This window comes from Bombina bombina, chromosome 2 (genome assembly GCF_027579735.1).
Source record: "Bombina bombina isolate aBomBom1 chromosome 2, aBomBom1.pri, whole genome shotgun sequence".
NCBI classification, from domain to species: domain Eukaryota; kingdom Metazoa; phylum Chordata; class Amphibia; order Anura; family Bombinatoridae; genus Bombina; species Bombina bombina.
The window spans coordinates 615,725,067-615,797,155 of record NC_069500.1 but is presented as its reverse complement, the minus strand read 5'-3'; the positions used below and the strand labels follow the sequence as shown (position 1 = coordinate 615,797,155).

General features: G+C 39.4%; 1 long non-coding RNA gene across 1 annotated transcript; it reads right to left on the bottom strand.

Annotated features, from left to right (window-relative positions):
* Window positions 1-20,032: 20,032 nt before the first annotated feature.
* On the bottom strand, window positions 20,033-60,495 carry LOC128649332 (uncharacterized). Its single transcript, XR_008400665.1, has 2 exons — window positions 60,433-60,495; window positions 20,033-20,423 (listed from the first exon to the last, which is right to left on the bottom strand). It is a non-coding gene; the product is annotated as an uncharacterized LOC128649332 (long non-coding RNA).
* Between the last annotated feature and the right edge of the window lie 11,594 nt (window positions 60,496-72,089).

Below are 72,089 nucleotides of genomic sequence, written 5' to 3'. Positions count from 1 at the left end.
GCTCCTCTGATGTTACAGGCACACCACCAGTTGCTCCAACAGGATGTTTTGTCTGAGTACTTCTTGGCGCAGTTCTTACATCTCTCTCACTATCTGCATCTGCCCCTTGGGACTTTCTTGCTTGTACAAAGTGACAGCAGACATAAAGGCTCTCATCCATTCTCTGCCTGCTTCTTCCACTTGTGGTGCTGTCTGTGGAGGTGGTGCAACCTGTGAAGATGGTACAGCCTGTTGTGGTGGCATGGGGTAGAGCACAGGGGCATAAGGCACCGGTTATGCAGGTGGTGGTGGAGGAGGCGGGAAATGATGGGAAGGCCATGTGGGCTTGGAAAGGTCCAGAGGTGGATGTGAAAGGGCCCATGCAGAATCTTGTCACAGGGTGAGCAGGGCATAGTTATCTCCCAAAATCAGAGGGGACTCATAAGCTTCAGTTTTGGCAGTGTGCTTTGGATCGTTATCATGCTGGAATATTCGTCCTTTGCCAAACTTCTGGAGACTGGGAGTCATCTTGTGTGATATACCTTTAAGGTATATCCCTCCCACGCCTATTACCCTTTAAAAGGAGGTCCTTTTTCTCAATTCAGTGCCTGATTATTGAAGTCAAACAGCCTCTACCTGAGGTTGTGTATTACTCAGTCTCCAGGTCAACTTCTATGAAGTTTTGCTACACTCTCACTTTTATTATCTTTCTCTGACTTACCTCTCAGTATCCAGGATTTCCTAAGTAGCTATACAGCACGGAACTCATCTCCACTTTCAAGCCTCAGGATTGCCAGCTTTGGATTTCTATGCTGAAGCAGCTTAACGGAGACGCCATCTCATAGAACCGGAAGTGAGTCACACACTCTCTCACTGAGCCGCAGCAAACAGCGCACATCATCCGCTCCCCAGCAAGGTAACAACTATCAGCTTACTTTCCTGTACTGTGCATTCTTATTGCAGGCTCCACTGTTACCGGAAGGTATTGAGTTTCTGAACACGCTTGATCTAAATATTTCGACTATATGCAGTGACATTTAATTCTACGTGGATATGCACTATAAAACCTCTTTGGGTGATTCCTCATTGGTGTGTCTGTTATGTAAATATTTTATGTGAGTGAGTGTGTGTGAAGACATCAGTTGGCTATATTAAGGACTTATACAAGGTTCCTGAAATCACTCTGTGGGACATATATATTTCATAATAGCTATTTCACTCTGATAGAGTGAAGTTCACTAATCCATTCTTTACTTCACGCAGTAATTCAATTGCTGTGCATTAATTCAGCTCACTGTGTCTCATCCCTGTTATCCAGATTATTTCAGGGTTTGTTCACAAAAGAGCAACAGAACAAACTTTTGCATTATTGAATTAAATAAGTGTGGGTTCATTACAAAATAATCAGGCCAGATAACAAATTCAATTTGACTGTTGAAGTTGAATATGAATGCCACAGAAGTTAAAAATGAATTCACAAATATTTATCAAAAGCTAGACTACCTAGCACGTGCATTACAAGAGGTACAAGCAGAAAATGCAGCTGTTAAAACTTTGTTAAATGACTGCATTACATCTAGACAACAGGAAATACCTGAGCCACAAGTACAAGCACCATTGCCTTTCTCTGGGAAACGCTCAGATTTTCGTGTTTTTAAAAATGCTTTAACCTGATGTTTTCCCTTAGACCTCGCACGTATCACTCAGAACGAATCAAAGTATGTACGACCATATCATACTTGGTTGGAGAACCATGAACCTGGGCCAACAGGTTCTTTGAAAATGACAACCCTATATTAGACTCGCTGACGGATTTCTTTTCAGCCATGTCCAGTCTTTATGAAGATTCTAACACCCAGCTTTGTGCTGAAACAAAGTTACGCGCCCTTAAGCAGGGTAAGAGGACTGTGGAAGAGTATACCACTGATTTTCAAATGTGGGCCCCAGATTCACAGTGGAACGAGATCAGCCTCAAGAATCAATTCCGTCTGGGGCTCTCAGAGGCATTAAAAGATGAACTTTCACGATTAGAAATTCCTAATACTCTGTCAGCATTGATTAAACTAAGCACCACGTTGGACAGGAGATTAAGGGAAAGGAAAGCAGAAAAAGGTCTACTTGATAATTCTACAAGACGTCCTTACTCTTCAACCTCAACCCCTGAAAGAAACTCCAGTCAATCCACTCCTATGGAGATAGGAGTAATACAAGGTCCTTTAACCCAAGAGGAGAAAACCAGGAGGAGACTCGCAAATCTGTGCCTATACTGTGCCCACAAAGAGCACTCTGTAGCAACATGTCCCTTACTGGCAAAACAAAAGAAGGGTAAGCCTATTAACACTATATCTGTTTGTAATTTCTCTAAAACCTCTCAACTCACATTATCTCTCTCATTACAGTGGGACCAACTATACATCCAGAGTGACGCTCTTATTAATTCTGGGGCATCTGGCATTTATATTGATGTAAAATATGTAGAAAAAAATAAAATACCCACTGAGTGTAAAAAGCAACCTGTATTTGTTAGATTAATTGATGGATCTCTAATACAAAGGGGGGCTATTACTCACCACACAATCCCATTGCTTACCTCTATAGGGGGACACACAGAATACTTATCATACAATATCATACCCATTGAAAAACATCCTGTTATACTAGGGTATACCTGGTTAGCTACACACAACCCAAACATCGGTATATTCGGATTTGGCTGATGTTTTTGATCTCAAATAATTATTCCAGGATCCCAGATTCCTTATGGAAAGATATATCCTTTGTCTCAAAACGAACTGACGCATTTACGAACTTACTTAGATGACAACCTAAAGAAAGGATTTATATCTCATTCCACATCCCCCGCCGCAGCAGGTATTTTTTCATGAAAAATAAAGATCAGTCATTGGGACCAATAATTGACTACAGAGCCCTTAATGTTATAACAGTTAAAAACCGGTATCCTTTACCCTTGATACCGGAACTCCTAGAAAGACTGACTGATGCCACCATCTACACTAAATTGGACTTGAAAGGTGCATATAATTTAATACGTATTAAGAAAGGAGATGAATGGAAAACTGCGTTTCGAACACGTTATGGGTTGTATCAATATAACGTGATTCCTTTCGGGTTGAGCAATGCACCAGCGACTTTCCAACACTTTATAAATGAGATTTTTTAAGGATCTCACTGATATTTGCGTCATCATATATTTAGATAACATTCTCATTTATTCAAAAAACCTTCAAGAACATGAAAGGCATGTAAGATGTATACTTACCCGATTAAGAGAACACAGGTTGTTCGCCAAAATGGAAAAATGTAGTTTTCACGTACATCAAATTAAATTCTTGGGTTACATTATTCCCCCAAATCAGATCCAGATGGATCCAGAAAAAAACTACTAAGATCCAAGAATGGCCTAGACCTAGGACAATACGAGCACTCCAGAGGTTTCTGGGGTTCTTGAACTTTTACAGGAAATTTATTAAAAATTTCTCCACTACAGTTCATTAACTCAACTAACAAGGAAGAATCAGAAATTTCATTGGACTGAAGATGCTCAAAACGCCTTCATAACGTTAAAGAATAAGTTCACAACAGCACCGGTACTCACCTTACCAGATTACAACTCACAGTTCATATTAGAGGTAGATGCCTCTAACTCAGGCATAGGTGCCGTCTTATCGCAGCAAAACAAACAGACTCAGGAGATACATCCTATAGCTTTCTATTCAAGAACATTGCTTCCAGCCGAATCGAACTATAGCATTGGCGATAAGGAACTCCTAGCTATTAAAAGCGCACTGGAGCATTGGAGACATCTCCTAGAAGGTACTAACGAACCTTTTATAATATACACTGACCATAAGAACCTGGAATATTTAAAAAGAAGTAAAACCCTATCCTCTCGTCAGGTCAGATGGTCATTGTTCTTGGAAAGGTTTAATTTTTTCATCACCTCTCGACCTGGAAATGCGAACACTAAAGCTGACAAACTTTCAAGAATATTTGATGTAACAAATACTACAGTGACATTAAACCCAATCATCTCACACGACAAGTTCATAGGAACACTTTCTACTTTGGAAAAGGAAATATTTGAAGAGATCCAAACAGACCAAGAGCTGCCTCTAAATTGTATTAAAGACCCGAATTCAGGGTTACTATATCACAACAACAAATTATATGTACCTAAAAGAATCAGACCTCTAATTCTGAAATACCACCACGATAACGTTTTATCTGGACACAAAGGGCTACAGAAAACCACAGACCTGATTAAACGTCATTTTTGGTGGCCATCAATGGAACATTCAATCACTCAATATATCACTACCTGTGAAGTCTGTGCTAGGAACAAAACAGAACACAGAAAACCAATTGGGTATGTAACATCACTACCAATCCCGAGTATGCCGTGGTCCACCGTTTCAATGGATTTCATTGTAGACCTACCAGTCTCTCAACAATACAACACTATGGCCTCGCTTCCATTGAGTCGTTAAAAATGGAGCCGTAAGCTACCGAAGCGGACGACAGCTAAAGGTAATTTACGGCTCCATTTTAGTACCAGGTTTCCATTGAAAAGATTAGCGTGTTGCGCGCAGTCGCTCTTTTCGGCCGTACGTAAGTTTGCGTTGCCAACCGATGTCGGATTTGTCGAAAAGCGCGCCATAACAAGTGCATTGCCATGGTAACCCGACCTCTGTCTATAAGAATAACGGTTTGCGCCTGCGCTCTTTACCTGTGATCGCCTCTAGAGAGAAAGACACGGGAGCTAGTTGCGTTGGTAGGAGTTTTGGGTTTTTGAGAGTTGTTTGAGAGTTAGTGGAGAGTTTGATATTTGATTTCCATATATTCTTATTGTAGGCCTCATATAATATTAGGAACACACACACACACATCCATACATTAGTTAATTAACACACATTAGTTTATACACACAAATACACACACACACACATACACACTTTTATTTCATACAAACACATTCACATTTTTTTTTTCATTAACCCCCATATCCCCATCTTCCTTTATTACTCCTTTCATTAATCCCCTTATTCCACTTCCCATCCCCCCTTTGACTACCCTTCCCTTCCTCACTATATAACTTGTTTTTTTATATATACATTTTGCCCATCCTATTTTTTTTTTTTTAACATCCCATATTTTTGGTTTCATTTGACTATATAGCTCACCCCTTTCTTAATTTGCATCCCTTATTATTTTTCTATAATTTTGTTCTAATCCTCCTTAGTTTTTCCTTTTTCATTTACATCCCTTTGTTTATTTTCACCCCCACATTTTATTTTTATTTTGAGGGATATAGAATAGAGATAGTTAGGGTCTAGATAGGTTAGGTAGTTAGTTTTGGGGCTATTTAATATAGGGTTTAGTTAGGTGACTTAGTGTAGTTAGGTAAGCTAGGGACTTTAGTGTTAGGTTAGAGTTAGGGAGGAAGGAGAAAGGGATGGATAGGCCTAGTGGAGTTGGGAAGGGGGTGGCTAGGGGGAGGGCAGTGGTGAGGGTGGATAGAGGGAGGGGGAGGGGGGAAGTAGGGAGTAGTATGGGCAGGAATAGGGGCCGAGGTTTGGGTGGAGGATTTGTCCTTCCTCAAACCCTGGCAGAGGAGGGAAGGAGAGAGGGTGGAAGAGGAATGGAGGTGGGAGGAGTGAGGAGGAGTCAGCCTCAGCTAGGCACAAAAAGAAAAGGGAAAGTGGGGCAGACTGTGGCAACTGGGGGTGGGGCTGGTGGTAGCCTGTCACAGCCTGCAGGGACAGAGGAGGTAGAGAGGGCTGGTCCCCAGTCACAGGAGGGAGAGTCTGTGTCTGCTGGCCCTTCAGGTGTGAAGGGCAGGCTTAGAGAGGAGAGGTACTCTGAGGAGGAGAAGGAGGCTCTTGTTGAGGCATACTTGGAGAGGGCAGCTCAGCTGGAGAACCCTAACCTGAGGCCGGCTGTCCGGAATAAGCTGTGGGAGGAGATTCGAGTGGCAGTCAGCTGCTTAGGACGTAATCGTTCTATTGCCAGCATTAAACACCGCTATCATGACTGCAGGAGGGAAACCAAAGCTAAGCTGGCACAGCAGGCCAAATATGCACGTGGGACAGGTGGTGGTCCTAGCAAGAGGATACACCTAAGGTCATGGGAGGAGATGATGGCCAATGTCATCTCAGATGAATCTGTTTACGGATGTAAGGGGACAATGGACACATCAGTGCCAGCTGAAGAGGTCCATGAAGGTGAATATTAAATATCATATGTAATAAATGTTTTATTTCTAACAAATATATGTTAACATCAGAAATATATATCGGCTTTGTTTTTTAAAATATAAATGTAATCATACACATGTGTAATACAGAATATAGAATGTTCATATATTATATATGTTTAGTAATCAATTGTGTTCAAGCATCAGTGGAAAACATACCTAGGTAGGATTAGTACAAGTAATGTTTTACATGGTTCAAAGTCTAATTTGCACAGTAACTTAAAGTGATAGTAAACCCAATTTTTTTATTTCATGATTCAGATAGAGCAGCAATTTTAAGCAACTCTCTAATGTACTACTATTATAGATATTTCTTTGTTCTCTTGGTATCTTTTTCTGAAAAAGTAGGAATGTAAGCTATGGAGACTTTGCATTTTTTGTTCAGAACCCTGGCTAGCGCTCGTGATTGGTGGCTACATTTAGCCACCCAATAAGCAACAGCAACCCAGGTTCTGAAACAAATATTGTCTGGCTCTTAAGCTTTACATTCTTGCTTCTCAAATAAAGATACCAAGAGAAGGAAGAAAATATGATAATAGGAGTAAAATATTAAATGTTGACTAAATTTGCATGCTCTGTCTGAATCATGAAAGTTTAATTTGTACTTCATTGCCCCTTTAATGGCATCTTAACATAGTTGTAGTGGATATATTCATCCTGATTTCTGGAGTGGCTATCTGCTCAAACAAGCAAGGGTATAGATTTAAATTCTTTCTATCTATATCATATATATGGACTATGTGTAATACAAAGAGTCGCTTAGAGGCACAATCTTTAAATATACACCTCTGGTTAAATATGTTTAAGTTCATACAGAAATTATATATATATATATATATATATATATATATATATATATATATATATATATATATATATATATATATATATAAAACTATATCTATAAAATTGATTTTCAAATGTTAGATGTTTCATCAGATTAATTTATAATTACAATTTATTTTTCAGAATTGGAACATGAGTATGAGTCCTCAACAAGACCGGAGGCCAGTGATGTTCCGGAATTCAGTGAGGAGGAGGAGGGGGATGTTATTGAAGCTGGATACTCCTACCTCAGCATACTTGAAGGAGATGAGCAACAGCCACTGGCCTATGAGGTTGAAAATGTTCCTGGCCCATCCCCATATTCATCTGGGAGGACATATCATCAGATGCAGCCTCCACCACCACAGCATTATCAGATGCATCCTCCACCACAGCATTATCAGATGCATCCTCCAACGCAGCATTATCAGATGCATCCTCCAACGCAGCATTATCAGATGCATCCTCCAACGCAGCATTATCAGATGCATCCTCCACCACCACAGCATCGGCAGATGCCTCCTTCATCACCACAGCATCAGCAGATGCATCCTCCACCACCACAGCATCAGCAGATGCATCCTCCATCACCACAGCATCAGCAGATGCATCCTCCATCACCACAGCATCAGCAGATGCATCCTCCACCGCAGCATATGTACTATATGCCACCTCAACAACACATTCAGCACCCTCCCATGGCACAACAAATGCCGCCACCACTACCACCACCACAACAATCACCACCACCCCCCACCAATGTCTGTCCTCAATTGGATATTGAGCCACCCACACAGTCCCCAAGACTGAGTGACGACAACCTCACACAGAGCCAGGAATATGTGCCGGAGACACCTATACAGCCACAAGTGCCCCCCATGGAATCCAATATCCCCGCGCAGTCCCAGCAGGATGCTCTACTGAGGCTCATTCACAGGGAGCTTAGACTTACTAGGCTCCAGCAGCAGCAGGATTTCAGGAGGCTACAGAGCCAGATGGACATACATAATGCTGCACTCGTCCGCCTGGCAGAGGCAGTGGAGAGGGTTGCAGATAGGCCGCAAACTCCCTCCTCACTCGCATCCTCCGTTATCTCCCTGCAGGACCCTGAATCACATCTTTTAGCCTCCCAGCCAGCTGGTGTGCGTCGCCCAAGACGCCACACTTCCATCCCAAGTACCTCTCCTCCAAAGGCCAAATCCCGCCGCAAGCATTAAGAAGTATTTTTCTTTTTAAATTCTTTCAAGATATATAATATCTAATTTTTTTATGAAGCACTTTCTTAAGTGTGATTTCCATCTCATAAATATGCATATATTTTTCTAATCAAAATTAGAAAATATATTTCAAAATTGTTTTAATAGCTGTTTATTTTCAAAAACATTAACAGCTTTATTCATTTTTATTTCACATGATGTCAATTAATATGCAGGTGTAAATTGTTGATAAATGTATGTGTCCTTTTATTGAGGATATTATGCCGTTTAAGAATACTTGGGGATACGTGTCTGAAATTTATACAGTATATGCTATCTAACATTGGTCAACGTGACATGTGTAAATGTTATGATTTATATTCCACAAGCATATGTTGTTTGCTCCTTCAGATGAAGCTAATAAGGCTTATACAGTTATAGAAGAGTTGAAAAGTAAATATTCCTTCCTGTTGATATGGCCAAATACCTTGCATTCATTATAGTCCTATGTGGAATGTAATATCTGAAATATATACCTATCATGACTAACGCACTCCTTTTTGTCAAGATTATTATTCAATATTTAGAATAATTAGATAAATGTATCTTTATGATATTTAAGCACTGGTGTATACACAACATATATGTGATTGCCATGATATAGAGGTGATTAATACATTTTAATTGACATCATATGAACAGACACAGACTCTCCCTGGGACCAATGCACAATGCACTTTTAAATTGTTTCAATAACTCCATGTTAAAGACAATACTTCATATCTCTTGAAGTATGTCATATTAAGCACTTATGTATTTTGGTTAATAGTCTAAATATTGCAAATGTATTATCTGCTTTAGCAGACATGACATTACATATATTTTATAAATATTAGTACTATGACACATTATAACTTTAATGTGTCATCGTTTTGTATTGAATAAATATGATTTTCACATTGAAAATTACATTTGAATGAGGGTAAATCTGTAATAATAAAACTCATCTTCATGATAAACAACTTATTTCGTTTGAATTATTTTTCTATATGTATTGAGATTATATATAGCATCCCTGGGCAAAGGTTTCATTTTGAATAGGTAGATATTTTATTTATTTTTATAATATTTTACCAGGAAAGATACATTGAGATTTCTATGGTTTTCAAGTATGTCCTGGGTCCACAAAACATTGCATTGATACAATGGGTACAATAAAATAAAAAAAAATTATAATACACCATATATGCACAAAAATTTAACATAGAACCGGTAGGAAATATATAATCAACAATGACAGGTGCATTCTGTTTTGAGATATGTAGAGAGGGATCTCTTAAAGGATATTAGGCATGGGGAAGGTTTGAAAGTGTGCGGGAGGTCGTTCCATAATTGTGGTGCTTGCATATATTTTTATATGCACATACATATTGAAATTTCTATGACAACATGGGTGCAAATATTCCTATACATAGGACCAATAAATGTAGCATATATAATGTTATTTGTACATTGAAACACTCATAATATTTTTGTGATTTGCTATTTCAATGAGAAACAGGCCTCAAAAAGCTCTTTTTTCCTCCTTTACACCTAGTTGAGCTGGGGGTAATATTTCTCAAGGTATCGACAGCCTCCGACAGTGTATTAACGGTTAGCGCTTTCAATGGAAACCTGGTATAATTTATCGATTAACGGCTTCTATTACTTTCTATGGGACGCGAAAATCTTTTCGGCAGCCGAAGTCCGGCAGCCGATATTGAGGTATAACGCGCCATTGGAAACAGTCGTTAAACGCTATTGCTTTCGACAGCATATTTAACGGTTTGCGAGTGCACGCAAACTGAATTACGACTCAATGGAAGCGAGGCCTATATTGGTAGTTGTAGATCACTTAACTAAACTTGGACATTTCATACCTCTCAAAAAATTACCCACAGCCATGTTCACAGCTAAGGTTTATCTGAATAACATAGTCAAATTACACGGGATGCCAGATATTATAGTCACAGATCGTGGCACGCAGTTTACCTCCGCTTTTTGGAGGTCTTTGTGTAAACTTCTTCAAATAGACTCAAGATATTCAACTTCATACCACCCACAGACTAACGGGTTGACTTAACGGTTGAATCAAACACTTGAGCAGTACCTCAGATGTTATCTTACACATCTTCAGGATGATTGGGTTGATTACCTCCCTATGGCGGAATACTCATACAATAACTCCATTTCATCCTCAACTAAAATGTCACTTTAACGCCACTTACGGATATCATCCAACTAATATAGCCATTTCCCAAGCCTCAGTTAATTGCCCAAGTGCCACAACATTTGCCACTGAACTACAGGACAGGCTTAAGCTACTTAAGACGAATTTATCAGAAGCTAAAACCAATCAGAAAAAATATTACGACCGGCATCATACTCCAAGTCCTGTGTATCAGAAGGGTGATTTGGTCCTTCTTTCAACTAAATACCTGAAGCTTCAGGTACCGAGCAAGAAACTAGCTAACCAATTCATAGGACCTTTCCCAGTTGAAAACATTATCAATGAGAATGCTGTACGGTTAACTTTGCCAAAGACATATGCTGTACATCCATCTTTCCACGTCTCTTTGTTAAAACCTTATAAGGGTACACCCCGTGGCGATCTTCCTCAACCACCTCCTATTCTTCTTCATGATCACTTGGAATATGAAATTGAATGAATACTAGACTCTCGTATACATAGAGGACATTTACAGTATTTGATTAAATGGAAGGGCTACGGTTCTGAGGACAACTCTTGGGAGTTACGGGAGGGCTTGCATGCACCCATACTTTTGGCTGCCTTCCATCGTCGTCATCCTGACAAACCTCGTTAGCTTGTTGCCCATCTTCTGCTTTTGGGGGGGGGATATGTGATATACCTTTAAGGTATATCCCTCCCACGCCTATTACCCTTTAAAAGGAGGTCCTTTTTCTCAATTCAGTGCCTGATTATTGAAGTCAAACAGCCTCTACCTGAGGTTGTGTATTACTCAGTCTCCAGGTCAACTTCTACGAAGTTTTGCTACACTCTCACTTTTATTATCTTTCTCTGATTTACCTCTCAGTATCCAGGATTTCCTAAGTAGCTATACAGCACAGAACTCGTCTCCACTTTCAAGCCTCAGGATTGCCAGCTTTGGATTTCTATGCTGAAGCAGCTTAACGGAGACGCCGTCTCGTAGAACCGGAAGTGAGTCACACACTGTCTCACTGAGCCGCAGCAAACAGCGCACATCATCCGCTCCCCAGCAAGGTAACAACTATCAGCTTACGTTCCTGTACTGTGCATTCTTATTGCAGGCTCCACTGTTACCGGAAGGTATTGAGTTTCTGAACACGCTTGATCTAAATATTTTGTCTATATGCAGTGACATTTAATTCTACGTGGATATGCACTATAAAACCTCTTTGGGTGATTCCTCATTGGTGTGTCTGTTATGTAAATATTTTATGTGAGTGAGTGTGTGTGAAGACATCAGTTGGCTATATTAAGGACTTATACAAGGTTCCTGAAATCACTCTCTGGGACATATATATTTCATAATAGCTATTTCACTCTGAGTGAAGTTCACTAATCCATTCTTTACTTCACGCAGTAATTCAATTGCTGTGCATTAATTCAGCTCACTGTGTCTCATCCCTGTTATCCAGATTATTTCAGGGTTTGTTCACAAAAGAGCAACAGAACAAACTTTTGCATTATTGAATTAAATAAGTGTGGGTTCATTACATCTTGTCAGCCAGTATTTTGGTATATCCCAGGCATTTATTGTGCCATCTATAAATGTCATCTCCCCAACACCTTTTGCAGTCATGCAGCCCCATATCATCACACTCCCACCTCCATGCTTTACTGTTGGGACTATGCATTCACTGTAATAATCCTGACCAGGTTCATACCAAACATGCTGCACCCCATCTGAGCCGAAAAATTGTATCTTGGTCATCTTAGCAAAGAATGTGCTCCCAGTATTCAACCAGATTTTCATGTTGTTTAGCAAAGTTTAATCTTGCAATTTTGTGCCGAAGACCAAGCAAGGTTTTTTTTCCTTGGATGCTGTCCATAGAAGTTGACATTATGCAATGTCCTTAGCACTGTCTGAGCTGTCACAGAAACTACAATTTCTATTGATAATCCCTGAGACAAATCTGAGGCACTTGCCTTGATCAAAATCTGAAGCACTTGCCTGTTTTTCAGAGCTAGATTATGCAAGTAGCGCACTGTCTGTGGCGTAATTTTAGTAGGACAGCCAGCGCGGCTCTGATCTTTGGCACTGTGTATCATTCTATACCTCCTGATTACTGCTGCAACTGCATTTGGACTGATTTTTAGTTGATCACCGATCTTCCTGTATCCTTTTCCATCTTTGTGAAGTCTCACAATCAGATTTTTCAATTCCTATGGCAATTCTTTTCCATGTGGAGCCATGATGCAGACTTGCAGATAGACAGAGCCCATTGGTTCAAAAATGAGACTGTTCTGGTAACTATGTTCATGCAATTAGGCTAATTGAAAATTGCAGGTGTACTCAATTTTGATTTTTTTAATTAACTAGTAGACATGTACATCAACAATAGAAGAGCAGAAGTGATCTCCTTCTTCTTGTTTGCAATATATAATGTTGACCATTGGTACCTTTTGATTAAACATAGATTCCATAGTTAGGTAGGAACTTTAAAAGAACATAACATTAGTACTTACAAAATATGATTTAATGAAATGTGTAAACTTGTATAAGTAATATACTATATAAACATGAGCAAAAATCAATTTATAAAATTTCCATGACATTAATTTTTAAGTATGTCTATATATGTAATTACCTTTATTTCATTTCCCTGATATAACTTATTTTAAAACAAAAACCCTTTAAAGCAAGTCCATTTTTTTGTAAAATATATATTAATAATACATTACAAATACGTATTACAGGTTGTAAACACATTAGATCAATTGAATTTAACACGCATCAGGATAGTGCAACAGCAGGGCATGGTTAACTGTTATGCTCGATTAAAAAATTGCCCAAAACACATAAAAAATATCTTTAAAATACAGTTGCACTCATAATAACACTGTCTAATAAAAACTATTTAAAAAAAATATTCCATAAAAAAAGTTATAATGTGAAAAATGGCATGCAAAGGGTTTTAACATAGAGATGCATTCATACATACAAATGTCTAAATATGTATATATGTTTTAAGGTTTCAACCATCTACTCCATCCTACATGATGTAGACCCACATAAGAAATAAGACACGACAACATCTTTTGGGAAAAGACCGGTCCCGGTCACGTTTATTAAATAAACGCTTAACTAATGCCTAACCATTCTTTATGAATATACTTAGGCACTCAGGCATTTTAACTGTAAACTTTAGAACAAGTTTTATCTTAACACTTGGTGGCGGCATCTTACCCTAACCTAACCCCTACTAGCAGCTGGCCAGGGCCCCTTTCGATGCTTGCAGCGCAACACCCGGTTGTCGCGCCCATTGGCACGAAGAGAGAGCTGTGTTGTTTTAGAGATCTTCAGCCCTCAATCGCAAGGGAGAGGACCCCTAGGCCGGCGCCTAGCAGGCGTAACCCCTCCCCTTTCTGAACCGTCACTCTTCTCTCTCCGTGCCCGCTCCCCAGGGCCCTGACCACCCGCCAGCTAGGGCATCTCCACCCAACCCAAAAGGGGGCAACCCCCTTCAATAGAATCGTACAACCCTCTTGTCGAGGGTGGGTGGCTATATTAACAGCCCGGGCTTACTTAAGGCTAGCTCAAATAAACCTACCCCCGCTGGGCTAACTCACCCTTGCTCAGCCGCATCGTTGCCGACACCTTCTTCTTCCTCAGGGACGGGCGGGCGGGGCAACTTTCTCCTCGAAGTCTGGATCAGGAAGAGGCCGGATACACTGCTGCAGGACCCTATAAAGGTAAGCACAAACACCCGCCTCCACACCTGCAACATTGTAACAACACATACTACCCTCCTCCAGACTTCAATCTGGTGATCCCTTAATGTTGTTCCAGGCCCACTAGAGGGCCCTCCACTGTCATAAGGTTTCAACCATCTACTCCGTCCTATGTGATGTAGACCCACATAAGAAATAAGACACGACAACATCTTTTGGGAAAAGACCGGTCCCGGTCACGTTTATTAAATAAACGCTTAACTAATGCCTAACCATTCTTTATGAATATACTTAGGCACTCAGGCATTTTAACTGTAAACTTTAGAACAAGTTTTATCTTAACACTTGGTGGCGGCATCTTACCCTAACCTAACCCCTACTAGCAGCTGGCCAGGGCCCCTTTCGATGCTTGCAGTGTGACACCCGGTTGTCGTGCCCATTGGCACGAAGAGAGAGCTGTGTTGTTTTAGAGATCTTCAGCCCTCAATCACAAGGGAGAGGACCCCTAGGCCGGCACCTAGCAGGCGTAATCCCTCCCCTTTCTGGACCGTCACTCTTCTATCTCCGTGCCCACTCCCCAGGGCCCTGACCACCCGCCATAAGAGCCAGTCATACTCTTGCCACCACACAAAAACCCGACAGGCATTCCATAACTTTAACATCAACACTTTTTTTAACCAAATTTTTTTTTTTTTACTGCCCAATAGATCACCAATACACCATCCATGTAAGCCTTAACCCCTTGAGTGCTAACAACGGCTCTGAGCCATCGCAGAGTTTCTCACTCAGGTGCTAACGACGGCTCAGAGCCGTCGCTAGCACTCTCCCACCTTGAGGGAGATCTGGGGGCTCCCACCCACTACTACCGTGCCTGTAGAGTGATAGGCATCGCCGGGGCTTCCGTTTTGCTTATGTGCTTTACAATAAAGTCTTAATACTTTTAAAAGACTTTGCCACGAACTATACTTTGTTACTTTCTCCTTTGATACTTTGTATCCCGAGTAATATTTGCTACTACAGGACATGCCTGCTCTATATGCCTGACGCTGGAAACAGGTTCTTCACCGCTCTCACATCAAGACGACAGTCAGGATCACACCAGTGGGAGTTAGCTGGACGACTCTATAATAGTCCAGAAGGCGGTTGTGACACTTCTCAAGTGTCATCTATCTTGTAAGTACGGTCTTACTTGCTCTAGTGGCGCCTTCTTTTTTATAATTTATTACCTAAAGCACTTTAGCCACTCCTCATAGGTCTCTGGCCTACGCACCTTCTTGGAGCCAGTGCCTTCCCCGGCCCTCTCTTTAGCTCTAAATGCATCTAGAGAGAGCTCGAACACATTCATGTACCGCCCCTCCTGTATCTTTTTAATGACCTTCATCTTTAGATGGCCATACAATGAATGAACTAAGCAGGGGTATGTATCCCCCTGTGCCGCCACCTTGTGAGGCACCTGCCCCATGGGGAGCACGGTGCCCCCTGGCCCCGGGGACGCCGCAGGCCCGCCCGCCAAACCTGGAAACCTCGCCTTTGCCGTTGCTTGTTCTGCCACCATTTTCTTTATCCACCGAAACATTCTACGCTGCCCTTTACCCACTAGCCCTAAGTCCTCCCCGCTATCTGAACCAGACCCACTAGTGGAAGACCCTGTGTCAGCGTGCGTAATGTCTTGTGGAAAGTACTCACGGTTCACTGCCTGATCTCTGTGGGCTGCTTGCTGCGCTGGTCCACTCTCCGTTGGCTGCTCTCTGCTGGGGCCTGCAACCACCAATGCACTTGCTGCTAATGTACTCACCATTACTGATGACTCTGATTCCTGAACCTGTGTAGACAAAACAACTTGGGGAGTACTCTGGTCCACGAATGAGGCCTCGAGGGATGAACTAGCACTTGTCTCCCCTCTACACCCCCCAACCTCCACCCCCAACGCTGCTGCTACCGCTCTCCTAATAATTTCTTCCTGCCCTGCACTCTCCCAGGCGTGTGAATTGAACCCAAGAGCGACATTTGGCCTAGCTGCCTCCCGCAGCGCAGCCTCCACTGCCCTCCAAATTGTCCCCTCAGAGACCATGCCTGACTGTTCCTGAATAACATCACCCAAAGCACCTTGCTGTCTATACAACTGTGCCTCCTGTGCACCAGCACCCTGGTTTGCCTGATGCCCACACATCTGTGCCCCATGCATACCAATGGCCTGTGCTCCCTGCTGTCTAAATAGTTGTGACTCATGCATACTAACCCCTTGCTGTGCACTCACACTCCGGATACCCTGTTGACCAAACTCTTGCACCTCGCACACACCAGCCACCTGCATACCCTGCCTCACGTTCTCAATAACATTGCACTGTGCCCTAGGAGTCCCACATGCATTATCCCCGCATGCCCTGCCCCCAATGTCACAGTTTCAGTCCTGGCCTGTAGCCCACCATCAAGCGACATTGCACCAGAAAACCCCCTCATACAAGGCCCTGCATCCACTACCAGCCTCTCCTCATCTGCGCCCAACAAGCTCCTCCCATGCACCACAGTTCCCTGGGTAACGTCCGCCCCCCTCACTACCCTTGTACCTCCAGACCTGCCTGCCGGTAAGTGCCTCTGCGCCCCACCTGACTGCCCCCTACTCCTCGGGGCCCCACCGGCATCCTGGAGCCTCCCCAAGTTACCTGGGCTGCTCCGGTCGTGTGGGCCCTGCTGCGTGTGTCCTCCTCCTCCTATTCCAAGATGACGGCCGCGATCCTCCCCTCAAAGATCTTGAGGAGGAAGTCTTGCATGATCCGCCATCTTGGATGTTCTGCGCATGCGACGAAGCCGGTCCCGACAGAGAACTAGGCTGCAAACCCTCGACCACGCCACTGCCGGCCCCAGGCGCCCCCTGGCCCTGTATGAGGCCTGCTGGGCCCATCACGACTGGGCCAGGGCCAGAACAGCCGCCATGGCGACCGGCAGTAAAGTAGGTAAAGGGCTGAAAGCGGCCTGCTCCCCCTGCATAGCCATCCCCACCGGATGCCCCTGTGAGCCTGCCTGAGTAGCACACGTTGGTGCCGGAGCTGCTATGCTACCCTGGCTTGTGCTGCAACCCCCAACCTCTTCCCCATTACCCCTAGGTTGGTTCCCAGGGCCTGAATTCCCCACTTTAGCATTTTTGCCTTTATTAAAATGCCTGTTAGGGTTTTTTTTTTTTGGGGAGTGGGGGGTACCGCCTCATCTGACATATGTCCTTCTCCTCCTGTAGCTGGACCCTTCTTCCTGGAACTCAGCTCCACCACCTCCCTGTATATGGAGGCATCGCCTTTCTCCTTGATCTATCCATATTCCACACTCAGCAACTGAAGAAACTTTCTCCTCGAAGTCTGGATCAGGAAGAGGCCGGATACACTGCTGCAGGACCCTATAAAGGTAAGCACAAACACCGCCTCCACACCTGCAACATTGTAACAACACATACTACCCCCCTCCAGACTTCAATCTGGTGATCCCTTAATGTTGTTCCAGGCCCACTAGAGGGCCCTCCACTGTCATTATGTGTGTACATATGAATTATATATTTATATGTGTATGTATGTATTTACAGACACATATACACATATAAACACATAAATAAACATGTATACATATATAGTAACGTATATGAGTGCATTGGAGCCCTTTGCAGTCAAGTAGCTGAAAACATGAAAAATCATATTTATGCAATATTCATATTTAATAAAGTGTTATATTGTATATTTACTGTAAATATTTCACATTCCAATGTTCTTCGCATGAGGGAATATGTTCTAAGTATTTTATAAATATATATTCATATATATATATATATATATATATATATATATATATATATATATATATATATATATATATATATATATATATATATATATATATATATAGGTATTGATATATATTTTACCAAAAAACATTGTATATATAAATAATTCTTTATGAATAAATAGAAAATATTCTGCTATGTGAAGAACATTGGAATGTGAAATATTAATATTTCATGTTGGGTTAACGCACTTGTGAAAATGCGATCAAGTTTGCGTGGGTTTTAAAAAATGTTTTCCATCTTTCAAGCTCCATTAAAGTCTACGGGGCCTATCTATCAAGCTCCGAAAGGAGCTTGACGGCCCGTGTTTCTGGTGAGTCTTCAGACTCGCCAGAAACACCAGTTATGAAGCTCTGAGCAGGCGGACAGATATCGCCGCAATTCAACCCGATCGAGTATGATCGGGTTGATTGACACCCCCCTGCTGGCAGCCGATTGGCCGCGATTCTGCAGGGGGCGGCGTTGCACCAGCAGCTCTTGTGAGCTGCTGGTGCAATGCTGAATACGGAGAGCGTATTGCTTTCCGTATTCAGCGAGGTCTGACGGACCTGATCCGAACTGTCGGATATTCTAACGTCGCACATGCAAAATGTTTTACCTTCAATTTGTAATATGCGTGCTACCCGTAGCACACCAAAAGCCAAACTCTAGCAAAGTTAACGCATGAGCGGGGAATGCAAAGTACCGCCCCACTCGTAATCTAGAACTTAGTATCCTTTGTTGAAGGAGCAGCAATGCTTAACTGGGTGAGCAAATTACAAGAGGTATATATGCGCAGCCACCAATCTGCAGCTGCTCCTGAGCCTACCTAGCTTTTGCAACAGATGATACAAGAGACAACAATGAAAACTTGATAATAGAAGTAAATTTGAAAGTTATTTAAAATGGAATCACAAACATTTTGTTTTGACTTTACTGTTCCTTTAAACAGCAGGCTGCCAAGCGAAACCTGACATGTGAACACTGAGAAACAAGTTTGTCTGTTTTGTAGCATTTACAACTACAGAGTTAATAAAAAAATTAGCAATACAATTCCAGAGAACTTCTCTTTACATCTTGTAGAATAAGCTATGCATAAGTTCATAGCTCTGATTTTATCTCTAGCTCTGACTGTTACTTGATATAGTGTTTTCTTAGTTAGATATGAAAAGCATTGTACCACATCTTTCCCATGCCATTTATAGATTTACAGCCTGTGTAAATTTACCTGGCAGCCCATGCCATTAATGATTTAACAAAAGAGATGGCAAGGTTACTGAACTGTGACAAAGAATGCAGTGTTGTTCTCCTTATAACAAGTCTGGCATACCTTTCAAGCAACTGACCAATACTGACCTCTTGCATGACCGTGACTGCCAGCATAACATAAGCCCTGTCACCTTAAATGGGTGACAACATCATATTTTTCTATTTCTTCATGGCTTAATGATTAATCTTTTAATTTATCAGAGGGAGAGGAGCCACATCTATTAATGATGTAATGTACATTGCTATGGTTACATACTTTACTACTATTGGTTTAAATGAGATTTATAAAAAAGTGTGTCATTTAAAATAAGAATTGGAACATAACTAATATAAATCTACCAAGAAGATCTCTACATTTTCATTTCTTGTCTCAGTGGGATACATTGTGGCTTTCCATTGAATGTAATTGAAATTTACATTGTGACATAAAGAATTATAACAGGAGTTGCTTTTTTTTTATAATTCCTAGTACCATGAATATTAATTATCATGAACACTTGGCTGCATCTATATGTGTGTAATTCTAAGGGGAAACATAAAAACAACATAACATATCATATCTATCACAACAATTAAATATGTTAAGATAAGTTTGCTTGATAAAAGGTAACTGTTTTCTTAAATGTGTTCTGACACTAACAAGAAATGTAAACTTTAGCATGTGATACTGCAGTATGCATGCTCACAGACTTAAAGGGACAACAAGCATACCTGTATTAGTGGACAAAGACAATCATCCATGGGCATAACATAAAAACTAAGTTTATTTGCCAGATTTTTATACATTTCTAATTTTAAGCTATTTTCTTTTAGTTGCAGAAATGTTTAAAAAATGTCCTCTCATGTCCCTTTAAGAAAATGAATGTGTATGTTTTGAAATTTCTTTTTTTTTTTTGGCTAGGAAAACTAATGTTCTCCTAATGTATATTTCTTGTTAAAGCTTTAAATCATTAAAACTCAATTTCCATGTAAATTGTTACTTTAATTTATCTTTTAACACTGAATTATGAGAATATTAAAGCAAACATTTACAATGCAGCTGCTGTTGATGTGTCCAGTGCTGTGGATCTGATTATTCAGGATCACGAGTTTAAAGAGATCATCTATGATGCTTGGCTTCCTTCCCATATGATGACACTGGAGAATAAGGGTAAGGAAACAAAGCACAAATAAATTATTCATCTGAATAAACATATGATTATTTTCAAGGATATTTTCAGTTATTGTTCTTTTCACATTGTTACTGGTTAGCATTTAGGGTTATCGTGTATTGAGCTCTTCATTAATGCAAATGTGCTGTGTTGGAGCTTGACCTGTTCATGGTCTTTGTTATTGCCTGCTGGAGTCAGTCAATGCTGGAAGAAATACATGGATGTTCCATAGACCCTATCCTTGAATTGAATGTAGGTATAATAGCCTTATAATGTTATTACTTTAAATGGGAATAATATGTTACCTTCCCTCTATTGTCTATTAGACAGTATTGCCTGCCTGTGCAATGAAGGATATTATGGTGCTTCTCATCCCTGAAGACATATCCAGTTATACACCTCTCTATTGTGCCCACTTTAGAGGAGGACCATATTTTATAATATAGAAAGTTGTGTGAACGGTGGTATTGTCCGTCTATGTGGTAATATTTTAACAGCGGTAATGCCCACTAGTGAAATGATGGAAAAGATAGGTGAAACAATGCTCAATTATTTTTTTTTTCCTTAAATAGTTTTATTAAGATTCACGGTAAGGCATACAATAGTGAAATATCAATACATATTATACAAATAAATGTTTCCAAGATAGCAAGTTATAAACATTTGTGAGATCAAACAAGTAAGCTATGCCTATCAGACTATATACCCTCTAAAGAGCTATAAGGCCACTCTTGGACCTTGAAAAGATAAAAAGATAATCAGTAAAGAAGGTAACTGAAAACAGTACAAGACCACTCATGGGTCTCAATTAGCGAATCTTATTTTTTGTTTTAAGGGAAGGGATTATGAAGTAGACAAACATATAAAGAAATGGTAAAAATTGTATACATGTTCCATACTTATGGTCTAGTACAGGTAAAAACTAGATAATGACAATATATGGGTATGACACATTTATAGTCTATTACAAATAGAAATTAGCTTTATGGCATTCCAAAATATAAAAACCTAATTTTTCTGTCTTTTTGTTCAGAACCAGCTGGGCCTCTCTTGGACCCCTGAACCCTTATGGAGATAAACAACAAAGGGTGGAAAATATGAGACCACTTTTGGGCCTTTATAAAACTAAACATAGACATATATAAAATTAGCTAAATTACATGTGGGTTGAACTGAAATTTCAACAGATAGGAGAGCATACATCATAGTTATAGTCTAGCATACAGAAAACTCAATTTATAACAGGCAAAGGGTGTGACACATACTATTGTCAACTAGCACTAACATCTGGGCTGTATTGATGTACAAGGGGTACATGTAATAAAATTAAGTAGGGTTACTGATTGCAGTATATAATTAAGTCCTAGCAGACTGTGGTATTAATTACCAGGCACAAAGATGCGGGGCCTTTGGGAACTTATATGGCCATAATTTATTGCCCACACCTCCAGAGGGGGGTGAGAGAGGTCTATGAGGCTTTGTAAGCCAATAGTCTGTGGGGTGTTATATTATTCTAACGGTGTGACACAGTCTAACTAATATGGAATGCTATAACACTGCAGCATATAATATAGAGCAACATAATGGGAAATCAGAATACAGTTCTTTCAAATAGCCATCTATTACATCTCTAAGTATCCCTGCTTATGACTCATTATTTGCCTAATTAAAATAACAAGCTTCTGTATTTGAAGTCACACGGTGACGTTAAGAGTGTGAACTATAAGCATCTGTATATGAAAACAAGCTCCCTAGTAAAAGCAAACAGGTATGAACCAAAATCCCATAAACCCACCTTCTGAACATAAAATAAAATTACACCAAAGTATAAATATATAGTGGGCAAGTGTAAGCAGTACGCAATGTATAACCGTAAACCAAACTATAAGTCTTGAAGCTAAGTAGAGGTTCTCCCAGGAAGGTCCGATATTATGTCCACATTAATACACCGTTAAGAGTTTTGTTCAGCCTATACCTATTCTGCAGGCTAAGCAACTCACAGTAACAGCATTTTGGACGGCAGATGCCTCAGTTGGAGACCGCAAGGGCCTTACCCCAGTGCTAACTTGCGTGGATTGTAACAGGCAATGTGAGGAAAGTTGTAAACCCAGTGCCCGTTCACCTCTCAGGGCTTTAACCCCAGCAGGTGGGTTGCATATTTGAGCGTGCTTCAACATGACTGCCAAATGAATGGATTTGTGAGCTGAGCGGCATGTAGTGTTGGAATCCATTTCCCCTGTCAGAGGCGAGATGTAATTTAGCGCCATGTGGTCCGCGACTCTCTGGTTAGCCCTATCGACCTTCTCTTTACTTGTACTGGCAGCATAATCAGGAATACCGGTCCGCCCAGACAAACACATGTCCCCATCTCCTTGTTTTTGCGGGCCATTATAGAATGCAGGCAGCTGATGCTGGGGCCCCAAAGCGCTGCATCTACCTTCTTTCATCGGAGAGTGGGCTGTTTGTAGATCAGCCTTGTCGACCTCAGGTTTAATAAAGGCCATTCGTAACTGTTCTATACATTCAGCCTGAAAAGCATCAAAGAGGCTACACAGCTCCTCTACAAGACATATAGCCGGCTTCATGCTGGAGCAATTGATCTCTGGTATACACCACAGGATATTGTAGGTAGTAGCGAAATATCTGGGTGACAGTAGAGTTAGTGCGTATCCCACTCCACAATAGCACCGTTACCTATAAATACATATGTCCATGGGTGAAAAAGACAGTTACTGCCATAGGATTTCAGCACCTACGTATCAATAGATCTAGACAGCACACACGGCTGTTATTCCTGACACATCAGGACTCAGGGAGGGTAAATGAGGAGCCAGGTCTGTTGCTAGGCCTCCGCTGCGTTCCTCATCTATTCCGGTCTGCTTGGCTGGAATTCAAAGTTAAAAAGCACTGAAATCCGTTTTTCAGATATTAATCTGCAGGACAGTTGTAATTCCAGGCTTGGATTTTAAGTTTGTGAAGCGATAGGCAACGGATCTATCAGCTCCCGGATTCAGCTAAAGTTAAAAGCAGCCATCTTGGTCGGTGTTCGGACCCGCCCCCCAATGCTCAATTAATTTAAAACATGATCTCACCCTTGGCTGCCACATAAACAGTGTTGGTTCAAGGGGGAAAGGAAGAGGTGCAAAAGCCAGTCTTCTATTTTTCACCCCATTGGGCTGAGGAGTAAAAATGACCACTCGCTGCCAAAGTCCTTACAGACAGTCCCAATGCCACAACTTCCTAAAATCACCCATGGACCAGCTCTGCCCTCAGAACACCTGTGAATCCCCAGCCCATGGAACACCCATTACCTAGCCCAGGATTGTTTGCCCCATAACAAGCACATGCAAATCCAGCCCATTGTGTCAGTTAGTGTGGCCAGTTATAACATACTATCCAAACACATGACATTGGTTGTGATTTTGTTTTCATTGAGCACTGCACTAATTCCTAATTATATTGATGTTTTATTATATTTTGCACAAGATGTTTTAAGATATGGATGGGTGGATCAAGTCCAGTGGGAACGCATGGGAATGGAATTCCTGCACTATTTTTGCAGGGGGAACTAAGTTCCCACTGGACATAGAACAGAAATGTTTTAGAAAACACTGCTGCTGCTGCTGGGAGGAGCACAGTCTGGTTAGGGATAGTGAGATCCTCTAGTAATGGGCAGTAACACTTCCTACAATACACCATTCAGCCCTTCATTGGTTTTAATTTGCTTTCATTAACCAGAGTGCATAGATTACATACATATAAATACAGTGTCTGTGTGTATGTAAGTGTGTGTGTGTATAAATCAGTATTAGATGTGAGGGGGTGGAAGTTTTGGTGAGTTCCCACACTTTTTTTTTGTAGGACTCGACCCCTGTATGGATGTTTATGTAGATCTGAAATAACATAAGTGTAATGATAATACAGGGAGTGCAGAATTATTAGGCAAGTTGTATTTTTGAGGATTAATTTTATTATTGAACAACAACCATGTTCTCAATGAACCCAAAAAACTCATTAATATCAAAGCTGAATAGTTTTGGAAGTAGTTTTTAGTTTGTTTTTAGTTATAGCTATTTTAGGGGGATATCTGTGTGTGCAGGTGACTATTACTGTGCATAATTATTAGGCAACTTAACAAAAAACAAATATATACCCATTTCAATTATTTATTTTTACCAGTGAAACCAATATAACATCTCAACATTCACAAATATACATTTCTGACATTCAAAAACAAAACAAAAACAAATCAGTGACCAATATAGCCACCTTTCTTTGCAAGGACACTCAAAAGCCTGCCATCCATGGATTCTGTCAGTGTTTTGATCTGTTCACCATCAACATTGCGTGCAGCAGCAACCACAGCCTCCCAGACACTGTTCAGAGAGGTGTACTGTTTTCCCTCCTTGTAAATCTCACATATGATGATGGACCACAGGTTCTCAATGGGGTTCAGATCAGGTGAACAAGGAGGCCATGTCATTAGATTTTCTTCTTTTATACCCTTTCTTGCCAACCACGCTGTGGAGTACTTGGACGCGTGTGATGGAGCATTGTCCTGCATGAAAATCATGTTTTTCTTGAAGGATGTAGACTTCTTCCTGTACCACTGCTTGAAGAAGGTGTCTTCCAGAAACTGGCAGTAGGACTGGGAGTTGAGCTTGACTCCATCCTCAACCCGAAAAGGCCCCACAAGCTCATCTTTGATGATACCAGCCCAAACCAGTACTCCACCTCCACCTTGCTGGCGTCTGAGTCGGACTGGAGCTCTCTGTCCTTTACCAATCCAGCCACGGGCCCATCCATCTGGCCCATCAAGACTCACTCTCATTTCATCAGTCCATAAAACCTTAGAAAAATCAGTCTTGAGATATTTCTTGGCCCAGTCTTGACGTTTCAGCTTGTGTGTCTTGTTCAGTGGTGGTCGTCTTTCAGCCTTTCTTACCTTGGCCATGTCTCTGAGTATTGCACACCTTGTGCTTTTGGGCACTCCAGTGATGTTGCAGCTCTGAAATATGGCCAAACTGGTGGCAAGTGGCATCTTGGCAGCTGCACGCTTGACTTTTCTCAGTTCATGGGCAGTTATTTTGCGCATTGGTTTTTCCACACGCTTCTTGCGACCCTGTTGACTATTTTGAATGAAACGCTTGATTGTTCGATGATCACGCTTCAGAAGCTTTGCAATTTTAAGAGTGCTGCATCCCTCTGCAAGATATCTCACTATTTTTGACTTTTCTGAGCCTGTCAAGTCCTTCTTTTGACCCATTTTGCCAAAGGAAAGGAAGTTGCCTAATAATTATGCACACCTGATATAGGTTGTTGATGTCATTAGACCACACCCCTTCTCATTACAGAGATGCACATCACCTAATATGCTTAATTGGTAGTAGGCTTTCGAGCCTATACAGCTTGGAGTAAGACAACATGCATAAAGAGGATGATGTGGTCAAAATACTCATTTGCCTAATAATTCTGCACTCCCTGTATACTATAGCACTTGAAAAGTATGTAAACGTATTTGTTGACTTTTAACTACTAAACAATTACTTGTCATTTTCCTTTTTTTGCTTTTCGGATATTTCCATTTTCTACACTAACCTTAGACTCATTTTAATAATGATTGTATATACTTTTTTTTATGGATTTAAAACTGTCATTTTATGTGTTGCAGTTCAGAGACATACCCTTTTAATTTAACTTTTAACAATTTAAAGGGACATGATAGTCAAAATGATTCAGATTGAGCACACAATTAGGGCTGCAACAGCTAATCGATAAAGTCGATAATAATCGATAATGCAAATAGTTGTCAATGATTTCCATTATCGATTAGTTGGTCTATCGATTGGTTGGGCTGCTTGCCGCAGCCACACTAGAGAAGGCGTGTCTATTTCTGAGCGGGTAAGAGAAGAGGAGATCAGAGAAGACAATAAGAAGTCTTAATAAGAAAATACAGACATTCACCTCAGCTGTACCACTGCTATGCAAACAGCCTGATTTTAAAAGCACCCCAGTCTTAATAAGAAAATACAGACATTCACCTCAGCTGTACCACTGCTATGCAAACAGGTAGCCTATGGAAGATAGTAATATCACTTTATTTTACCTACCCTGTTATTTTCTGATGTGTGTATTGCTATATATATATATTGTTTTTGTTTTGTTTTTTTTGCTTTGTTTTGATAATTTTAAATGCATATTTTGTCACCATTATGTTGGACCATTATGTTAAAAGTTAGTTTAACCAGTTAAGGCCCATATATCTTTTTTGTAGTTTGTTTAATGGTTTATTCCCCTGCATGAATACCTCTGTCTTATCTCTGTAATTTTCAACTTTCCCTGTGTTTGCTTAAATGACCCTTAGCTCAAATGTCCATAGACATAGTACCTCCCCATTCCTTTAAACTTTTGCAGGTCAATCTGACGCTAATATATCTCTCTCCTTCAGCCTGATTTTAAAAGCACCCCAGTCTTAATAAGAAAATACAGACATTCACCTCAGCTGTACCACTGCTATGCAAACAGGTAGCCTATGGAAGATAGTTTCCTTCCAACTCTGCCACTCAACCCACCCACCCCAGGCTCATTTCTTCATTTATAGATAGTCTCCCACACTACTTTATTTCTCATTAAATGACAGGTGCAAACACTAATCAACACATCCTTCCTTTTACTTAACCCTTTAGAATACATACCCTCTCTTCCTACAAATAGCTACATATCACACAACAATAGTATATACTTTTTTTGTTTCCCCTCCCCATCTACACACCTTATACCACTAACATGAATCCAAATATGACCATACTGTTATTCATGATAATTCTTTTCTCACTCCAATTTTGTTCCTATCATTGCCACCATAAACACACACCTCAAACTGGAAAACACATTATCATACACCATGGCCTGCTCTGTTGCTGTAACTTATCTGCTGAGTGCTGGTGGAGGGTTATTAAAAATAACCCTACTACCCCCACCTCACAAAATTATAAAGTATCACATTCACAATATGGCCAAACAAAAATGTTTTCAAAATTCCTTTTCCTTATGTTACTTGCCCTTGCAAATGATGTAGAGTCTAAGCCTGGTCCAGCAACAAATTCCATTCCTAGCCTTCCAGCTAAAAAAGGCCTCGCCTTTGTGCACTGTAATATTCGCAGCTTACTACCAAAAATCGATGCACTGCAAGCTTGGTGTTCACATTACAAGCCCAAAATCATTGTGATCTCTGAATCGTGGCTAACCACAAAATTACCTGACTCTGCCATTGCAATACATGAATATTCATGCCATAGAAATGATATAGCAAAGATAGGAGGCGGCATTGTAATTTATGCTGACATTTCCATAAAGTACACCCCCTTACAAAAATATAGCTCTTCTGCCACCTTTGATTTCCTTTCTGGCAAAATTGAGATCCCGTGCAGTAAATCAATCATTGTTGCAGGAATCTACCGCCCACCTAGCTCCCCTGTGCATTCCATTTCTGACATAGCACATCTCCTTAGTGAAACCATAGCTCAAAACTCAATAAATAAGTGAAATTTTGGTTTTTGGAGATTTTAATATTGATTGGCTGAATCCAAAAAATAATAGTTGTCGCTCGCTGTTTAAATCTTTGCAGCTAACACAATTAATCTCCTCACCAACTCGCATAAACATCAAAAGCCATAATCACACCCTGCTTGACTGGATTCTCTCCACTTCTCCCGACCGAATCCAGGAGGCAGGTGTTCTCCCTAACAATTTCAGTGATCACTGCTTAGTGTACTGCGTGCACAAAATAAAGGCAACTAAATCCTCTCCCAAGGTTAAAATCACCAGATCCTTCAAAAAATGTAATCTTCAATCTTTTCTAATTGACATCCAGAACCTACCCTGGCACAGATTAAACTTAATCCCTGATCTAGACTCTGCAGTTGAATTCTTTCAGTCTGAACTCCTACAAGTTTGGAATTTACATGCCCCGCTGCGTAAGATGAGAGTAAAAGGAGCACACCTGAATTGGATCACAGCTGACCTCATTCAAATATACCAGTTTCGGGATTCATTGTGGTCAAAATTCAAACATACAGGCTCTATGAAAGATCACTGTGTATATAGAAAATGGCGAAATATATGCTCTAAACAAACAAAATTGGCCAAGGCCCAATATTTCTGTGAAAATCTGAACAATAACATATTAAACCCTAGAAAGTTTTGGAAACTCATAAATAACTTACAAAATCCTCCAATCCACTTAAAACCCCCCACTGTCACTGTGGACAACCATACCCTGCAACTCCCCTTAGAAGTAGCAAAAACCTTTGATAGTTATTTTGTCGGATGCTCCACCACCCTGATTGACAAACTAATAAATGACACGCATCCTGAAACTACAAATGTGGATCAAGCCCCACTAAATCAATGTCGTTAAGAAACACCTTAATAATCTAAAAATTAAAACCAGTCTGGACCTGATCAAATCCCAGCAATGCTGTTGAAGCTCAGTGCGCCAGCAATTGCTAAACCGGTCACAACCCTAATTAATGAATCCTTGGTGTCTGGATACATACCCAAACTTTGGAAAACTGCAAGAGTAGTGCCTATCCATAAAAGTGGGGAGTTAACCTTGGTTTCTAATTATTGCCCTATATCTTTGCTCCCAGTATTGTCAAAAATCTTAGAAAAATGCGTCCATACGCAATTATGTGAGTATTACCAAGAATCTAACTATCTGATCCTTGATCAATCAGGTTTTCGCCCAAATCACTCCACTACAACTGCCCTCCTAAAAGTTTGCAACGACATCCAAACTGGCATGGAACAAGGAGACCTAATTGGAGCTATTTTCCTTGATTTTGCAAAGGCCTTTGACACAGTAGACCACGACATACTACTGCTCAAACTAAAAAACTCTGGTATTGCTGATCGTCCGTTAACCTGGTTTCGATCATATGTATCGGATCGATCACAATATGTCTCCATTTCTGACAGCGACTCCCTCCCTCTCCCAGTCACGTGTGGTGTACCCCAAGGTTCCATTCTCTGCCCTCTACTATTCACATTATTTATAAATGATCTACCTAATGTCTGCAAATCCTAAACTGTACACATGTACGCAGATGACACGGTAATCTATGCAAACAATTCTGATCTGTCGCAGCTTGAAGCAGTGCTCCAAGACCAGTTCACAGAGGTAGAAAAGTGGATCTCAAAAAACAAACTCGTCCTAAACACTGACAAAACTGTCACAACGATCTTTGGAACGGGACCTAAATTACACAAATTACAAAATTCCCATCTTCGCATCAAAACAAAATCCAATTTCACGCTGACCGCAGTCCACTCTTTTAAATACTTGGGTATGTTATTAGACCCCAATCTATCTTTTGGCCTCCACATAGAAAAACTTGCATCTAAACTTTATCCAAAACTAGATGCCCTGTACAAAAACAAATCCTGCCTCAGCCCTACAGTTAAGGAAAAGATTGTACAGCAAATGTTGATGCCTATCATTGATTATGGGGACGTAGTATATGCACCTGCACCGCAAACTCATCTTCATAAACTTAATACGTTGTATAACTCGTTCTGCCGCTTTGTGCTACAATGTAACTACAGAACCCACCATTGTGACATGCTAAAAGAACTAAACTGGCTGTCGCTGGAATCCAGACGCACCCTCCATCTTTCCTGCCTTGTGTTTAAGAGCCTTTCTGGGAAGCTCCTACCCTACCTGAGCAGAATGCTCTGCCCTGCTATTCCCACCTCCTATAACCTCTGATCCAATAACAGCACATTGTTTAGCTTGCCTCAATACAAAAAGAAAGCAGCTCAATCCTCATTTTCATACAGAGCACCACAATTATGGAATGACCTCCCTCACACCTTAAAAACTCCCCCAAGCCTAATATCCTTTAAGAGATCCCTCTCTATATATCTGAAAACAGAATGCACCTGTCATGGTTGATTAAATATGTCCTGCCAGTTCTATGTTAAATGTTTGCATATATTGTGTATTATTATTGTTTTTGTATTTTATTGTACACTATTGTATCAATGCAATGTTTTGTGGTCCCAGGACATACTTGAAAACGAGAAAAATCTCAATGTATCCTTCCTGGTAAAATATTTTATAAATAAATAAATAAATAAGACGTGTGGGAAGAGAGGGAAGTGAAAAGTGTAGTGTGACAGTGCGATAGACTTCTGATTTCATCTGCTGCAAGATGGGTAATAAGTACTAGCTCAGACATCGGCAATTGCACACTGATGAGGGGGGCGATGGAGGAGGGAGATATTATCGGCTGGCTGCTACTTGACTTAAAGTAGTTGTTCATTACAGGCAGCTGTTTGAATGAATAATGTGTTCTTCTTTTTGCCTGTATTTATGCTTGCACTTTTTCTTTGCTTTTTTGAGTAACAGTAATTGTAGAGTGAGACCAGAGATTATGTCTTATCTGCCCTTGGCTCCCAGCAAGTTACTTGATCCGCACCCTCACCTTAGCCCCTCCCCTTCCATGAGACCCGGTGCACCCGATCTCCTCACACCCTATGAGATCACAACAACATCTCTATAATATTAAGAAGAATAAAAGATCACTGCTGTCACTGTGACTGCTTCTGTTAGGAAGGATTAGGATAGCATAGGGGTGTGAGGAGATCGCAGGCACCGGTCACATGGAAGGGGAGGGGCTAAGGTGAGGGTTCGGATCAAGTTAGTAACTTGCTGGGAGCCAAGGGGATTACGACATAAGCTCTGGTGGTCTCACTATTTGTTTTTACAACACTCCTTCCTGTGACTGCTTCTGTAACTGTTAGGAAGGATAGCACAGGGGTGTGAGGAGATCGCAGGCACCGGTTCATGGAAGGGGAGGGGCTAAGGTGAGGGTCCGACTCTGGATCAATTAAAACTTGCTAAAATAATACATAACCTCTGGTGGTCTTACTGTTTGATTTTACAACACTCCTTCCTGTGGCTGCTAGCTTCTGTAACTGTTAGGAAGGATAGCACAGGGGTGTGAGGAGATCGCGGGCACAGGGTCGCATGGAAGGGGAGGGGCAAAGGTGAGGGTCTGGATCAAGTAACTTGCTGGGAGCCAAGGGGAGATAAGACATAAGCTCTGGTCTCACTGTAGTGTGTGTTTTTTTATCTAACTAACTAACTAACTAACTAACTAACTAACTAACTAACTCAAAGCCAACTTAGCCAAGAGAAGCGCAAGCATACAAAAACACTGAGACCAGAGCTAATGTCTTAAAGGGACAGTTCACCCAAAAATGTTATCCCCTTTAAATTATTCCCAATGATCATTTTAACCTGCTAGAGTGTATTAAATTGGTTACAAGTAGCTCCTTTACTCCTATTTCAGCACTTGTAATAGCTGATTGAGCCTGTGGTATCGCCACCTACACTGAACAAATTAATACTGGAGTATAGGCTATTGAATAGCCTAAGTATACACAGCCAGCAGAAGAGATTACACTGTTAGTGGGATGCAGGATAGTTAAGTAATAAAATGATCATTTTCCATTGTTCTCTCTATGTATTGAGCTTTGGTGTTACAGCCAAATAAAAGATAAGGAAGCAAGTCTGTTTACACAAACTTAGAACATAATGAGATCTGATATCACCTTTAAGTTCAACCCATTGTAATAGGCTGTGGTTTCAAAGCACAAAATCAGCTACTTCATATACACAAATAAGCATGAAAATGCAATTTCTCAAATATTTTATACTCTGCAGTTGGTATAACAAGTCATTTAAAATACATTAATGGAAAAACAATTTTACAGTGTACTGTCCCTTTAATCCCCTTGGCTCCGCCTCCCAGCAAGTTACTTGATCTGGACCCTCACCTTAGCCCCTCCCCTTCCATGCGACCTGGTGCCTGTGATCTCCTCAGTCCTCACACCCCTGTGCTATCCTTCCTAACAGTTACAGAAGCAGTCACAGGAAGAGTTGTAAAATCAAACAGTGAGACCACCAGAGGTTATGTATTATTATCTTAGCAAGTTACTTGATCCAGAGTCGGACCCTCACCTTAGCCCCTCCCCTTCCATGACCCGGTGCCCACAATCTCCTCACACCCCTGTGCTATCCTTCCTAACAGTTACAGAAGCACTCGCAGCCCTACAGTCACAGCACAGCAGTGTTGCTTGTATGCACTACAGTGACAGTCAGCAGTTGATCTTTTTTTCTTTTAAATATAAAAGCTTGCTGTCTGTTAGCAGCTGTAACAAAAACAAAGTAATATGTTAAGTCAACTTGGCAGCCAGCTACAGCTAAGCTAATATTAAATAAATTAGGACAATAATTATATAATAATAATTCATTTTACAAATGGTATTTTGTTGTGGTTTTTTTTCTTCAATACGATTAATTGATTAATCGAAAAAATAATCGACCAACTAATTGATTATGAAAATAATTGTTAGTTGCAGCGCTACACACAATTTTAAGAGACTTTTCAATTTGCTTCTGTTATCAAATGTACTTAAAGGGACACTAAACACTAAACATATTTCATAGTATCCTTTGTTGAAAAGCATACCTAAGTAAGCTGCAATGCACTACTGTGAGCTAACTGGTGATTGGTGGCTACATACATATGCCTGTTGTTATTGGCTCACCAGATGTGTTTAGCTAGTTCACCGTAGTGAATTGCTTCTCTGGAGCAATAGTCCAATTTAAAATGCTGTTACACATTAGAGCATTTTCTTTATGTGTTATTATTATTATTATTATTATTTTATTGAGGTTTATGAGAACCAAGTGAAAACATGAAAATGTCTCCATCACATATACAGAATCCCAATGCAATAAGAATACTGCATACAAATATAGGGAAAATATTACTTTTACATAAAACATCCCATAGAAAACCTATTTTTTTTTTAATTTAAAGGGACAGTCTACTCCAGAATTGTTGTTGCTTAAAAAGATATATAATCCCTTTATTACCAATTTCCTAGTTTTGCATAACCAACACTGTTATATTAATACACTTTTTACCTCTGTGATTGCCTTGTATCACAGCCTCTGCAGACTGCCTCTATATTTCAGTTCTTTTGACAGACTTGCATTTTAGCCAATCAGTGCTGACTCATAAATAACTCCACAAGAGTGAGCACAGTGTAATCAATATGACACACATGGACTAGCACTATCTAACTGTGAAAATCTTTCAAAATGTACTGATAAGAGGCAGCCTTCAACGTCTTAGAAATTAGAATATGAGCTTACCTTGCTTTAGCTTTTAACAATGAATACCAAGAGAACAAAGCAAATTTAATGATAAAAGTAACTTGGAGAGTTGTTTAAAATTGCATGCCCTATCTGGGGCCCGATCCAATATGCAGCGTCGCCCGCAAAAGCCGGCGACGCCGAATTTTGCGCGGATTTGGTATCCTATATACAGCGTAACCTAGAAGTTACGCTCGTATATTTCTGCCTTCACCCGTAGTTTTTTGGGCCATAGACAGGTATACCAAACCCGCGCAGTTTGGTATCCAATATACAGCGTAAGGACTTACGTGGCGAAAATGGAGAAATCTTACTCCATTTTCACCTCGCCACAAAATGTAGCCGTAGTAAGCCTTACGCTGTCTATTGGAGCCCCGTAACTCCCTAAACTATCTGCTAAATAAAACCTAACACCAAACGCATGCGCAATTTCTATCTACCTGTCAACCGCGATCCTCCGCCGCAATCCCTAATAAAGTATTTAACCCCTAAACCGCCCCTCCCGGACCCCGCCGCCACCTACATTAAAAGTATAACCCCCTAATGTGACCCCCCTACACCGTCGCCAGCTACATTACATACCCCCTAATGTGAGCCCCTTACACCGCCGCCATCTACCTTACCTACCCCCTAAAGTGAGCCCCTACCCCACCGCCATCTACCTTACCTACCCCCTAAAGTGAGCCCCTACCCCGCCGCCATCTACCTTACCTACCTCCTAAAGTGAGCTCCTACCCCGCCGCCATCTACCTTACCTACCCCCTAAAGTGAGCTCCTACCCCACCACCATCTATTTTAAAAATATTAACCCCTAATTTAATCCCCCTACACTGCCGCCACCTATATTAAACACATTAATCCCTAATCTAATCCCCCTACACCGCCGCCAGCTATATTAACTATATTAACCCTAATTATATTAGGGTTAATATAGTTAATATAGTTATTATATTATATATATTAACTATATTAACCCTAATTATATTAGGGTTAATATAGTTAATATCGTTATTATATTATATATATATTAAGTATAATAACCCTATCTAACTCTAACATCCCTAACTAAATTCTTATTAAAATAAATCTAATTAATATTAATATTATTAATTAAAATATTCCTATTTAAATCTAAATACTTACCTATAAAATAAACCCTAAGATAGCTACAATGTAATTAAAAATTACATTGTAGCTATTTTAGGGTTTATATTTATTTTACAGGTAACTTGGTATTTATTTTAACTAGGTACAATAGCTATTAAATAGTTAATAACTATTTAATAGCTACCTAGTTAAAATAATTACCAATTTACCTGTAAAATAAATCCTAACCTAAGTTACAAATACACCCACACTATCAATAAATTAAATAAACTACAAATATTTAAACTAAAATAAAATTAAATAAACTAAACTAAATTACAAAACCCCCCCACTAAATTACAAAAAATAAAAAAAGATTACAAGATTTTTAAGCTAATTACACCTATTCTAAGCCCCCTAATAAAATAATAAAGCCCCCCAAAATAAAAAAAATTTCCCTACCCTATTCTAAATTAAAAAAGTTAACACCTCTTTTACCTTACCAGCCCTTAAAAGGGCCTTTTGCGGGGCATGCCCCAAAGAAAACAGCTCTTTTGCCTGTAAAAAAAAACACAATACCACCCCCAACTTTACAACCCACCCCCCACATACCCCTATTCCTAGCTTGTCTTCACCCAGCCGGGCAGAACTCTTCATCCGATCCGGGCGATGTCTTCAATCAAGCGGCAGAGAAGTCTTCTTCCATCCGGGCGATGTCTTCAATCAAGCGGCAGAGAAGTCTTCTTCCATCTGAGCGATGTCTTCAATCAAGCGGCAGAGAAGTCTTCTTCCATCCGGGCGATGTCTTCAAGCAAGCGGCAGAGAAGTCTTCTTCCATCCGGCGATGTCTTCAAGCAAAGCGGCATCTTCAATCTTCTTTCTTCACTCCTCCGCTGCGGAGCATCCATCCGGCACGACGACTGAATGAGGAATGAGGTACCTTTAAATGACATCATCCAAGATGGCGTCCGTCGAATTCCGATTGGCTGATAGGATTCTATCAGCCAATCTGAATTAAGGTAGAAAAATCTGATTGGCTGATTGAATCAGCCAATCAGATTCAAGTTCAATCCGATTGGCTGATTGAATCAGCCAATTGGATTCAAGTTCAATTCGATTGGCTGATTGGTTCAGCCAATCGGATTGAACTTGAATCTGATTGGCTGATTCAATAAGCCAATCAGATTTTTCTACCTTAATTCCGATTGGCTGATAGAATCCTATCAGCCAATCGGAATTCGACGGACGCCATCTTGGATGACGACATTTAAAGGTACTTATGTGTAGTGTGATAGGAGCGCCTAAAGGTGGATTCCTGCTGCTAAAAAAGTTCTTCCCTCAAAGAGAACTAAATGGTGGATAAGAAGAAAAAATGGGGTTTATTTAGCAGCGCTAAAAAAAGCTAGGAAATGATGATACCAATCTAATTTATGTTTTATACAATCTATTTTATTTAAAAATTCTTATAACACATAAAAACAACAGCAAATGCTTTTCCTAATTAATAAAGGGACGTCTCCCTTATACAACACTTATAAAAACAGACTAGAACCATATAATCCTAGAATTTCAGGTATAAAGGAATTAATTCTATAGATAACATATGGCAAGCAACAAATTTCTAAGATAAATGGTGAATTAAATATTTAAAAGGCACAAATGTATCAATCCTAATAGCTTTACAGTTCTTCAGTAACAAATTCAGTTATAAAGTTACACAGTTACTTTCCTTGGACATATAATTGGCTCAGGTGTGCTGGATAGTTAAAAAGGCAAAAAACAGCCAATATTCTGATTTAGGTGCCAAAGCAATCGTGGTTAATGGAAATGGTTAATTTAACAGATGAATACCTTGATGTCTTTAAAGTTCAGTTTGCGTGTTTTAAAAAACGTAGTGCAAATTAGTGTAGAGGTACCTTAATCTGTCCTGGTTGCAACCGCTGATTATCTTCACTGTGAGGGATTCACAGACTGTTTGTTCCTGGTGCTTCTGATAAGTCACCTGACCTTCTCTTTGATTCAGAGGTCAGGGGTGATGATCCGTTCTGGTGATGTAGTTATCCTTTTTTTTGTTTTCCTTTCTTCTTATAGCCCAAATATTGTTTTCATCTGGGTTCCCTCAGACTTCTTAAGGTTTGAAGAAATCTACCTTTGGTAACTTCAGGGAATACGGTGTTACTGCTAAACACTGACCAAAGATTTCTTCAAACCTTAAGAAGTCTGAGGGAACCCAGATGAAAACAATATTTGGGCTATAAGAAGAAAGGAAAACAAAAAAAAGGATAACTACATCACCAGAACGGATCATCACCCCTGACCTCTGAATCAAAGAGAAGGTCAGGTGACTTATCAGAAGCACCAGGAACAAACAGTCTGTGAATCCCTCACAGTGAAGATAATCAGCGGTTGCAACCAGGACAGATTAAGGTACCTCTACACTAATTTGCACTACGTTTTTTAAAACACGCAAACTGAACTTTAAAGACATCAAGGTATTCATCTGTTAAATTAACCATTTCCATTAACCACGATTGCTTTGGCACCTAAATCAGAATATTGGCTGTTTTTTGCCTTTTTAACTATCCAGCACACCTGAGCCAATTATATGTCCAAGGAAAGTAACTGTGTAACTTTATAACTGAATTTGTTACTGAAGAACTGTAAAGCTATTAGGATTGATACATTTGTGCCTTTTAAATATTTAATTCACCATTTATCTTAGAAATTTGTTGCTTGCCATATGTTATCTATAGAATTAATTCCTTTATACCTGAAATTCTAGGATTATATGGTTCTAGTCTGTTTTTATAAGTGTTGTATAAGGGAGACGTCCCTTTATTAATTAGGAAAAGCATTTGCTGTTGTTTTTATGTGTTATAAGAATTTTTAAATAAAATAGATTGTATAAAACATAAATTAGATTGGTATCATCATTTCCTAGCTTTTTTTAGCGACATTTAAAGGTACCTCATTCCTCGTTCAGTCGTCGTGCCGGATGGATGCTCCGCGGCGGAGGAGCGAAGAAAGAAGATTGAAGATGCCGCTTTGCTTGAAGACATCGCCGGATGGAAGAAGACTTCTCTGCCGCTTGCTTGAAGACATCGCCCGGATGGAAGAAGACTTCTCTGCCGCTTGATTGAAGACATCGCCCGGATGGAAGAAGACTTCTCTGCCGCTTGATTGAAGACATCGCCCGGATCGGATGAAGAGTTCTGCCCGGCTGGGTGAAGACAAGGTAGGGAGATCTTCAGGGGGGTAGTGTTAGGTTTTTTAAGGGGGGTTTGAGTGGGTTTAGAATAGGGGTATGTGGGTGGTGGGTTGTAATGTTGGGGGGTGGTATTGTGGGTTTTTTTACAGGCAAAAGAGCTGTTTTCTTTGGGGCATGCCCCGCAAAAGGCCCTTTTAAGGGCTGGTAAGGTAAAAGAGCTGTTAACTTTTTTTAATTTAGAATAGGGTAGGGAAATTTTTTTATTTTGGGGGGCTTTATTATTTTATTAGGGGGCTTAGAATAGGTGTAATTAGCTTAAAAATCTTGTAATCTTTTTTTATTTTTTGTAATTTAGTGTTTGTTTGTTTTTGTAATTTAGTTTAGTTTATTTAATTGTATTTTAGTTTAGCTATTTGTAGTTTATTTAATTTATTGATAGTGTAGGTATATTTGTAACTTAGGTTAGGATTTATTTTACAGGTAAATTGGTAATTATTTTAACTAGGTAGCTATTAAATAGTTATTAACTATTTAATAGCTATTGTACCTAGTTAAAATAAATACCAAGTTACCTGTAAAATAAATATAAACCCTAAAATAGCTACAATGTAATTATTAATTACATTGTAGCTATCTTAGGGTTCATTTTATAGGTAAGTATTTAGATTTAAATATGAATATTTTAATTAATAATATTAATATTAATTAGATTTATTTTAATAAGAATTTAGTTAGGGATGTTAGAGTTATATAGGGTTATTATACTTAATATATATATAATATAATAATGATATTAACTATATTAACCCTAATATAATTAGGGTTAATATAGTTAATATAGCTGGTGGCGGTGTAGGGGGATTAAATTAGGGGTTAATATTTTTAAAATAGATGGCGGCGGGGTAGGAGCTCACTTTAGGGGGTAGGTAAGGTAGATGGCGGCGGTGTAAGGGGCTCACTTTAGGGGGTAGGTAAGGTAGATGGTGGCAGTGTAAGGGGCTCACTTTAGGGGGTAAGTAAGGTAGATGGCGGCGGGGTAGGGGCTCACTTTAGGGGGTAGGTAAGGTAGATGGCGGCGGTGTAAGGGGCTCACTTTAGGGGGTAGGTAAGGTAGATGGCGGCGGTGTAAGGGGCTCACTTTAGGGGGTAGGTAAGGTAGATGGTGGTGGTGTAAGGGGCTCACTTTAGGGGGTAGGTAAGGTAGATGGCGGCGGGGTAGGGGCTCACTTTAGGGGGTAGGTAAGGTAGATGGCGGCGGTGTAAGGGGCTCACTCTAGGGGGTAGGTAAGGTAGATGGCGGCGGTGTAAGGGGCTCACTTTAGGGATTAGGTAAGGTAGATGGCGGCGGGGTAGGGGCTCACTTTAGGGGGTAGGTAAGGTAGATGGCGGCGATGTAAGGGGCTCACTTTAGGGGGTAGGTAAGGTAGATGGCGGCGGTGTAAGGGACTCACTTTAGGGGGTAGGTAAGGTAGATGGCGGCGGTGTAAGAGGCTCACTTTAGGGGATAGGTAAGGTAGATGGCGGCGGGGTAGGGGCTCACTTTAGGGGGTAGGTAAGGTAGATGGCGGCGGTGTAAGGGGCTCACTTTAGGGGGTAGGTAAGGTAGATGGCGGCGGTGTGAGGGGCTCACTTTAGGGGGTAGGTAAGGTAGATGGCGGCGGGGTAGGGGCTCACATTAGGGGCTTATAGATTTAATATAGCTGGCGGCGGGGTCCGGGTGTGGCGGTTTAGGGGTTAATAATTTTATTAGGTGTAGGCTGGGTCCGGGAGAGCGGCGGTTTAGGGGCGCGGCGGTTTATTTTTTATTGTTAGGATAGTGAGGGGGGATAGCGGATAGAGGGTTAGACGTGTCGGGCTATGTTTGGGAGGCATGTTAGACAGTACGGGTGATTTTATAACTTAGTCAGGTTTTGTAGGCGCCAGCAGTTTCTAAAGTGCCGTAAGTCACTGGCGACTCCAGAAATTTGTACTTACGCAGATTTCTGGACATCGCTGGTTTGTCAGACTTACGGCACTTTAGCCTCTGACGGCGCCGTATATGGGATAGCTCGAGTTGCGAGCTGAAACTACGGGCGGCTGGGGTTCCCTCGCTTGCGCCGCAAACTACGATCTATATCGGATCGTGCCCCTGAATTATGAAAGATTAATTTTGACTAGACTGTCCCTTTAACACACAATTATATTAACCCTTGTATGAATAATATGAATTTAGGAAGAAATCCCTTCCACAGCAGCTATTGGCTTCTTTTAGACCAGTGATTGTGACAACTAACTAATGAGTGAAATGCAGGGGAATTAGTCAAAGGGCCAATTTTAGACCTACATTATGCAGAGTGAAATGCCGTAGCGCTGGGTACAGAGATAGAGGTATACAATGAAAAGGATTTGTGATAAGATACAAAACATAACAGACTAAACAAATCTAGTACAAGAGTATAAATATTGTGAAAAATATTATTCTGGTTTACTGGTCAGGGGGAAAAGTTATTGCTATTTTGATACATACAGCTAGATTACGAGTTTTGAGTGCTATAGGGATTTTAACGACCGCCACAAAAGCGGCGTTATTTAACCTCCCTATAGTACTGCTATTACAAGTTTAAAAAAAACAATATTCTGCGGGCGATATGGTGGCATTGAGCTCCATACCGCACCGAAATCAAGCGCTGCTTTGACGTGCTCGTGCACGATTTCCCCATAGACATCCATGGGGAGAGCCAGCAAAAAAAAAACTAACACCTGCGATCGCGGAATGAAAAGCTCCGTAACACAGCCCAATTGATGTCTATGGGGAAATAAAAAGTAAATATTGTGAAAAATATTATTCTGTTTTACTGGTCAGGGGGAAAAGTTATTGCTATTTTGATACATACAGCTAGATTACGAGTTTTGAGTGCTTTAGGAATTTTAACGACCGTCACAAAAGCGGCGTTATTTAACCTCCCTATAGTACTGCTATTACAAGTTTAAAAAAACAATATTCCGCGGGCGATATGGTGGCATTGAGCTCCATACCGCACTGAAATCAAGCGCTGCTTTGACGTGCTCGTGCACGATTTCCCCATAGACATCCATGGGGAGAGCCGGCAAAAAAAAAACTAACACCTGCGATCGCGGAATGAAAAGCTCCGTAACACAGCCCAATTGATGTCTATGGGGAAATAAAAAGTTACTTTTAAACCTAACACCCTAACATAAACCCCAAGTCTAAACACCCCTAATCTGCCACCCCACGACATCGCTGTCACCTAAATAATGTTATTAACCCCTAATCTGCCGCCGCCACCTACATACAATTATTAACCCCTAATCTGCCGCCCCCGATATCCTCACCACCTACATACAGTTATGAACCCCTAATCTGCTGCCCCCAATATCCTCACCACCTACATACAATTATTAACCCCTAATCTGCCGCTCCCAATGTCGCCGCCACTATAACACCTAAACCTTTGGCCTCCCACATCACTACCAATAAAAAAATATATTAACCCCTAAACCTAACCCTAACCCTAACGTAACCCTAACCCTAACACTCCCTAACTTTAACATAATTAAAATATAGCTAAATTAAAGTTACAATTATTAACTAAATAATACCTATTTAAAACTAAATACTTACTTACCTGTGCAATAAAACCTAAGCTAGCTACAATATAACTAATAGTTATATTGTAGCTAGCCTAGGTTTTATTTTTATTCCCCAGGTAAGTTTGTATTTATTTTAACTAGGTAGACTAGTTTATAAATAGTTATTAACTATTTAATAACTACCTAGTTAAAATAAATACAAAATTACCTGTGAAATAAAACCTAACCTGCCTTAGAATTCAGCTCTTTTACCTGTAAAAACAAACGCCCCCCAAAAGTAAAACCCACCACCCCCACAACCAACCTCCCCAAATAAAATAACTATCTAAAAAAACCTAAGCTCCCCATTGCCCTGAAAAGGGCATTTGTATGGACATTGCCCAGACCCTAAACTAAAAATAAAACCCACCCAAAAAAAAATTAAAAAAACTCTAACACTAACCCCCGACGATCCACTTACAGTTCTTGAAGTCCCGATTGAAGGATCCATCCAGTCTGCGAAGACCTCATCCATGCGGCATTCCTATTGGCTCAAAGATTTCAATCAGCCAATAGGATTAGAGCTGCTAAAATCCTATTGGCTGTTCCACTCAGCCAATAGGATTTGAGCAGCTCTCATTCTATTGGCTGTTCCAATCAGCCAATAGGATGAGAGCTCAATCCTATTGGCTGATTGGAACAGCCAATAGGATGAGAGCTGCTCAAATCCTATTGGCTGATTGGAACAGCCAATAGGATTTTAGCAGCTCTAATCCTCTTGGCTGGTTGAAATCTTTCAGCCAATAGGAATGCAAGGGACGCCATCTTGGATGACGTCACTTGCATAGAAGTTCAAGTTTACGGCGGCGACCGTATGAAGAGGATGCTCCACGCTGGATGTCTTCAGGATGGACACGCTCCGCGCTGGATGGATGAAGATAGAAGATGCCATCTGGATGAAGACTTCTTGCCGCATGGATGAGGACTTCGCCACCTGGATGAAGATCGAAGAGGCCGCCTGGATGAAGACTTCTTGCCGCATGGATGGATCCTTCAAGCGGGACTTCAATAACTGTAAGTGGATCGTCGGGGGTTAGTGTTAGGTTTATTTAAGGTTTTTTTGGGTGGGTTTCATTTTTAGATTAGGGTCTGGGCATGTAAAAGAGCTAAATGTCCTTTTAAGGGCAATGCCCATACAAATGCCCTTTTCAGGGCAATGGGGAGCTTAGTTTTTTTAGATAGTTATTTTATTTGGGGGGTTGTTGTGGGGGTGGTGGGTTTTACTGTTGGGGGGTGTTTGTATTTTTTTACAGGTAAAAGAGCTGAATTATTTGGGGCAATGCCCCACAAAAGGCCCTTTTAAGGGCCATTGGTAGTTTATTGTAGGCTAGGGGTTTTTTTTATTTTGGGGGGGCTTTTTTATTTTGATAGGGCTATTAGATTAGGTGTAATTCTTTTTTATTTTTGATTATTTGTTTCTTATTTTTTGTAATTTTGGGGTTTTTTTGTAATTAGAAACTTTTTTTAATTTAGGATTTTTTTAATGTGTAGTTTAGTTTAGTTTAATTGGTACTTAGTTTAATTGTAGTTTAATAATTATCTTAGTTTAATTGTTAGTTTAAAATTAATTTATTTAATTTGACAGATAAGTTTTAATTTAAGATAGGGAAATTGTAATTTTAATATAAAGTTAGGGGTCGTTAGGTTTGGGGGTTAATAGTTTATTTTAGTATATTTCGTTGTGGGGGGCTTGTGGTTTAGGGGTTAATAGGTTTATTATAGCAGTGGTGTGGGCAGATGGCAGATTAGGGTTTAATAATATTTAAATAGTGTTTGTGATGCGGGAGGGCGGCGGTTTAAGGGTTAATAGGTTTATTATAGTGGTGACGATGTCGGGGAGTGGCAGAATACGGGTTAATACATTTTAATAGTGGGGCGATGTCCGGAGCGGCAGATTAGGGGTTAATACATTTATTATAGTGTTTGCGATGCGGGAGGGCCTCAGTTAAGGGGTTAATAGTTAGTTTATGGGTGTTAGTGTACTTTTTAACACTTTAGTTATGAGTTTTATGCTACAGCTTTGTAACGTAAAACTCATAACTACTGACTTTAGATGGCAATACGGATCTTGTCAGTATAGGGTGTACCGCTCACTTTTTGGCCTCCCAGGCAAACTCGTAATAGCGGCACTATGGAAGCCCTGTTGAAAAAGGACTTTTTTAAAAGTGCGGTACTGACCTTGTGTGACTGGCTAAATGTGTGCGGTACACCTATACCTACAAGACTTGTAATAGCAGCTTTAGGGAAAAAGCAGCGTTATGGGCCATAACGCTGCTTTTTGAATCATAACGTCAAACTCGTAATCTAGCTGATAGTTTGCAATGTTTTGCAGGCCAGGAACAACCCTTTCAAAAAGTTTACTTTTTTTTAACATAACTTCCCTGATGTGGTCAAATATTGACAAAAACAAATGTGCTACTACACTGATTAAGCAATCACAGGTTAGCATGTTGCAAGGCAGTATTATGCAGTCTGGGGCAGCTTTCATAGCTAAATAATAGAAAATTGGGGCTAAATAAACAATAAAAGTATTTTTTTTTTACTATGGATAGTCAAATATTTTAAAAGTATTTTGGTTGAGTTCTATATCCCTTTAGGTATATTTTTTTAAAATGAAATTGAAGGTGACTCAGGCTTACCTTAAAGCTTTGAAATAAATAATAATTGACTGCGCAAACAAATGCCAAAGGTTTATTCTAAATGTAACTCCTGCTTCTGTTTGGAAGCACACACCTGCTGTGATCAGTACACCTGCTATTAGCAGTTAGATGGTTTGGTGAGGCTAACGGCTGGTTCAAGCCTACACTTGGGTCTGTTTTTGTATGTAACGATCAGACCACAAGGAATGCCCTCTGGCCAAGTATTTGAATCACAAGCAGAATTCCATTTACTATTTTAAGGTTTTATTATATATCCTACAGAGATGAAAATAACGTTTAAAACAACATCTAAATTGCAGACCTACGCCGGACAACAAAAACCTATATGTGAGTACGGATAAACTCTTAAGCGTTACCGCTGTTGATATTGCATTAAGGAGATCCTCTTTCCCATTAACAGAACCCAGTGGCGGTATTCTGAGGGAGTTCATCACATCAAGAGGCTCTGGATTGGGTTATTTAATTTCATGGAACACTTTCCTTACCTACGAACAGTTTTGTATACCGAACACTTTTATTGTAAGATCCAACCAAGGAGACCATTGAGTTTTATGTCATTGAATGTTTATTATATGTTTTAGCAAGTATTGTAGTAGAAATTAATACAATTGTATTTAATTTTTGTTTTTAATGCGGCCGCATATTTGTATATATTGTGAATTAAATACATTTGAACCTATATGGGAGGATACATGTATTGATTGTCCAGAGTGCCATACATTTTCACATAGTGATTTCCACCTTTTATTGTTACCACTTTTTCATCAAGTTTTTTGTATTTCACTAACGCATTACTAAATCAGAGAGTACGAGAGTTTTTTTTCTTTCTATCACAAATTAGAAAGTTAATGATTTCACCTATTTACACCAAATAGATATTTAGGATTTTCACTTAAAGGGACACTGAACCCAAATTTTTTCTTTCATAATTCAGATAGAGCATACGATTTTAAGCAACTTTCGAATTTACTCCTATTATAATTTTTTCTACGTTCTCTTGCTATCTTTATTTGAAAAAGAAGGCATCTAAGCTTTTTTTTATTCAGAACTCTGGACAGCACTTTTTTATTGGTGGATGAATGTATCTACCAATCAGCAAGGACAACCCAGGTTGTTCACCAAAAACGGTATCTAAACTTACATTCTTGCATTTCAAATAAAGATACCAAGAGAATGAAGAAAATTTGATAATAGGAGTAAATTAGAAAGTTGCTTAAAATTGCATGCTCTATCTGAATCACGAAAGAAAAAAAATTGGGTTCAGTGTCCCTTTAAATATTTGAATTTAAAAAAAATACTTATGTAAGGATTATAATCACTATTTTATTAAACACAAGTCACTCACATTTCAAATCCACCTTTGGCATTTGTTTGCGCAATCAATTATTATTTATTTCAACCATTTCTTATTTTGAGGAGTTTTTTGGGAGATCCTCTAATTTTTTGATTGTGTGTGTGGTTTTCTGCATTGATCAATTTACACTTTTAAATAATATTACCTTAAAGCTTTGCCATTGCTATGTCATCGAATTCCGATTGGCTGATAGGATTCTATCAGCCAATCGGAATTAAGGTAGAAAAATATGATTGGCTGATTGAATCAGCCAATCAGATTCAAGTTCAATCCAATTGACTGATTGAATCAGCCAATCGGATTCAAGTTAAATTTTTCTACCTTAATTCCGACTGGCTGATAGAATCCTATCAGCCAATCAGAATTCGACGGGCGCCATCTTGGATGACGTCATTTAAAGGTACCTCATTCCTCGTTCAGTAGTTGTGCCGGATGGATGCTCCACGGCGGAGGAGCGAAGAAAGAAGATTGAAGATGCCACTTTGTTGAAGACATCGCCGGATGGAAGAAGACTTCTCTGCCGCTTGCTTGAAGACATCGCCCGGATGGAAGAAGACTTCTCTGCCGCTTGATTGAAGACATCGCCCGGATGGAAGAAAACTTCTCTGCCGCTTGATTGAAGACATCGCCCGGATGGAAGAAGACTTCTCTGCCGCTTGATTGAAGACATCGCCCGGATGGAAGAAGACTTCTCTGCCGCTTGATTGAAGACATTGCCCGGATGGAAGAAGACTTCTCTGCCGCTTGATTGAAGACATCGCCCGGATGGAAGAAGACTTCTCTGCCGCTTGATTGAAGACATCGCCCGGATCGGATGAAGAGTTCTGCCCGGCTGGGTGAAGACAAGGTAGGGAGATCTTCAGGGGGGTAGTGTTAGGTTTTTTTAAGGGGGGTTTGGGTGGGTTTAGAATAGGGGTATGTGGGTGGTGGGTTGTAATGTTGGGGGTGGTATTGTGGGTTTTTTAACAGGCAAAAGAGCTGTTTTCTTTGGGGCATGCCCCGCAAAAGGCCCTTTTAAGGGCTGGTAAGGTAAAAGAGCTGTTAACTTTTTTAATTTAGAATAGGGTGCGGGAATTTTTTTTATTTTGGGGGGCTTTATTATTTTATTAGGGGGCTTAGAATAGGTGTAATTAGCTTAAAAATCTTGTAATCTTTTTTTATTTTTTGTAATTTAGTTTAGTTTATTTAATTGTATTTTAGTTTAGATATTTGTAGTTTATTTAATTTATTGATAGTGTAGGTGTATTTGTAACTTAGGTTAGGATTTATTTTACAGGTAAATTGCTAATTATTTTAACTAGGTAGCTATTAAATAGTTATTAACTATTTAATAGCTATTGTACCTAGTTAAAATAAATACCAAGTTACCTGTAAAATAAATATAAACCCTAAAATAGCTACAATTATTAATTACATTGTAGCTATCTTAGGGTTTATTTTATAGGTAAGTATTTAGATTTAAATAGGAATATTTTAATTAATAATATTAATAATAATTAGATTTATTTTAATAAGAATTTAGTTAGGGATGTTAGAGTTAGATAGGGTTATTATACTTAATATATATATAATATAATAACGATATTAACCCTAATATAATTAGGGTTAATATAGTTAATATACATAATATAATAACGATATTAACTATATTAACCCTAATATAATTAGGGTTAATATAGTTAATATATATAATATAATAACTATATTAACTATATTAACCCTAATATAATTAGGGTTAATATAGTTAATATAGCTGGCAGCGGTGTAGGGGGATTAGATTAGGGGTTCATGTGTTTAATATAGGTGGCGGCGGTGTAGGGGGATTAAATTAGAGGTTAATATTTTTAAAATAGATGGCGGCGGGGTAGGGGCTCACTTTAGGGGGTAGGTAAGGTAGATGGCGGCGGTGTAAGGGGCTCACTTTAGGGGGTAGGTAAGGTAGATGGCGGCAGGGTAGGGGCTCACTTTAGGGGGTAGGTAAGGTAGATGGCGGCGGTGTAAGGGGCTCACTTTAGGGGGTAGGTAAGGTAGATGGCGGCAGTGTAGGGGGCTCGCTTTAGGGGGTAGGTAAGGTAGATGGCGGCGGTGTAAGGGGCTCACTTTAGGAGGTAGGTAAGGTAGATGGCGGCGGTGTAAGGGGCTCACTTTAGGGGGTAGGTAAGGTAGATGGTGGCGGGATAGGGGCTCACTTTAGGAGGTAGGTAAGGTAGATGGCGGCGGTGTAAGGGGCTCACTTTAGGAGGTAGGTAAGGTAGATGGCGGCGGTGTAAGGGGCTCACTTTAGGGGGTAGGTAAGGTAGATGGCGGCGGGGTAGGGGCTCACATTAGACGGTTATAGAGTTAATATAGCTGGCGGCAGGGTCCGGGAGCGGCGGTTTAAGGGTTAATAACTTTATTAGGTGGCGGCGGGGTCCGGGAGCGGCGGTTTAGGGGTTGATACATTTTTTTATTGTTAGGATAGTGAGGGGGGATAGCGGATAGAGGGTTAGACGTGTCGGGCTATGTTTGGGAGGCGTGTTAGACAGTACGGGTGATTTTATAACTTAGTCAGGTTTTGTAGGCGCCGACAGTTTCTAAAGTGCCGTAAGTCACTGGCGACTCCAGAAATTTGTACTTACACAGATTTCTGGACATCGCTGGTTTGTCAGACTTACGGCACTTTAGCCTCTGACGGCGCCGTATATGGGATAGCTCGAGTTGCGAGCTGAAACTACGGGCGGCGGGGGTTCCCTCGCTTGCGCCACAAACTACGATCTATATCGGATCGCGCCCTTTATGTTTACACCTAACACCCTAACATGAACCCCGAGTCTAAACAACCCTAATCTTATACTTATTAACCCCTAATCTGCCATCCCCGACATCGCCGACACCTACATTATTCTTATTAACCCCTAATCTACCGTTCTGGACATCAACGCCACCTACATTATATTTATTAACCCCTAATCTGTCGCCCCTAATGTCGCCGCCGCCTACCTACACTTATTAACCCCTAATCTGCCGCCCCCAACGTCGCCACCACTATATTAAAGTTATTAACCCCTAAATCTAAGTCTAGCCCTAACCCTAACACCCCCTAACTCAAATATAATTTAAATAAATCTAAAGAAAATTACTATCATTACCTAAATTATTCCTATTTAAAACACTTTTTAAAATACTTACCTATAAAATAAACCCTAAGCTAATAACTAATAGTTACATTGTAGCTAGCTTAGGGTTTATTTTTTAATTTTTTAATTAAAAAAACAAACAAACACTAAATTACAGAAAATAATAAACAAATTACAAGATATTTAAACTAATTACACCTAATCTAATAGCCCTATCAAAATAAAAAAAGCCCCCTCAAAATAAAAAAACCCTAGCCTAAACTAAACTACCAATAGCCCTTAAAAGGGCCTTTTGCAGGGCATTGCCCCAAAGTAATCAGCTCTTTTAACTGTAAAAAAAAATCAGAATTAAGGTGTAAAACATTCTATTGGCTGATGCAATCAGCCAATAGGATTGAAGTTCAATCCTATTGGCTGATCAAATCAGCCAATAAGATTGAGATCGCATTCTATTGGCTGATTGGAACAGCCAATAGAATACAAGCTCAATCCTATTGGCTCATTGCATCAGCCAATAGGATTTTTTACACCTTAATTCCGATTGGCTGATTTCTATCAGCCAATTGGAATCTAAGGGACGCCATCTTGGATGATGTCACTTAAAGGTACCTTCATTTGTCTTTAGTCATCGGATGAAGAGTATGTCTTGAAGATGGACCCGCTCCGTGCCGGATGGATGAAGATAGAAGATGCCGTCAGGAAGAAGACTTTTGCCCGTCTGGAGGACCACTTCGCTCCGGCTTGGATGAAGACTTCTCCCGGCTTTGTTGAGGACTTCGGCCCGGCTTGGATGAAGACTTCTCCCGGTAAGTCGATCTTCAGGGGGTTAGTGTTAGGTTTTTTAAGGGAGTATTGGGTGGGTTTATATTTTAGATTAGGGGTTTGGGCTTGCAAAAGAGCTAAATGCCCTGGGTTTTACTGTTGGGGGGATGTTTGTATTTTTTTTACAGGTAAAAGAGCTGATTACTTTGGGACAATGCCCCACAAAAGGCCCTTTTAAGGACTATTGGTAGTTTATTTTAGGCTATGGTTTTTTTATTTAGGGGGGCTTTTTTATTTTGATAGGGCTATTAGATTAGGTGTAATTAGTTTAAATATTTTGTAATTTGTTTATTATTTTCTATAATTTAGTGTGTGTTTTTTTGTACTTTAGCTAATTTAATTTAATTGATGTAATTGTTGTTAATTTAGTTAATTTATTTAATTATAGTGTAGTATTAGCTGTAAGTGTAACTTAGGTTAGGTTTTATTTTACAGGTACGTTTGTATTTATTTTAGCTAGGTAGTTATTAAATAGTTAATAACTATTTAATAACTATACTACCTAGTTAAAATAAATACAAACTTGCCTGTAAAATAAAAATAAACCTTAAGCTAGCTACAATGTAACTATTAGTTATATTGTAGCTAGCTTAGGGTTTATTTTATAGGTAAGTATTTAGTTTTAAATAGGAATAATTTCGGTAATGATAGTAATTTTCTTTAGATTTAGTTAAATTATATTTAAGTTAGGGGGTGTTAGGGTTAGGGTTAGACTTAGATTAAGGGGTTAATAACTTTAATATAGTGGCAGCGATGTTGGGGGCAGCAGATTAGGGGTTAATAAGTGTAGGTAGGTTGCGGCGACATTGGGTGCGGCAGATTAGGCGTTAATAAATATAATGTAGGTGTCGGCGATGTTGGGGGCAGCAGATTAGGGGTTCATAAATATAATGTAGATGGCGGCGGTGTCCGAAGCGACAGATTAGGAGTTAACATTTTTATTATAGTGTTTGTGATGTGGGAGGGCCTCGGTTTAGGGGTTAATAGGTAGTTTATGGGTGTTAGTGTACTTTTTAGCACTTTAGTTATGAGTTTTATGTTACTGCGTTGTACCAAAAAACTCTTAACTACTGACTTTTAAATGCGTTAGGACTCTTGACAGGGTAGGGTGTACTGCTCACTTTTTGGCCTCCCAGGACAGACTCGTAATACCGGCGCAATGGAAGTCCCATAGAAAAAAGACTTTACAAAGTTTACGTAAGTCGTTTTGCGGTAAGGTCAAAGAAGTGTGCGGTACACCTAAACCTTCAAGACTCGTAATAGCAATGGGCATAAAAAAGCAGCATTAGGACCGCTTAACGCTGCTTTTTTACCCTAACGCACAACTCGTAATTTAGCCGATTATTTCTCTAAGCTTTAATATGCAGTTATTGTTAACCTAGAAAAAACAACAAAGGAACAGATGAAACTGTAGAAGATACTCTAAAATTAAAAGATTAAACCTATCACAATTATACAACATTAGCAAAGAGCTCTCTTTCTCTATCTAGGGTTGTTAATGGAATGTCTGGCATTTGACTCCAAAAATGTGAGGCACTATTCATAAATCAACAGTCAAAATTGATTAAATATTCAACGTTGCAAACTTCTGACTTCACAGTTCACAGGGCAGAAATCAACAAATGCAAATATTTATAGGCTTACTTAAAGTGATGGCAAACTTATAATGAAGATACACATTAACTTACTTTTTTAAAATAGTGATGAAATTATAATACACTGTGCTCCGGCCGCCCACTTAATTTTTTTTGGTGAGTTAACGGTTTGAACTGTTCTCCAAATGGCACTCTAGCAAAAATAAAATTAAAACAAATTCACCTAGATTTAGAGTTCTGCGTTAGCCATCAAAAGCAGCGTTAAGGGGTCCTAACGCTGCTTTTGGCCGCCCGCTGGTATTTAGAGTCAGCCAGCCAGGAAAGGGTCTAACGCTCACTTCCTCACCGCGACTCCAGGCTACCGCAGATCCCCTTACGCCAATTGCGTATCCTATCTTTTCAATGGGATCTGCCTAACGCCGGTATTTGGAGTCTTGGAAGAAGTGAGCGGTAGACCCTCTACCGACAAGACTCCTACCGCCAAAAAAAGTCAGTAGTTAAGAGCTTTATGGGCTAACACCGGAATATAAAGCTCTTAACTACTGTGCTACAAAGTACACTAACACCCATAAACTACCTATGTGCCCCTAAACCGCCGCCCCCCACATTGCCGCCAATCTAATAAAATGTTTTAACCCCTAATCTGCCGACTGGACACCGCCGCCACCTACATTATAGCTATGAACCCCTAATCTGCTGCCCCTAACATCGCCGACCCCTATATTATATTTATTAACCCCTAATCTGCCCCCCCCAACGTCGCCGCAACCTAACTACAATTACTAACCCCTAATCTGCCGACCGGACCTCGCTGCCACTATAATAAATGTATTAACCCCTAAACCGCCGCACTCCCACCTCGCAAACACTAGAATAAATAGTATTAACCCCTAATCTGCCCTCCCTAACATCGCCGCCACCTACCTACAATTATTAACCCCTAATCCCCCGCCCGCACCGTCGCTGCTACTATAATAAAGTTATTAACCCCTAAACCTAACTCTAACCCTAACCCTAACACCCCCCTAACATAAATATAATTTAAATGAAACAAAATAATATTCCTAAAATTAACAAAATTAATCGGAACAGCCAATAGAATGCGAGTTCAATACGATTGGCTGATTGAATAAGCCAATCAGATTTTTTCTACCTTAATTCCGATTGGCTGATAGAATTCTATCAGCCAATCGGAATTGAAGGGACGCCATCTTGGATGACGTCCCTTAAAGGAACCTTCATTTGTCGGGAAGTCGTTGGTTGAAGAGGCTGGCTCCGTGTCGGCTCCTTTGAAGATGGCTCCGCTCCGGATGGATGAAGATTGAAGATGCTGCCTGGATTAACACTTCTACCGAATGGAGGACCTCTTCTTGCCCCGCTTGGATGAAGACTTCTACCGGATCAAGGACCTCCTCTGCGCACCTTGGATGAAGAATTCGGCTCGGCTCGGTGAAGACGACTCAAGGTAGGGAGATCTTCAGGGGGTTAGCGATAGGTTTTTTAAGGGGGGTTTGGCTGGGTTAGAGTAGGGGTATGTGGGTGGTGGGTTGTAATGTTGGGGGGGTATTGTATTTTTATTTTCAGGTTAAAGAGCTGATTACTTTGGGGCAATGCCCCGCAAAAAGCCCTTTTAAGGGCTGGTAATAGATCTGATTACTTTGGTAGTTTAGAATAGGGTAGGGCATTTTTTTATTTTGGGGGGATTTTTTTTTTATTAGGGGGCTTAGATTAGGTGTAATTAGTTTAAACTTCTTGTAATTCTTTTTTATTTTTTGTAATTTAGTGTTTGTTTTTTTGCATTATAGAATAGTTTATTTTATTGTATTTTAATTTAGCTAATTGTAGGTAATTTATTTAATTAATTTAATGATAGTGTAGTGTTAGGTGTATTTGTAACTTAGGTTAGGATTTATTTTACAGGTAATTTTGTAATTATTTTAACTAGGTAGCTATTAAATAGTTATTAACTATTTAATAGCTATTGTACCTAGTTAAAATAAATACAAAGTTGCCTGTAAAATAAATATAAATCCTAAAATAGCTACAATGTAATTATTAGTTATATTGTAGCTATATTAGGGTTTATTTGATAGGTAAGTATTTAGTTTTAAATAGGATTAATTTAGTTAATTTTAGGAATATTATTTTGTTTCATTTAAATTATATTTATGTTAGGGGGTGTTAGGGTTAGGGTTAGAGTTAGGTTTAGGGGTTAATAATTTTATTATAGTAGCGGCGACGGTGCGGCCGGGAGATTAGGGGTTAATAATTGTAGGTAGGTGGCGGCGATGTTAGGGAGGGCAGATTAGGGGTTAATACTATTTATTCTAGTGTTTGCGAGGCGGGAGTGTGGCGGGTTAGAGGTTAATACATTTATTATAGTGGCGTCGAGGTTCGCTCGGCAGATTAGGGGTTAATAAGTATAGGTAAGGTAGCGGCGATGTTGTGGGGGCAGATTAGGGGTTAATAAATATAATATAGGGGTCGGCGGTGTTAGGGGCAGCAGATTAGGGGTTCATAGGGATAATGTAGGTTGTGGTGGTGTCCGGAGCGGCAGATTAGGGGTTAATAATATAATGCAGGTGTCAGCGATAGCGGGGGCGGCAGATTAGGGGTTAATAAGTGTAAGGTTAGGGGTGTTTAGACTCGGGGTTCATGTTAGGGTGTTAGGTGTAGACTTAGAGAGTGTTTCCCCATAGGAAACAATGGGGCTGCGTTAGGAGCTGAACGCTGCTTTTTTGCAGGTCTTAGGTTTTTTTTCAGCCCAAACTGCCCCATTGTTTCCTATGGGGATATCGTGCACAAGCATGTTTTTCCATCTTACCGGTACCGTAAACAAACGCTGGTATTGAGGGTTGAAGTGGAGCTAAATTAGGCTCAACGCTCCCTTTTCTGAGCCTAAGGCAGCCCCTCAGACAACTCTAAATACCAGCGTTGTCTTAAGGGTGCGCTGGGAAAAAAAGCAGCGTTAGCTACGCGGGTCTTTACCGACAAAACTCTAAATCTAGCCGTATGTGTTGAGTGAGGTATGGCTAGAGCGCTGATTGGAGAACAGTGCAAACTGTTGGCTCACAAAAAGAATAATAATTTTGAAGTGGGAGGCCGGAGCACGAGGTATTAGAATTTCATAGATACATTAAAAATTAAGTTACAGCGCATCAACTGATTAATTAAACGTCTAAAATATCACTAGCATTCCAGATCTGTTTATACAAAGAGAAACTTTTACCATCACTTTAAACAGACAAAAGTCCAGAGCTTAAAGCTTAAAGGTGCAGTAATCACCTTTAATATCACATTTTACAGCAATCTTTCAATAAATTAACATAGGTGAGTTTAAAAATGTTTAAGGGCCCATATATGAAACTATCATTCCTAACCTCTCCACCACCTCATAGATGACAGATTAAAATCATCCTGGACTTATCAGACCAGGGTGATTGACAACAACCCCTGTTGTCACATGGTTGGTTGAGTGAATGCAAGGGGTGGGGCTATACAAGAATGCACTTATGTAATCGTCAAGAAGTGCTTCATTGCCAGTGGCATTTGTGGGTGGAAAGGTTCTCTCTGTGAGAACTTGTCTGTCCATTTCTTCATCAATGTACCTTTTAGAATGCATTAAAACCTTGTCTGCTGTCACCCACAACTTGCCTTATTTAGAGGAGTCAATCTGGATTGTAACTAGATTAGACAAGACATGGTCATTATGTTAGCAAAATAACTAGTGCTTTGCATGTTATCTGACAATCTCTGCTGAAGTCAATTGGGAAAATGTGCGGCCGAGATAGGCTTGTAAAGGCTGCATGTGCCTTCTAGTTGTCAGAATTAGAAAACTCTTCATTTTCACAGTCAAAGGGACGGTAAACACCTTGTAATTACAAGATATTTCAGTTGTATAGCTGCAAAATAACATAGCAGCCAAGTGTAAATTTATTTAAAACATAGTAACATCTCATTTGCTGCAACAGTTTTTAAATAGCCAAACTCCACCCTTTGCTTGCTTTATTTGGATGAGCCAATCCGAGCTTGAGTCTGCAGACAACAAGAATTGGTTCAAATATTAGCTGGCTTGGCTATGGTTCAAATATTAGTATAAGGAGCATTGTTTTGAAGTTATCAATTAAATCCAATTAGGAAAATATATGTAGCAGGGTTAGCCTAAATAAGTCAGCAGTGTGCTTTTAAACTTCTGAAAATGAGAAAATCCACAATTGTCAGAGTTAAATTCAATGAAATGGGGCAAAATAAATAATGAAAGTATATTGAAAAGTTGTTTTACTATGCATAACTAAACATTTTATAAAAATATCTCAAGGTGTTTACTGCCTTTACATTGCAAATATGTTTCCCTACACACAATTAAATATTTAATATTAAACTTAGAGTTCTTACTGTCCCTTAAAAGAGATTAAACTTTGCTCTGCATTTTCATGGGTTTTGTGAATTGCATCATTTATTATATGACATCACAGATATCCTATATAATAAAAGGCCAGGTATGTTTGTTAGATGCAGTCATGCGCAGTAGAGACTGCACGAGGACAAGCATACCTGGCCTTGAGCAGCAGAGGAGTGCGCACTGTGGAAGCTGCCTGGTGGGGGTGTGGCCGGGTGTGCCGTGATGGGGGCGTGGCTGGGTGTGCTGTGATAGGAGCGTGACCGTGCGTGCCGTGATGGGGGCGTGGACGGTGGGCGTCGTGAGGTAGCATGGCCGGGCGGAGTGTGCATGAAGGGGCGTGGCCAACGGGAGCAGCCATAATGCAGCAGCATGGTCAAGTGAGAGAGAAAAAAAGAGGGGAGAGCAAAACAGAGGGGAGGGAGAGAGACCAAAAGAGAGTGGTGAGAGACCAAAAGAGAGGAGGGAAAGAGCAAAAGAGAGGGGGGAAAGAGAGGGAGAGAAAGCAAAAGAAGGGAGTGAGAGCAAAAGAGAGGAGGGAGGAGCAAAAGAGAGGGAGACAGAGAGCAAAAGAGAGGAGGGAGAGAGAGCAAAAGGGGGGAGAGAGAGCAAAAGAGGGGGGAGAGAGAGAGAGAAAGAGTGGGGAGAGAGCAAAAGAGGAGAGAGAGCAAAAGACGGGGGGAGAGAGCAAAAGAGGGGGGAGAGAGAGCAAAAGAGGGGGAGAGAGCACAAAAGAGGGGGAGAGAGAGCACAAAAGAGGGAGAGAGAGAGCTCAAAAGAGAGGGGGAGAGAGAGAGCACAAAAGAGGGGGAGAGAGCTCAAAAGAGAGGGGGGGAGAGGGGGTCAAAAGAGAGGGGGAGAGAGAGAGCAAAAGAGAGGGGGAGAGAGAGAAAAAGAGAGGAGAGAGAGAGCAAAAGAGAGGGAGAGAGAGAGCAAAAGAGGAGGCGAGAGAGCAAAAGAGGGGGGAGAGTGAGAGAGCAAAAGAGGGAGGGAGAGAGAGAAAAAGAGGGGGGAGGGGAGAGAGAGCAAAAGAGGGGGGAGAGAGAGAGAGCAAAAGAGGGGGAGAGAGAGAGCAAAAGAGGGGGGAGAGAGAGAGCAAAAGAGGGGGGAGAGAGAGAGCAAAAGAGGGGGGAAAGAGAGAGCAAAAAGGGGGAGAGAGAGCAAAAGAGGGAGAAGAGAGAGAGAGCAAAAGAGGGGGGAGAGAGCAAAAGAAGGGATGGGGAAAGCGCAAAAGAGAGGGGGGAGAGAGAGGGAGCAAGGGTTGGAACCGCGGTATTTAAAAAAATTGGCCCGTGTACACGGGCTTTAGGACTAGTTATCTATAATTGCAGAACTTACAGTAGGGCCATTTTAATATCTTGAGCAAAGAAAACACTCATTCTACAATAAGTTAAAATTCAATATAATACTTTCTAGAGAAATATTATCAGAGATAGTAATCACTTTGGTTACTTACCATGAGTTTATATAAGTGCAATTTGTTCTGCATAGCAGATATACATTTACACTAAGAATATACATTGCAACAATACTGACTGGAACAAAATCAAAACTGTGTAACATGTAGCGGTGACCTTTAACCCTCATCTAAAGACTTTACATTAATTAGCTCTGAAACATATAATAAATGATTATCAAAGACTAAGAGCCCAGTTCCCTAAAGCCCTCTGGTCTGGTGAGATTATCTAAGAAGTCTCTTCAGTACTGCAACATTCCTCAAATCATTTTAGATAAACACATTTTAGCTTTAGCCTTTGTCTCGCTATGCGTGGTTAAAGATCAGATACATTGCAATATAATGCTAAAAAAACAACTGTGTTTTTGTGTTAGATCTCTGCATGTCAGGAAGTTTTTCATAAATAAGCTCTAAAAAAGATTTGTATCATTCCATCCAAAGGAAACATCATAAAGCTATGCAGTAATGCATGCAATGCAAATAGTTATACATAGATCCAATATACAACGGTGCTGAATTCAAAAAGTTGTATATGATGTCATTGACTAATCCCTTTCCATGCCCCTGCATTTACCTCATTAGTTTGCCTGAACCCCCACTGTGGAATTTACATTACTGAATGGCTAGCATTCAGGGGATCTAGCTCTTCTGGTGTACTGATTGGTTGAATTCAGTTGTTACTGTCCATTTTTAATGCTGCCCTTCACTGTTATGTTAGATATGTGTAAATGGTGATCCTGTGAGTAGATCATAGACAAGTGAAATCCCAAGCAGTTGCCTAGAAAACATAAATGTAGAGTTTTTACTATAAAATCTAACTGCCAAAGCAGCAATCTAAATCATATCTTGGGCCTACCACTTCAGACCCAAATCAGAAGAAGATAAAAAGTTAAATCACATCTGCTTATCAATGCTTATCAATGGACCATACGATTTTCTGTTAATCACAGAAAGATATAGATAGAGAGACAGAATAAAAAAGTTGAATGTTTTAATTACTAAAAAGGCAGATGTTGTAATTTTCAGTGCTTATATTAAAATAATATGGATCAGTAATAATATTTGCATCACATTTGTTTACATATTAGCTAATATCATATGACTTTTTCATAATTGTTGGTAAGCGCAAACCTCTGTATTGAATCTGTAAGCAATATTGTATAACTGTGATGTTCGGTATGTTACAAGAATACTTTCGACTAGATTACGAGTTTTGCATTAAGCTGAAAAAGCAGCGTTGACAGGTCCTAACGCTGCTTTTTCACTACCGCTGCTATTACGAGTACACACTTCTTTGGCCTTACCGCAAAATGACTTACGTAAACATCGTAAACCCTTTTTTCTATGGGACTTCCATAGCACTGGTATTACGAGTCTGTCCTGGGAGGCCAAAAAGTGAGCGGTACAGCCTCTACCGACAAGATCTCTAACGCATTCTAAAGTCAGTAGTTATGAGTTTTACACTACAACGCCGTAGCATAAAACTCATAACTAAAGTGCTAAAAAGTACACTAACACCCATAAACTAACTATTAACCCCTAAACCGAGGCCCTCCCGCATCGAAAAAACACTATAATAACATTTTTAACCCCTAATCTGCCGCTCCAGACATCGCCGCCACTAGAATAAACATATTAACCCCTAAACCGCTGCACTCCCGCCTCGCAAACACTAATTAAATATTATTAACCCCTAATCTGCCGTCCCAAACGTTGCCGCCACTATATTATATGTATCCCCTAAACCTAAGTCTAACCCTAACCCTAACAACCCCTAACTTAAATATAATTTAAATAAATCTAAAGAAAATTACTATAATTAACTAAATTATTCCTATTTAAAACTAAATACTTACCTATAAAATAAACCCTAAGCTAGCTACAATATAACTAATAGTTACATTGTAGCTAGCTTAGGGTTTATTTTTATTTTACAGGCAAGTTTGTATTTATCTAGGTAGAATAGTTATTAAATAGTTATTAACTATTTAAAAACTACCTAGCTAAAATAAATACAAATTGACCTGTAAAATAAAACCTAACCTAAGTTTCAATAACACCTAACACTACACTACAATTAAATAAATCACAAAAACCCCCCACTAAATTACAGAAAATAAAAAACAAATTACAGATCTTTAAACTAATTACACCTAATCTAATAGCCCTATCAAAATAAAAAAGCCCCCCCAAAATACCCCCCCCAAAATAAAAAAATCCCTAGCCTAAACTAAACTACCAATAGACCTGAAAAGGGCCTTTTGCGGGGCATTGCCCCAAAGTAATCAGCTCTTTTACCTGTAAAAAAAAAATACAAACAACCCCCCAACAGTAAAACCGACCATCCACACAACCAACCCCCCAAATAAAATACTATCTAAAAAAACCTAAGCTCCCCATTGCCCTGAAAATGGCATTTGGATGGGCATTGCCCTTAAAAGGGCATTTAGCTCTTTTGCAGGCCCAAACCATAATCTAAAAATAAACCCACCCAAAGCACCCTTAAAAAAATCACTAACACTAACCCCCGAAGATTCACTTACCGGGTGAAGTCTTCATCCAAGCAGCAAGATGTCCTCAATGAAGCCGGCAGAAGTGGTCCTCCAGATGGGCAGAAGTGGTCCTCCAGACGGGCAGAAGTCTTCATCCAGACGGCATCTTCTATCTTCATCCTTCCGACGCGGAGCGGTTCCATCTTCAAGACATCCGGCGCAGAGCATCCTCTTCAAACGACGTCTTCTTCTGAATGAATATCTCTTTAAGTGAAGTCATCCAATTCTATCAGCCAATCGGAATTAAGGTAGAAAAAATCCTATTGGCTGATGCAATCAGCCAATAGGATTGAGCTGGCATTCTATTGGCTGTTCCAATCAGCCAATAGAATGCAAGCTGAATCCTATTGGCTGATCCAATCAGCCAATAGGATTTTTTCTACCTTAATTCCGATTGGCTGATAGAATTCTATCAGCCAATCGGAATCTAAGGGACGCCATCTTGGATGACGTCACTTAAAGAGATATTCATTCGGAAGAAGACATCGTTGGAATGTGGTATGGAGAAAAATTTTGCTCTACGCTCACTTCTTGCCTTTTAACGCTGGGTTTCTGAAAACTTGTAATACCAGCGCTGTAGGTAAGTGAGCGGTGAGAAAAAGCTGCTTGTTAGCACCGCACAGCTCATAACGCAAAACTTGTAATCTGTCCGGTTGTTATTTAAAAACACAGTAAAATATTATTTTTATTAAATAGTGATACAACGGTGGGTAAAAATAAGAAGGCATTAGAAATTGAAAAAGCAAGTAATTCCTGGATAACCATTAAAATGTTTGTTTATTTAAAATGTGTCATAAGAACTTCAAAGGTTAAAGGGCCGTCTGCTCCTGATGTGGTGTGTGAGTTTGCAAAAAAAGTAATGTTGGCCTCTGTCCTACAGCCTTACCTCATTCTACAAGTATCTAACAAAGACAACGTTATTCAGGAACAGCCACATATGGGAAAAAACTGCAAGAAAACAAAAGGAGAAGGGGCACACAAGAAAATGAATGGTCAATTATTAACCATTAGTAAGAATAGGCAAACGCAGTACTGTGTATAAAAATGCAAAATCATTTTCTAACAGAATTGTGTAACAGTACAGCTATGGCAAAACATAATTTTCCATGCAATTTTAATTGTTTGTTTATAGAAAAACAAGAAAACTGGGAGATTTAAACTACCTGACTTCATTTTGAATATATTATCAATTCTACCTTCATATAATTAGCAGCATTAACAATCACCCAAAGACAAATAACCAAGGCACAGATCACATTCAAAGGACTCCCTAACCTACTGGAACCTAAACCAAGGGAGCCCTAAAAAGACACCTACGGAAAAGAACACCACACCATAATAGTGACCCACTCAAGGAACCCACTATGCTAAGGGGATGTCGCATCAGAAACTCCCTTATAAATTACCTTCTACATGACAACAATCCTCAGACAATTAAAAGAGAGAAGATTCAATGCTGACCCCTCTCCTTAGTTCTGATTGCTTAATTAACCCGCTAGAAGACCCCACTCACACCTATTTTAAATACTGGTCAGTTTTTTGTTTACATAATAAAGTTAGGTGCCCAGAAGAGGCTGAAAGGAGTGAGTATGATGAGCTTCAATTAAAATTGCAAGACGGAAAGGAACCTTGACATCAATTAACAATCGAATATGCAGAAGAAAAAATAATAAATTGAAGATCCTATAGGTGATTAGAACATTAAGGTCTAGATTACAAGTTGAGCGCTATTTATTGCTCCCGCTTGAGCATCTGGTTGTGCTCGTATTACAAGTTGAAACTAAAAAGTTTGTGCACGAAAGATAACCCTGATGAGTACTAAAAGTTACTGTATTCCCTTAAAAAAATTCAATGGAGGGTGAAGAAAAAAAATGAACACCCATACTCACGTTCTAACCCAACTGCGTTTAACCAAGTGCATTCAAGCCAACATAAAAATTATGTAAGAATATGTCCTATTTATGTAAGAATATGTCCTATTTATTCATTTTCAGACATTATCAATTGTGTTTTGTTCTCTTGGTACCCCTTGTTGAAAAAGAATATGCACATATCCTACACTAGTGGGATCTAGCTGCTGATTGGTGCCTGCACATATTTGTCCCTTGTGATTGGCTAACTAGATGTGTTCAGCTAGCTGCCAGTAGTGCAATACTGTTCTTTTAAGCAAAGAATAACAAAAGAATGAAGCATATTTGATATTTGACGTAAATTGGAAAGTTTTTTTAAATTGTATGTTCTATCCGAATCATGAAAGAAGATTTTGGGGTTTTCTATCCCTTTAAATAAATATTTATTTATAAATGATTTTTTTTGGTAAAATATTTATCTGTCCCTAAATATATAGATGCTTTTATATATATATATATATATATATATATATATATATATATATATATATATATATATATATATATATATATATATATATATATATATATATATATATATATATATATACAGAAATATCTATTTAAAAATACTTAGAACATATTCCCTTAAGTGAAGAACATTGGAATGTGAACTATTTACAGTCCATACACAGTTAAACACTTTATTAAATATGAATATTGCTTAAATATCATTTTTAATTTTTTTAAACTACTTGACTGCAAAGGGTTCTAATGCACTTATATATATGACTATAGATCTATACCTATGTATTTATCTGTTTATATGTGTATATATGTCTGTAAACACATATAAATACTATTGTAGATATATACCAGGTTATAAAATTATTATTATCTTTAAAATAACCTCCAAGTAAAATGTATATACGAAACAATTTAAATTAATATTTATTCCTAAATTCTTAGATTAGTTAGCTTTATATACTCATTGAATTATATTTATGTAGAAACTAGATTATGAATCAATTATACATGCATATTTCGTTACAATATTCTTTACAAAGCAAACCAAAATATATCTCTAAAATGAGCCTTACTTACAATAAACACCACACATGAGAATCCCAGCACAATCTACAATCAGCCAATTAATCTGAGCTGAAATAACCTCTTATTTAGCTACCATACAACAAGTTTTAAAATATATCACAATAGCTACAATTAACTTAATACACCAGAGGAATTTAACTACAATAACCAATTTATATGAAATTTCACAATAGTAAAACTGATTTATAAATATAAAGTACAAATTCTTTTCTAGCAAATAAAATTATTTAGCATTAATGTGACTAGTTCTAAACTACAAAGGACTATGGATATAAACTTAAAATACGAAATATGCTCTTTAAATTACCAGCTGCAATCTAATTATAGCAACAATGAATGTATTTGCCTTAGAATACCTTTGATTTAAAACATTAAAAATATAGAGTAATCATAGACATCACCAATAAACCAATTTGAAGTTCAGCTTTTTCAGATAAATCAAGTTCACCTCATATGAGACATATTGCAATTATGAATAAAGAAAGTTAGGCCCAGGCTTGCTTTATAAAGACTGTGTTTAAAGGCAGCAAGGTAATCTAGTTCAGTCAAAATCAGCAGCAAAGACAAAAGATTTCCTTTTTCTCCTATGCATGAGCTTTTATGTCAAGTCATACAGCCCGCCTCTATTCTAATCATTGGTAAATATTCGTATATGCTCTACGGTGCTTGTCCCTTATTGGACCTCAGATCTGAACATTCAATTGGCTTATTGGGAAATGTATATGTTTTAACAGTCAATTCTTTTGCCTGTCATACAAGTTTTAGTTCACAAGGGGGCAGCAGACACAGAAAAACTGTTTCACTATCAAAGTGCCACAGAAAATACAGATTACTATCGGCTAGATTACGAGTTTTGCGGTAAGATGAAAAAGCAGCATTAACAGGTCCTAACGCTGCTTTTCACTACCGCTGGTATTACGAGTCTTGCAGGTTTAGGGCCACCGCACACTTTTTTGGCCTTACCACAAACCAACTTATGTAAAGTTCGTAAACCCTTTTTTCTATGGGACTTCCATATCGCTGATATTATGAGTTTGTCCTGGGAGGCCAAAAAGTGAGCTGTACACCCTCTACCTCCAAGATTCCTAACGCATTCTAAAGTCAGTAGTTATGAGTTTTACGCTACAAAGCTTTAGCATAAAACTCATAACTAAAGTGCTAAAACGTACACTAACACTCATAAACTACCTATTAACCCCTAAACCGAGGCCCTCCCGCATCACAAATACTAAAATACATTTTTTAACCCCTAACATGCCACTCCGGACATCACCGCCGCTAGAATAAACATATAACCCCTAAATCGCCGCACTCCCGCCTCGCAAACACTAGTTAAATATTATTAACCCCTAATCTGCCGCCCCTAACATCACCGCCCCCTACATTATACTTATTAACCCCTGATCTGCCGCCCCTAACATCTCCGCAACCTACATTATATTTATTAACCCATAATATGATGCCCCCAACATCCCCGCCACCTACCTACATTTATTAACCCCTAATCTGCTGTCCCCAACGTCGCCGCCACTATTCTAAATTTATTAACCCTTTAAACCTAAGTCTAACCCTAACCCTAACACCCCCTAACTTAAATATAATTTAAATAAATCTAAATAAAATTACTATCATTAAATAAATTATTCCTATTTAAAACTAAATACCTATAAAATAAACCCTAAGCTAGCTACAATATAACTAATAGTTACATTGTAGCTAGCTAAGCGTTTATTTTTATTTTACAGGCAAGTTTGTATTTATTTTAACTAGGTAGAATTGTTATTAAATAGTTATTAACTATTTAATATCTACCTAGCTAAAATAAATAAAAATTGACCTGTAAAATAAAACCTAACCTATGTTACAATAACACCTAACCTAACCCTACAATTAAATCAATTCCCTACATTAAATACAATTAAATACATTAAATTAAATTAGCTAAATCACAAAAAAAACCCCACTAAATTACAGAAAATAAAAAACAAATTACAAGATATTTAAACTAATTACACCTAATCTAATAGCCCATTGGCTGATTGGAACAGCCAATAGAATGCAAGATCAATCCTATTGGCTGATTGGATCAGCCAGTAGGATTGAAGTTCAATCATATTGGCTGATCCAATCAGCCAATAGGATTGTTTCTACCTTAATTCCGATTGACTGATAGAATTCTATCAGCCTATCGGAATCTAAGGGACGCCATCTTGGATGATGTCATTTAAAGGAAAACCAAATGATACAAAGAATCAAGGTGCACTCGTAGCTGGAGATGTAATTAAAGGAAACTTTTATTGTAGAATTCATAAAAACTTCTTTGCGAAGATACTATTTGTACATCAGGATCTAGTGGCAATGTGAGTGGTGTGTGTCCCACTCCAAGGACTTATGCTGACGCGTTTTGGCTCGTAGGCCGTAATCATAGCTGCAGTCTAAAATTCCTATTGGCCTTATATACCAATTGGAACTTACTGATTGGTTAAAACATTTTCACCTTTTCTTACTTGGAGCGGAACTTTGAACACACCCTCTATTGCCAAAAATGTAACAATGTATAATATATACACATATAAAATTGTAAGTTTGTTTAAGGAATAACTCACTTTCAAGAATACGAAGTTATAGTCATTTTTTTTTTTTTTTTTTAATATATAATTTTTATTGAGGTTGTGCAAAAACAATACAGCTTATAAGAAACGACATATCATGGAAGCAAACATACATATTACATTTCAAAATGCCGACTTCCATATACACAGAAGGATAAAATTTCCAACAAAAATAAATCTAATGGAAAGAACTGGAACCTCTTTTTCTCTATTTTACATAGATTAGAACTAGCAGTTTGAATGGTCACATTTGGGTTTATAATCTTATGTAAATAGTGTGATAAAATATATAAGTAGAATTATGCTAGAATCGAGCAATCCTGCGGCACTAAATATGATAACCAAGGTCAACATCGTACAGAACCACAGGGATTATTAATAGAAAACAGTAATTAGGTTGCGGCATAGGCTAGATGAGCCGCGTAGTTAGACCTCCTAAATTAGGAGGTATATTGTTATGAGGAGGGGGGGGAGGTGGTAAATTGAATTTTGAAATGTTAGGTACCGGCTATAGACAGGTATGGAGAACCTGCACAATATAAATATATTAGATTGGGTAAATAACTATTTGTGAAGAGCTAATATATGTGAAGTAAGGGATGTCAAGCATATATCAAATGTTGGCTGCCAAAAATCCAATGGCTGCTATGGGGACATCAATTAAACGCTAGGAATATGTCCGCTTAGGGAACCCCCTTAAAACACTAAATAAGATAGAAATTATCCATCTGGTAATGAAGTTGTACGTGAGGGGTTCAACACTATAATACTTCCCAGATCATAGTTAGTAAACAGTGTAGAGGAAGAGGCACTTGTTTACGGATAAGTAAAATTAATATATATATTCTAGGCAAATAACTTCAGGTAAGATGAGAGCAAACCACAGATAATGTCTTGCCAAACTGTGAGGTTATAACATTTCGAAATGTAGATAAGTTACCAACAAACTATATACATGAAAGTGTAGGGCTGTAGTCTTCAGAGGTCACGTTAACTATAAACAAACGCTAGCATTGTCTTAATAATAAATAACAATTACCATACTCCTCCACACCTTTAGTCCGAGAAAGGCCCATTTACTGGTCATATGAGAGGGTAAGGGAAAGGAGTGTTTCAGATTTAACTAAGTCATAGAGATACGCCCTTGTACGAAATCATTTAAAGCCTTGCTGCTTCGGCCGATAGCAGCACGGCAACTTACACTAGTATACTTTAGGGGAATCTTCCCATGACCCAACATATTGCATATACATTATAATAGAATGATGAGGACTAGAGGCATACTGGTTAAACAAGGTCTAGTGAGTTAAGAATATGCCCATGAACCCAACAAACAGGACAGACATCTAGTTACTTTAAGGGAATCCACTGACATTCTATGCATTATCAAATGTACAGTACTAAACTGTTAGTTATAATTCTGATTACAAGTCAAACTAGAAGACTGCATTTTTTAATCAGGTTGTAATTGTCAGATTCACAGGACAACAAAACTGAGCGGAGTAGTTAAGACCATGTTAGTGCAGATCAGCATATCCAAAATTGCTGCAGCCGGCTCATTTAACAAGAACATGACATGCATAGTGACTGCCTGAAATAAAATCTAATAGCCCCACTCAGAACCAGCAGCGCATTTCTCATGTATGGGCTCCCAGTCAACCTTATACTTTTATAGGGCATTTAACTAGATTAATGCAGAATTTATATAAATAAAATGACAAGGATAGCATTACAAAAATGAGAATGACTGCCTCCCACATTTAGACCATATAGAAATTACATAGACAATACAGTGCTTGTCGAGAGTCCGGATCTTGCTAGTGTTGTGATAGTAGGTATATATAGCTGAGTTAGTCATGCCCAAAAGTTAAAGATATAACTCCACTATGTCCACACAGAGCGTGGAGGGCTTAGTGATTTGCTGTACAGTTTGCCTAGCCAATTCCTCTGGGGATCATTGGTTCCGAATCTGATAGAGGACCTGCAAGTCCCTGGGCTGCTGTTTTGTGGTTGTGGAGTACTGCAAATAAGCAGGATCGGGCGTAACAGTCCGATGGTGAGAGAGTTGTTAATGGGATGAGGTAAGGGCCATCTCGGGCTGCTTGAGCTGTATGCGGCAGGTCCCACACACAGCTGCTAGGCTCATTAGAAGATACCTGTCGTGGTGCTAGACCGGAGCACTTTATCATGGCTGGTGACAAGCGAGTGAGGGTGACAAGCGGGTGAGGGATGAAGTAAGAGCTGTCTCGGGCTGCTGGAACTGTATGCGGTAGGTCCCGCACACAGCTGTTAGGCTCAGTAGAAGATATTTGTCGCGATGTTAGGCTAGAGCACTTTATCACGTCTGGCAACAAGCAGGTGAGGGTTGCGCCATCTGAAGGGAGTAGGCGTCTTGCCGTAAATGTCCCGACTTCAGGGTCTTTCCAACTCAGGTGAGATATCACAATCCCCTCGCAATCCAAAATGTTATGCTCAGGAGGTGAAGAGCGCCGGGGCCCCAAAGCGCCACCACCCCCAGGAGCTTCCATGCAGATAGGCACGTGGCTATTATGATCTGCCGGCTTGTCCTCTACTTGATGGGGCGCCAAGGTGCATAAGTGCTCAATCGTGCTATAGCACCCTTCTATGAAAGTGTGTATTTCCTCCATGATTTGCTCCGCAGCTGTCATAGTGGAAGATAGTAGTAGGCACCAGGTTAGAGAGTAGCGTAGTGGCGATGGGCCCAAGATGGCCGATTTCAGAGCCGCTAGTCAGCAAGAAACACACTAGGGTCGTGAAGTTTCACCAGTTTAGTAATACTCAAAGTAGGATTGGATACGTAGGTCACCCAAAGCAAGCAGTCCTCAGTAAGGTAGTATTTGTGCAGGAATCATCTCTAAGATTGTTTTTTACATGTGTTATCAACGGAGCTGTTGTAATGTGCGACTGTGCTGCTTCACTGCTGGCTCCGCCCCCCAAGTTATAGTCATTTTAACAACTGGTGTGTGTGTTGGAAAAAGTGTATATAGAATTAATTTCAAATTAGTTAGTGTCTAATGAAAAACAATTCTGGAACTGAGTAATAATTATACATATAGTGTATTTGTACACAGATGCTCTTTGTTATCCTACTAACTATACTTATAAAGTGCATTTATTTGTTATTTTAAAATTAATTACTTAATAAATTACTACTAACAAAAAGGCTAGTTAGTAAGATAACTATGTAAAACTTTATCAGCATTTAGAACATATTAACATTTTTTGTAGGGAGTGCGGCAACTCTTAAATAAGTCTAGCACTTTTTTGTAATTGGATACAAATTCTCAGGACCCTTATTCCCAAAAATTAATAAGATTATATTCTGAATTCATTCCTTCCGGAACTCTTGTCCTAAGCCTGTGTATCCAATAAACTTCTCTCTTTGCCAGCAATTTGTCCCTATTACTCCCTCTTTCTTTGCATTTGACCATTTCTACTATAGTCCACATTAAAGAATTGGCACTTTTGCAGTGTATCTGTTTAAAGTGCTGTACCAGTGGTGTGGTTAATTTGCCAGTTTTTATATTGGTAACATGCTCTCTAATCCTTTCCCTGGTTTCCCTCGTAGTGAGTCCTGTATACTGAATCCCACAATCTATACATGTAAGGAGGTAAATCACATAACAAGATCTACAGTTCAAACAAGAGAAATGTCTAAATCTTTCCCCCGTAACTGTGCTTTTAAAACCTTCTCCCTGTTGTAAGTATTTGCAAGCTGTGCATTCCGCATAGCTGCATTTATATATATATACCTTTGAATCTTAACCAAGATGAAATTTCAGGGTGCTCTGACTTAAGTTGTGTAGGGGCCAGTATATTCCCAAGGCTCCTACCTTTTTTGAATGCATATCTGCATCCCTTTGGTATTACATTAACCAATCCATCATCAGCCTTTAACATAGGGAAGTGTTTCCTAACAATATTACATACTTGATGATATTGTTTACTGTATTCAGTTATGAAGGACACTCCTTCAAATCTTTCCATGACTTTCCTTGTTGGTTTAAGGAATTCTTTTCTGTCAAACGCTGCAATACTCATTCTGGCGGCTCTAATTTTGCTGCTATTATAACCCCATTTGAGGAATCTCTCCTCCAACTCCAGAGATGTTTCTCAAATTCGTCATCCAGAGTACAAATTCTCCTGAGTCTAATAAATTGTCCCTTAAGGATCAATTTAAAGACTCGCTTTGGGTGACTACTCTGGGCATGGAGGATAGTATTACCCGCAATGGGCTTCCTATACACTTTTGTGTACAAGTGCTAGACTTATGTAAGAGTTGCCGCACTCCCTACAAAAAGTTTAATATGTTCTAAATGCTGATAAAGTTTTACATAGTTATCTTACTAACTAGCCTTTTTGTTAGTAGTAATTTATTAAGTAATTAATTTTATAATAACAAATAAATGTACTTTATAAGTATAGTTAGTAGGATAACAAAGAGCAGCTGTGTACAAATACATATATGTAGAATTATTACTCAGTTCCAGAATTGTTTTTCATTAGACACTAACTAATTTGAAATTAATTCTATATACACTTTTTCCAACACACACACCAGTTGTTAAAATGACTATAACTTTGTATTCTTGAAAGTGAGTTATTGCTTAAACAAAGTTACAATTTTATATGTGTATATATTATACATTGTTATATTTTCGGCAATAGAGGGTGTGTTCAAAGTTCTGCTCCAAGTAAGAAAAGGTGAAAATGTTTTAACCAATCAGTAAGTTCCAATTGGTATATAAGGCCAAAAGGAATTTTAGACTGCAGCTACGATTACGGCCTCTGAGCCGAAACGTGTCAGCATACAGTCCTTGGAGTGGGACACACACCACTCACATTGCCACTAGATCCTGATGTACAAATATTATCTTTGCAAAGAAGTTTTTATGAATTCTACAATAAAAGTTTCCTTTAATTACATCTCCGGATACGAGTGCACCTTGATTCTTTGTATCATTTGGTTTATCAGCTGGTGATGCCTGATGACGTCAGACGCTGAGAGTGAATGAGCCATAGAGGGTAGCGGAGCCTGAACGGTCCCTTACTTGTGAAAGAAACCAGGTTAAAATGGGACATATGGACTCTACAAAAATATATCAAATGTGGCATGTTGTAGATGATATTGAATTTATTAGAGTGTGGAATAGTGTTTTATCTGATTCTTCTTTGAAATTGATGGGTATGTTATTAGAATTTAAAACTAAACTGTCGTCAACCACATCCTCTGAAATTGATTCTTTACAAGTAGAATTAAACTCACGTAGTAAGGAAATGCAATTTTGCAAATTTGATAGAATCCTACAGGAATCTATAGCTGAAGCTAAGAATTTAATCATGGAGGTTAAACATGATAAATATTTGAGGGATCTATCGGATTATGACTCTAACAAAATCTATATCTGGAATAAGAGACAGAGGTCCAGTTATAGAAGAGAACATGATCAGAAAAGATTTCCCAAAGGAAATAAAATAGGTAAGAAAAACAAAAAATCAAAATAACTGTAATAAATCTAAAAAAGTAACCTTTAATGAGAGTGAAGTGGAATCATCAGGTGAATATTCCACTTCAGGGGATGAAAGGGAGACAGCAGTTGGTGTAAGATCAACAGACCAAGAGTTACGGATTGCTTCCACAAGTGGGGGATCTGAATCAAAATATTTAATGTCTGTAAATAGATATCTAGAGGGTGGGAATCCTAGAGGAGCAGTTAGCTCAGATTTAGCACAGGTTTTTTCCAGACCCCAAAAAGGATTCGAAGGGGGGGAGGAGGAAAAGGAGAGAAAGGCATACTGAAGGAGCCAGGGCTCCCACCCTGCCGAGGGAGATCAAAAACCAAGTACAACTAACAACTGTGATCAATCTTTCTTCACATCCACTGAATGATTTGGAAATAAGGGTTTTAAGCTATGGGCTAAGTTTTGTTCCATCACAAAATTTTAACCTGTTCCAAACACTAGTGGATATGAACAAACTATTTAGAAATCTTACCCTAAAGAAAAATTTTAATAAACCTTCTGTTGAGGAAGATTTAAGATTGGGTAACATGGATCACAACCCAACCAAAGAAAACATACCCCTTACATTTCAAGAAATTAGTGATTTACAGACTTTGGAGACACTATATGATGAAAGGACAACAGAGACTGAACATTTGAATTTCAGTACAAGAGATAAAGGTCCCTCCTTATCAAGTGCCTCCAGATTCTATCCAATCCAAACACGGGGCAATATCTTAGAGAAATTTCAAAAGAGAATAGAACATGATTTAACTCAACTTGCATATACAGTTCAAAAGGGGAAACACTCTAACTTAACCGCTGTAGAGCAAACCACACTTAATAGTTTAAAATAAAACAAACTATTGGTAATCAGGTCTGCTGATAAGGGCGGGTCTGTGGTAGTGATGGACAGGGTTTTTTTTGTCCAAGAGGCACTACGTCAGTTGACAGACCCAGCCCAATATCAGACACTTGATTTCAATCCCTCTCATCGGTTTAAACGAGAATTGAGACATCTTATCGATGAGGGTAGTGAAGCAGGTTTCATAGATGCCCAGACTAGTCAATTTTTCATGGCTGAAAATCCTGTAACTCCTATCTTTAATTTTTTACCCAAAGTCCACAACTCTCTTGTGGATGTGAAGGGTAGGCCTATCATTAGTGGCATTGGCCTGGATGCCATTTTGCAGCCACTGGTTAAGGAATTACCCAGTTACCTTAGTGACACTAAACAACTTCTCATAGAGATGGAAGATATTCATTGGCAAAATGGGTATGGTTGGTTGACTATTGATGTCACCTCCTTATACTCATCCATCCCTCACAACAAGGCTTTAAGTTTTTGCCTTGAAAGGTTTACCAATTATGATTCTAATTTTCGCACATACATACTTCAGGAGACACAGTTTTTATTAACACACAATATGTTGACCATTGAGGGT